Consider the following 72089-nt stretch of genomic DNA (forward strand, 5'->3'; position numbering starts at 1 on the left):
GATTATGAGGCTCTCACGGCAAGAGGGAAGCATCTGATAGTGTCCAGTCACGGTACACAGTCTGATCAAAGTAGACAAAGTCAATGCAGAAGCCTTCTTCCACAGAGAGAAGAGGAAAACTGGATATTAGAAAGCTCCAGATGAAAACTGTTAGTTAGAACCACTAGGACCATATTGGAAGGTATGGTGAACTAAAGGTCAATGAAACTTTAAATAGACTGACAAGACCAATGTAACAATTCCATTCTGCTTGGATCCCAGCCTTGGAAATAGGAGGGTTGTAAATTTAATATAGATAGATATATAGATTTTTTTTTCCGTGTCATCATCCGAAAATACATCACACAGTCCTAGATACTTGGGAAGTGTTCGACTTGTGATTTTGTGATACGAAATCCAGCATATCTATCTTGTTTGATGTGTCATACAATACTACTACTACTACTACTACTACTACTAATAATAATAATAATAATAATAATAATAATAATAATAATAATTTTATTTCTTACCCACTTCTCCTCATGGCTCAAGGTGGGTTATGACATACATGATTTTTGCATGTTCAAATTCTGGAAGCATAAAATTCTGCTGGGAACGTATTCTCAGAATGAGAGGTCAGTGACAGGGAATAACATACAATACTTTACTCTCCCCAAGGAAGTAGCCAATGCCTTGTCCCTTGTTATTCGTATGCTCTCAAAGTAATGTATGAACTCATTCATATTATCATGCCTGCATACATTTTCAAACTTGGCTGTAGGGACTCTTAAGCAGATTGGGCATGAAACACGCACATGCACAAAGAGCTGTTCAAAGGGGGATTTTATTTTACACTACAGATACAAAATATATCCAATTCCATTAGGGAATAGCAAGTATTATGAAAGGACTTCATAAATTGAAAACAATAAATTGGTAACACACAAAAACAGCTATTTAATATAACACAGTTACTTTGGCATGGGAAACTATTAAGTTGGAAGCAAATATGAAAAGCTCAGAGGATTCTAATATCCAGTGTGTTATTGTAAGGCCTGGGGGACTGTAAAGGGCTGGATTCTGGATACAAGAGGTTGCAATGGTTAGGGCAAAGCAATTTGACATTTAGCTATTGCTAAATGGGCAAGAGGGAAGAGAAGTTGAAAAATAGGAGAAGTAAAAGATCATCTTTGAAGACATACACACAAAGAGAGAGCTGTTATTGTTGTTGAATGCCTTCAGGTAGTTTCTCATTTATGGCAACCCTCTCATGGGATTTTCTTCAGGAGGTTTGCCATTGCCTCCCTTGAGATAAGTTGAGATAAGGTTGAAGATGAACACTGATTCTCGATCCCTTATTTCAACAAAAAATGAAACTCAGAAGAGAGAAACACAGTTTCAAGGTCCCTGCATCCCAAAAACATCTCAATACTCCATTTGACTATTGCCATAATCAGGACATTTTCGGGCTAACCCAATTCATACACTTTCCATGCTGGGAGATGCTCCGCTTTCAGACAGACAGAACTGGATTCAGTCCAATCCAAATCCAATTCTATGAATAGAACAAATGCAAATATGCTAACCAACCAGGAAATTGTCCTGTGTATCCAAAATTAAGGAAACAGGCCTGTGTATCCACACTCTAAGATGTCCATCTAGCATTGTATTTTAATCTGATGATGCTTTCCACCTCGAGCCATAGCATCATTATCATCACCACCCACAACTACTATTGATACCATTATTGGAAGGTTGCCTTCTTTTTTAGTTGACCACTTGGACTGTCCATGAAGAAAATTAGCTTCTAGGTCAACGACATTGCTCCTCTCTGCCCTAGGTGCTTCATAATCACCTGATTCTCAATTCCTGTATTGAATCCTGTTCTTATTTAAGCTGTGTATACTAGCCATACTTGCATTTTTTCAGTGGAGCAGGGTGTAGAGCAGAAAACTAGAAATAAAACCTTGGGTAAATGGAACAAGAGGTCACAACACACAGAGACAGTGGTAGGTGAGGGCAGGGAAACCAAGCAGCAGATTTATTTAAGAAATAATGAAAGCAAAGGAGGGCCATTATGACAAGAATGCAAGTGAGAACTGGTGCCTTCAGTGTCAATGGGGCAACATCAGCACTAAAGGCACCAGGTTAGAGTAAATCTTACAGAAGCTACCCAAGAATATAAACCTAGTTTAGGGCCAGCTTCAGCACCAGGCTTTTACAGTTTGGTCTAAAACCCATAATGGATTTGCTATCTCGCTGAGATCAGAGCTATCAGCACCATTGAAAAATTCTGTACACAACCAATTAAAGTTAAGAGTCCTTGTTTGCTAGGTTTTGAGAACCTTTTTTCAGATATTTGATGAACCTGCTGCCATCACATTCTGCATTTACATTCTTCTTTTCTTTCCTTTAATCTATGGGTAATTTCCTACAGCAGACAAATCTGGGAAATTATTACTTTTGCTAGAGTCTCATTACTGCCTCTTCATTCTTTTTCTGGTTAAACTTCATGCCATTATGTAAAATACCATGAGCAAGCGACAGCTGATTTCCTTAATCCCCTTCAGGCAAAGTCTCTCATATGCATCAACTAAAATGTGTGGCGTGGCAGAGAACACAAGAGGCAGTTAAGATCTGCCTCCTTTATCATTTGGTGGACAATAAGGGAATTATGTGTCTTGCTTTTATGAGCCTTGTGGATTTTTTTTTTTTGCACACAGGCAAGAAATGACAAATGTGCCTCCCCTTCCTCACTGCTTTAATTGAGCTTTCCAAGGGACAAACCTTTCTATGTTGGCGACTATCTCAGAAGAAAGGTGAGGGAAGCAGACTATATCTAGTTGATAGGTGATATTATAGCCAGTACATGGAAGGCAGGGCTCAGCATGTGAGCCACACTATGATGGGATACTAGAGTTACAGAATCATAGAGTTGGAAGGGACTCTATGAGCCATCATATTCACCCCTTGCTGAATGTAAGAACTCCAGCTAAACTATAATGGTTCTTAACCTGGGGCCCTCAGATGTTTTGGTCTACATCTCCCAGAAATCTGAGCCAGTTTACCAGCTGTTAGGATTTCTGGGAGTTGAAGGCCAAAAACATCTGGGCACCCCAGATTGAGAACCACTGAGCTAAAGCATCCACAGCAGGTAGCTGACCAGCCTCTTCTTGAAGACATCCAGGGGAGACCTCTTGGTTCCATTGCTAAACAGCTCTCACTGTCAAGAAGTTCCTTTAAATATTCAATCAAAATCTATTCTTCTGTAACTTAAAACAATTAGATCTAATTCTGTAGGTTTGCTCTTCAGTTGAATTTGATTGTGTAAGTCAGAATAGGTGCATTTTAAGTGTAATTCCACTCACGTGTGTGTGTGTGTGTGTGTGTGTGTGTGTGTGTATATATATATGTGTGTGTGTGTGTGTGTGTGTGTGTGTGTATATATATATATATATATATATATATATATATATATATATATATATATATATATATATAAGTTTTGGATAGCATAGGGAAGCATTAACACCCCTGTTTACCAACTTTTGGGATTTCTGGGAGTTGAAGGCCAAAACATCTGGGGACCCACAGGTTGAGAACCACTGATTTAGCTGGAACAGATAACCACTGCTCTAAATTCTTCACTTTCCTTCCCAGGGCTTCATATGTCCAATGTGATCTGCTCAGGAGTGTCCTTTGCATGCCCATATGTACCAGAAGAAAGGAGTTGACTTCATCCTTGACATACAATGTCTCTTGCCACTGGTCTCCTCTTTGCGGCTCCGTTATCCTCAGGAAGATGTAGCAAGTAATTGCATAGAATCAGAGTTGAAAGAGACCCCAAGCACCATGCAGCCCAACCACATTCTGCCATGCAGGAACACACAACCAAAGCACCCATGACAGATAGCCATCCAGCCTCTGCTGAAAAACCTCCAGAGGATCCTCCACCATGCTCTGAGGTAGCATAGTCCATTGTTGAGCAGTTCTTAATCAGAAAGGTCTTTCTAATGTTTAAGTGAAATCTTTTTTTTCTGCCATTTGAATCAATTGCTCCATGTTCCAGTCTCCAAAGCAGCAGAATTGGAACCATTTGAAATTCCTCGCATATGGTCTACTGCTGTCAGTAACTGTGCTTTAGCGTTAAAGTCCTCTTCATTTTCATTGGCAGTTTCTGTTGATTTTGTAGGATTACTTCTCCCTCTGTTCTAATGGAAGCAGGTTCTGAAATCTCAGACCTGCCATATACTCTCAAATAAGCATGCAGTCTGCAGGTGGGTCCTGAATCAGTAGAAAAAGATTTTATCTAAGAATCATCTTGACCAAAGAGTTTCCCCTCACCCTGAGAACAGAACAGAAGAGCTGTTGTGTCAAAGAGGAATGATTTATTGATGGAGCACAGATCATTTATAAGTGTGCATCCTATGACCTAATAGATTTTACATTGCATGTAGAATCACAAAATCATAGAGTTGGAAGATACCACAAGAACCATCCAGTCCAACTGCCTACCATGCAGGAAAACACAATCAAAGCACCCCTAACAGATGGCCATCAAACCTCTGCTTAAAAACCACCAGAGTAGGAGACTTCATCACACTTCCAGCAGCATATTCCACTGCTGAAAAGCTTTTGCCATCGGGAAGTTCTTCCTAATATTTAAATTAAATGTGCAAATCCTATTTTTTCAGTTTTCTGTCCACTGAAATGTTATAGTTGAAGGTCTCCTTCCTAGCCATAAACAATGGTGTGATCATGTTGGTCACAGCAATAGCACATTAGAAAATTCATTATGGTCTTAAACAGTTACAAGAAGAGAGGAACAAGACCGCTGAGAGCCATTCTAGTTAAACTTAACACTAACATCAGCACATTTTCTTTCTAAAGTAGGACAAGGGAATGAGCATTCAAGTTCCAGTGCAAAATCTTACTGGATTTACAGAAAACATGGCAAGACTTGGGTTCAGTAGAAGGAGAGTACTAAAGGGGTTTAATTCCCACTGAAGTCAATCTTGCTTTGTAACAGGGTTTAATTACGTGAAACGGAGTATGACTTCGATGTAAGCTCACAGGAAACGGAGAAGCCGTATTTTGCTACAAATGTTTTCTGTTACACGACAGTGTCATGTTGTGAATATTTGTTGTCCTCCCCACTTATTGTTTGAAGTCTCCATGAAAAGGAGATGCCTTTATAGTCCTTCCTATCAAAGGGACACAACAGTTAGCCTTAGAAAATAGGACACTCCAGATGCAGAAATCCCTTCATCTGAAACTCTCTTATCTGTGCAGCAATTAAAGATACAAGTCCCAGTTCTGTTTTGTTATCTGTCTAGAAAACTCACTGTTATAACAATTGGTTATTTGAGACAACAGGGAGAGGTGGGTAATAAAAGTATTATTATTGTCTATGATTGTTATTATCTTTTAAGGCACTGTGTATAGATGCCACAGCAGGTACTAAACAAATTTCATAGAATCATAAAGTTGGAAGAGACTACATGGGCCATCTAGTCCAACCCCTTGCCATGCAGGAAAAGCACAATGACCATCCAGCCTCTGTTTAAAAGCCTCCAAGGAAGGAGCTTCCACCATACTCTGAAGCAGAGAGTTCTACTGTTGAACAGCTCATACCGTCAGGAAGTTCTTCCTAATGTTCAGGTGGAATCTCCTTTCCTGTAATTTGAACCCACTGTTCCTAGTCCTAGTTTCAAGAGCAGCAGAAGACAAGTCTGCTCCCTCTTCCTTATGACACCCTTTCACATATTTATATATGGCTATCATGTCTCCTCTCAACCTTCTCTTGTGCAGGCTAAATATACGCCGCTCTTTAAGACTCTTCTTGGAGGAATTCGTGGTCTCTGAACCTTTCACCATTTTAGTAGCCCTCCTCTGGACACCTTCCAGCTTGTCAATATCTCTTTTGAACGGTGGTGCCCAGAACTGGACACAGTATTCCAGGTGAGGTCTGACCAAGGAATACATGGGCACTATGACGTCTTTCGATCTAGACACTATCCTCCTTTTGATGCAGTCCAAAATCCCTCTGGCCTTTTTAGCTGCTTTAAACAATAAAAGCTCTAAAACAGATTTAAATATTTCTCACACTGATTCTTATCTGGAATGTGGTTATACACTCTTACTTTAGTGAAGGATCTTTAACTGTGGCCAGATTGCTATTATCTATCTATCTATCGATATATATATATATATATATATATATATATATATATATATACACACACACACACACACACACACACACACAGAGTGTTCCCTCACTACTTCGCGGTTCACTTTTTGCGGATTCGCTGTTTCACGGTTTTTCAATAAACTCTAAAAGACTATTATAAATCATAAAAAATTACAATTTACAGCCTAAGAAAGGAAGGAAGGTGAAGCCAAAGGGAGAGAAAAGGAGCCCAAGAGGCAACAAGAGGAGAAGGAGGTGATTTATCAACACACAATTGGTTGTTAAAGACTTAAAATAGTGGATAACTACTGAAATAATGTATAAATATTAAAATAAATGTAGTGTCCATACTTCACGGATTTTCACTTATTGCGGGTGGTCCTGGAACCTAACCCCAGCGATAAGTGAGGGAACACTGTATATATATAATTGTCATATGGATCTCCAAAATAAAATGGTTGAACCAAAATTAAATCTGGGGCTTCCAGTATAGATAGATCTATCTATCCTGAAAGCCCCAGGATTAATATTGGTTCACCTATTTTATTTTGGAGATCCATATGACAATCACAAGTACAGTAGAGTCTCACTTATCCAACACTCGCTTATCCAACATTCTGGATTATCCAACACATTTTTGTAGTCAATGTTTTCAATACATCATGATATTTTGGTGCTAAATTCATAAATACTGTAATTACTACGTAGCATTACTGCCTATTGAACTACTTTTTCTGTCAAATTTGTTGTATAACATGATGTTTTGGTGCTTAATTTGTAAAATCAAAACCTAATTTGATGTTTAATAGGCTTCTCCTTAATCTCTCCTTATTATCCAACATATTTGCTTATCCAACGTTCTGCCGGCCCGTTTATGTTGGATAAGTGAGACTCTACTGTATTTCCTAAGAGTTCCTATCATGATTAAGAATTTTTGCTTTCTCAATCTCCAGGATATTTTAAATTAACCCAGAATTATCCAAATTGATACATATCTGCACTTTACTTGCATGTTTCTTCTGGAAAATGGCATCTTCTGTAAAAAAAAACCTCTTGGGAAAACACCTTTTGGAGATCATAACTTTTTATAAAAGCATGACCTTTCAAAGAAGAGCCAAAAACCCTTGAGAGTAGAATCTTCTCTTTTGGCATACAACAAGATATAATTATGGAAGGCAATGGAAGTTGTTAGACTGAATAACCTGTTATAGTAGAGTTCTGATTATCCGACATAAATGGACGGGCTGAATGTCGGGAGGGGCAAAACGCCAGTGCATTGGATAATACGGTGTGTGGGATACGCAGAAGTCGGATAACCAGAACTCTACTGAATCTGCGATCCATTAAGAAAACAGAGATTTTGCAAGTACTGTACATAAAAACAGCAGAGCTTTAGAAGTGCCTAACATATATACTTTCCCATAAAACAACTTGTTTTTTATCATGCACTCAAGAGACAAAAATGAAGTAGACATATTTAGTTTACTCACAACCTTCATGTGTTCAGCATACACAGGTACAAAACTTATAATATTTTGTGCCATCCAGCCAGGACATCTGTCTTACAGCAAAACCACTGTGTGTGATCTGAGGTCTGAAGTAGTCTATCTGTAGTCTTCTGTGGTGATCATGTGATCTGCAGCCCCTTTTATAACTTCTCAGGAACCAGAGAGTAAAGCAAGCTGCATACCAGAACAAGAAACAGGAAGCAACAGGATCATAGATAAACATTACTAGAGAAGGCTTGAGGAAGGTTGTCATTTCCAACAGTTTCTACACTGTTTGAATTTGCTAAAATGCCTGTTGTTGATAAAGACAGCTATTTTTTCCAGGACACAAATTCAACAGCGATCAAGCAAGAGTACGAGGAATGCTGGCATAAAACAAAATTATCTTTGGACAAGTGTAATATTGATAAGCACTTCTGTACTTTGGCTATGGGTGCATATACAATGTAGAATTAATGTGGTTTGATAACATTTTAACTACCAAAGCTCAGTGCTATAGAGTCATGGGAGTTGTAGTTTGCTAAGGCACTAGCACAATGACATCTGTTGCCTCGAACTATACGATCTGACTATTGACATGCATTTCCTTTATTAGGACGAATCTACACTGTAAGGAATGCAGTTTTACACCACTTTAACTGCCATGGCTCAATGCTATGAAATCCTGGAAGTTGTAGTTTCCTATGTTTAGCCCTGCCTGCCAAAGAACGCTGTTGCCTGGATTCCATAGCACTGAGCATTCATTCTACAATACAGATTACCTGGGCAAACTTAGGCCTTCCAGGTGTTTTGGACTTCAACTCCCACCATTCCTAACAGCCTCAGGCCCTTTCCTTTTCCCCCTCAGCCGCTTAAGCGGCTGAGGGGGAAAAGGAAGGGGCCTGAGGCTGTTAGGAATGGTGGGAGTTGAAGTCCAAAACACCTGGAGGGCCTAAGTTTGCCCAGGCCTGTTCTATATAGAGCTGCCACTCAAAGCCCCTCACATAGCAAATCTTAACTGCCTTCCAATGAAGCCACGGAAGTGTCGCTGAAAACTTGTAGATGCCGTAACTCTTTGAGCGCCTTCAACTTTCACTGTTGCCAAGATCCGAACCGGGGTCCTCGCGAGAAGGCTCCTACAGGAAAGCTGTCTACTTTACCGCCTGTCAAAAAGACAGGCTGCTGTGGCGAGTTGCGACTTTTCATCCGGCGCCCTGGCCCTCTTGAACGGCCATAAAGCGGAACTGAAGAGGGCCGAGCGGTGGAAATTCGGAGCAGCCAAAACGCGAATTTTATTTCGACTAAGTACAGTGGCCGCGAGGGACCATTTCCAACATGGCGGCCGCCGTAGCCGCTCTGGTGCAGAAAGTCTGCAGTTCGGGCGTCTTGAGGGCGGCGCGGAGTGGTGAGACCTTTCATAGTTTTCTTGCGGGGCCGAGCTGTTAACGTGGTTTCGAACTGCGTTAATTCTAAAGTGTACATGCACCCTCAGTGGCCCCAAATTCTAAGTCAGTGTAGGTGCGGCCTAAGTCAGTGTAGGCAGTTTGCTTTTGCTTGAGTTTATCCTCTTAAGTTGTTGTGCCCAGAACTGGACACAGTACTCAAGGGGAGGTCTGACCAATGCAGAAGAGACTATGACTTCCATCGATCTCAACCCTATCCTATTGATGCAGCCCAGAATCGCCTTGGCTTTTTTAGCTGCTGCATCACACTGATGGCTCATGTATTGTTCCCATCTTATCGCGGAATATAATACTGCAGCCCTACATGCTTTCAAATCAATAACAACCAATGACATTTTGAAATATGTGGCTACCACTGTAGTACTGGCTAGCAACCATTTAACGTTTAGATTGGCATTTGAACATAACATAAATTGTCCTTTTGAAAGGGCAAGTTCAAAAGTCATTTTTGTGTTCAGAAAGAGAAATCAGATATTGTAGCAGATACCAGGGACTATCGTAAACACAAGTAAGTGGGCCCTAAAGAAAATCCGAACTCTCCTTAGAAGGCAAAATGACTAAACTGAGTGTTTTAAGAAATGAAATAAATGGAATTCGGACATGGTTTTTAACCTGTTTTTAACCTTGCTTTTATTAATATTTTGTAATTTGTCATTATTGTTTTAATGTGATTTTTTTGTCGAATGTTCTGTACTGTCTGTTTGAATTGTTTAGTCTATTGTTGTATTTTATGGCATTGAACATTTGTCTTTTATGTTGTGATGCGCCCTGAGTCACCACAGGGAGAAAGGGCGGGATAGAAATAAAGTTTTACTTACTTCCAGGTAAGAGAGGGCCCTTCCACAAAGCTGTATAAAATCCCACATTATCTGGTTTGAACTGTGTTATATAGCAGTGTAAACTCAGGTAACCCAGGGCCCTTCCACACAGCCAGAATATCAAGGCAGATAATCCCACAATATCTGCTTTGAACTGGGTTATCTAAGTCCGCACTGCCAGATAACCCAGCTCAAAGCAGATTATGTGGGATTTTATTCAGCTACAGCATTCTCTTCATCTATCAAACTTGTAACAATAAAAAAAAGAGACAAAGCTCACCTGGAAGTTGTTTTTGAGAAACTCATGTTGACTTTTTGTGAGTATGGCATTCCTTTCGTGTCTCTAATGATCTGCTCCAGAATCTTTCCTCGTATTGATGTTAGGTTAACTGGACGGTAATTCTTTGGGCCCACTTTTCCCTCCTTCTTGAAGATAAGGACATTTGCCTTCTTCCAGTCTGCTGGAACTTCTATTCTCCAGGAATAATGACATTACTTTTTCCAGGTTTTTTAAATATTCTTAAATGTAATTCATCTGGTCTTGGAGATTTGAATTAATTTAGGTTAGTCAAATATTTCTGTACTGCTTCTTTACCTATTCTATGTTGCAACCTCTGTTCCACCTTCTCCAAGTTAACACTATTAAACTTTTGGGAAAAGACTGGGGGCCCTTCCAGACAGGCCCTATAGCCTAGGATCTGATACCAGGTTTTCTGTTTATCCCAGATTATCTGGCAGTGTGGACTCATATAATTCAGTTTAAAGCAGAAAACCTGGGATCAGATCCTGGGATACAGAGTCTGTCTGAAAGGGCCCCCAGTTTAAAGCAGATATTGTCGGATTTTCTACCTTGTTATTCTGAGTTATATGGCTGTGTGGAAGGGCCCTGAATCAAAGAAGGCATTGAACAGTTCTGCCTTTTCTCTGGCCTTTTCTACACTGCCCAATATGCCAAGATCTGATCTCATATTATCTACTTTGAACTGGATTATATGAGTCTACACTGCCAGATAATCTGGGATAAATAGATAATCTGGGATCAGATCCTGGGATATAGAGGCCATGTGGAAGGGGCCTCTGTCTCCTCTTAGCATTTTGCCATTGCCTCTACAATTTCTATGTTTTGTTATAAAAAAAAACCCCAAAAACATACTTTTTAAAAACCTCTTTAGCAAGCCTGAGCTCAATGTGCACCAAATTCCTCCTTGGTGATTTCTCCCTTTTCCATTTCTTGTGTCTCCTCTCAGCATTGGAGATTATTCCCCTTGCCCTCCTACATGTTGCCTTTCCACCAAATCTGGAATTCAAGGTGACTTTGAAAACACTGAAGAGATAAAAATTTTGCCAATCAAGAAATTGACATCAGTGAAACTAGTTTTTGTAGTTTCAACAGAGGTGGTGTTGCATTGGGTCAAGTTATAGCCTTAAAAATGTTTGGATTATTGGGAACAAGTTGAGAAAAATACCTTCCCACTTTTACAAGAAGCCTGGTATTCCTTCAGTTGTCCTTAAACTTTGATATACATACCCACAGCATTATCAGACTAAAAACCATTTCCAAAGTTATGAGTACAGAGGCAGAGTGCTGACTGGAGATGTTTTTTTAAACAATCACAGAAGTACCACTGTTTGTATGCCAACACAAATAATTCAGGAAGATTGAAATACAGTCCAAATCCTTCTTTCTGCAATAGCTATGGCTCACTGAAAGCCTGGGCAATGCATGTTTAAAGTGGCATCTTTGACAGTCACAAATGCACATCAAATTGGAAAAGGGGTTTAGGAGTACTTTAACTGTTCTCTGAAATCTCTGCTAAAAAGTGCATTGGTACACAGTAAAAGCAGAGGTGGCTCTTTGGACTTAAAGTTGTACAGTCGGGGAGATTTGCTCAAAGAGCATTAGTTGCCTCTTGTTTTTATTACAGAAGAGCCTGACTTTTGCTCACATTTCTTGCCTAAAATATTAAAACAGGAGTCCAGATTCCTTATATTTCATTTGTTTGCCTTAAATTAAAAAGAGTAAAAAGAGGTTGCATTTGAAGAGGCATACATTCTTTTCTCTCCATGGGGAGACCAGATATAAGAGTCTGATGTTGTTAACCTCTGTCAAGTCAACTTATGTCAAGTCAATTTATAAATAAGAGATCTCCAAGTCACCCTACCATTAAAAGGTCTGCAGACTCAAAGCTATGGCATCCCTGATGGAGTCAATCCACCTGTAAAGTGGTCTTCCTCTATTCCTACTACTTGTGACTTTACCAAGCATTATTTTGTTTTGTAATGAGTCATGTCTTCTCATGATAGATCCAAAATACCACAGTCTCAGTTAGTCGACTTCTAAGGAAAGTTTGAGGATCAGTTTGCTGTAGGACCCATTTATTTGTTTTTTTAGCAGCTAGAACTCTTCTCTAGCTACGCATTTCAAATAAAACATCCCAAAACTAGGATTTTCCACAACACAATAATAATAATTATTAAAGGATGCTCATTCTGTCCTGAGATGCTGTCATATTTTGCACTAGAGAACATTTGAGCTATTGTGTTTCTGAAGTGAGACGAAACATTATACATTATTCTGAAACAAATGCAGACCACATATTCCCTTGGGGTTCTTCTCAAATGTATTTATTTGAAATACAGTTTACTTTTTGCTTGTTTCTATTCTTTTCGGCTAAAAGATTCAGAGAGCCTAAAATGAAGAAGTCTAATGCTTGCTAGAAGATAAAATAAATAGGACTGGATGTTTTTAGAGCTGTAATCTTGCAGCTTAATCAAGTTTCTGTTTCCATTAACTTTTGAGAACATTGTCGTTAGTTTAGCCTGGGGTTTTCCATTCAAATTCATGCTATTTGGGGCCAGACCAAAAAACATTCCCCAACATTACTATTCATAAGCCATAACTATTTCTATGGCAATCTCATTTGTTCTAGTTTTTGAGGAGCTACTGATATAAACAAATGATTTGCAGTTGGAGAAACCTTAATGATCCTTCAGAATTTGTCTATGGCTCCTCCAGAAACAAGATCAGTAATAATGAGCTAGGCTTCTTCAATGACAGCTTGCCATCTTGTCAATCTTCCCCTGTAGAGAAATTTGGTGTGAATATTTGTTTGCAAATCTTGCTTTTTTAATTCACCTCTTCTGAAATCCTAAACATTGCTCCATCCTGGCATGCAGAGCATGTTGTTACCATCATATATACTCAAGTCAACCTCAACTGTAATTGAGGGCAGGTTTTGGGGTCAAAAGTATGGATTTTGATATGTCATTTTGCAGAGAAGGTAACGCACCACTGTCACCTCAGGGGCCAGCTACCCCTGGCCACTTCTGTTTCCCCTTATAAGCCTTCAAAAAGACCAGCAGCACCATAATGGAGGAAAGAGGATCCCAGTGCTTCCTTTGGGTTCTCCCAAGATGAAGTTCTTGTCTTTCACCACTCTGCTCAGAAAACCAGGTGGTTCCTTTTTTTATATATGAGTTATGGTACAGTACTCACATTAATCCTTGGATAAGTCAATACAGGTTTTAGTTAATTTTTGACTAAAATTTATAGACTCTCACATGAATATATTGATTAATATTTTGGATCACAACTGCCAGAGTCAGCTAATATGGTCAGTGACCGTGTGTGATAAGATAATTTCTGTCAATTGTCAGCCAAAATATAACTTTTCTACCTTTTATAACTAAATGATAATAATGGAAAGGATTTTAAAAGAAGGAGCAGGAATATTAATCTCTTTAAATGTTTTGATAACTAGTAGACTCTGGTACTTAAGCTGATACTATAAACTGTTTTAATCACAGAATTAATAGTACAACATTTCACAAAACCACTCACGAACATTATCAGTGATTATGAGATTGTGTAGTATAATTCTGCAAGAGAAAATCTTCAAAGATTAGGTGACTCTTGATTGTGTCGCAGTCCAATCCATTCTTATTTAGGCATGACTGAGCCTGCTAAAATCAATACACTTAAGCATGAGTAGTTATTCACAGAACCAGCAGCATGAATCCATACAAAATAATATATGTGCAAACATACATATAAATTAAACTACTTATTTAAAAGGCAAGATCTGGATTAACATTTTTTAAAAAATGTATTGACATTGCTAGTTAATAGTAATGATAATGTTGGTGCTTGTGGTTATTGCTGTGTAAACAGTGCTGAAATGGGTTAACTACTAATGCTATAACTCTTCCGGTAGCCACTTCTCTTTATAATTGCCTTTCTGTGCAGTTGCCTGTGCTGATCCAGCTGAAATCAATTTCTGTATTGAACAACTGTTGTACACCATTGTCTTTCACTCCTCTTTGTTATAATGCTGTCAAACTCTTCCTTAGAATTGGCTGCTTTTTCTGTCATGTGATAATTTTCTTGGAATAGTTTTCAGCAAATACTGGTTTCCCTTTGGCAGGTGTCAGTGTAGATCAAGATAGTCAGGTTTGAAATCTGAGCATGACCTTGCTGTCAGCTCATGTGGGGTCTATACTGCCTCACCAACAAGGATAAGAGAAAGGTGTCCAGTGAATATTAGACAGTGTTCAAGCTCATAAAAAGTGGCGATGGAAGCACTGAAGAAATGGGTTCATAAGATTTGGTGGGAAGGGATAAGTTAGCAATGTTCAGGCCGGCTGGTACTCTTGAACCAAAGGATGCAGTCTGCCAAGATTACGTTGGAACTGAAGTCTTGCAGCAGAGAAGATAAAGTGTCAGAGTTTGGATAGTTCTTCGTGTGTATTCACACAATTCCTTTAATTACTCTGGTCCTGTTATTTCTTAATCCCTCAAGACACTTGTTTGGAAAGTTTACTAGCTGTTGGGATTTCTGGGAGTTGAAGGCCAAAAACATCGGGGGACCTCAAGTTGAGAACCACTGGCCTAGACCCAGTGTGGTGTAGTGGTTTGAATATTGGGGTAGGACATTGAGAAGCCAGGTTTTAAATTCTCACTTGGCCATAGAAACCTATTGGGTGACCTTGGGAAAGTCACATTCAACCTCAGACAGTGTGATGACTCATGGGCCATGTAGTCCCGTTCCTAGTGCTGTTGTGAATGATGAAGAGGAAAACTTGGGTTTTCCACCATTTCAGCCAGAAAAGGAACTATCCCAGCCAGAAATTGAGCCTTTGCACCTGCAGGAGGCTTGTCTTCCAGAAATCTGCCAAACAAGCCCTGAGTCGAGTTCTCCCCCTTTTTCGCGCCGTAATTATTATCTCCAGCAAAAAGGAGTGCAACAAGCTAATCGCAGGAGTTTGAGAATTGCAGCAAAGCATTCAGATGATTAAGCCTGCTGCCATGAGAAATTTTAGGGAGTCATACATCTGGACACAGAGATTGACTTTCGTTTCTGATTCCCCAGAGAAGTGTTCTCTGGTGGGAAAACGAGGCCTATTTAGGTTCCTTGCTCCCGAAGGAATCTTGCGGAGTCAATTCGTCAGCTACCGGAGCAGTGTGTGTGGACAGCTACTCCTGTTTTCAAGCCTTTGTTCCTGTTCCAAGCCTTCGTTCTCAGCCTTGTTTTCTCCCCGGATCTTGCCTTGTTTTCCGGACCTCGCCAAGTAATTACCACGGATCTTGTTCTTGCTCCTCGTTTCCTTGTTGCCTTGAATCAAGCTTTGTGTGCCAAGAATCAAGTTATTTCCTAGCCTTGCTCAAGTTCATGGACTAAAGGACCTTGTCATCTCCCCTCACTTGCTTGGCAAGTGAGTGTTTCGGTTATTGGATTACAACTTTGGACCTTAATATTTCATATTGGACATTGCTTTTTTGGACTAATTTTGACCTTTCCTGAAAGGTCTACTTCTGGACTATTTCCTATACTTGTTTTTATTAACTTTATATATTTCCTTAATAAAGATATTAGATAGATTCTGGCCTCTGTGTATGGTTATTGGTGCTCTGCAGCCTGGGTCGTGACAGACAGGAAGCCTAATGCAACAAGTCCTGCCAAGAAAAAACCCTTAGGGTTGCCATAAGCTAGAAATAATTTGAAGCATAATTAAGCATATGACACATGCTTAATTTTTTTTACATACAGCAGTAGAAATTTTAAAAAGGCTTAAGGCTCAGAGTGATCTCATGTCATAGAAGCATACAGACATGCTTTCTGGAAATAAAGACCTCACCCCTCTAGTCCTATTCGACATTGCTTGCTTACACATCAGATAATCACTAATGGAGTACATTAAACAGCATTCTGCAAGTAACTATCTGTTGTCTAACCTGTTTTTAGAGGTTATTGTAAGAATATGCAAATCTATATCTATATATCTGTATCTGTATCCATAATAAAAGTGAAACCCATATCTGTGTATGTGGCACGGGTGTCTGCTCACACAGACATCCTCCAGCCTCCACAAACAGGCTATAGCTCCCAGTGCTGAGGAGCCAGCAAGTCACTCTTTTCCACTGACATTGCGGTTACAGCGAGCTCCATTAACATGTAGCCCAAACCCTGCCAATGTCCTTCTCAAACACTATGGCCCACCACCCAAGGAATGCTTTCATTTGGGGACCATTTCATCCTAGATTTTGCATTTTCCTCCACCACAGGCAGGCACCCCAGGGTTCTCCATTGGTGTGAAATTTGCATGACCCCGCCTACTGCCCTTCCCTTTCAAATCTGTCTGCAGAACCAACACAGCACAACTACACTTCCTGGAGGAGTTTATTTATTTATTACAACATTTATATCCCGCCCTTCTCACCCAACAGGGGACTCAGGGCGGTTTACAATAAAACACACATATAAAAACTATACAGTACATTATAAATCAGATTACAAATTATTATCTTACATCAACATTCATAAAGTTTGAGGTATTGAATCCACATGGTGGAAGTTGTAGCTCACCCTGCATCAAGTCAGAGCACTGTGACCCCTACTGGGGAATTTAGAGTAGTTCTCCTACACCCAGAACGCTATGAACCCAAACAATGATGGCTCTGGGTCAAACTTGCCATGCATACCTGATATGCCCAGGTTTGAATACTAGTGGGTTTTGAGGGGAATTGCCCTGGATATTTGGGAGTAGTAGGTACTGGGATTTATAGTTCACCTGCAATGAATGAGCACTCCGAACCCCTCTGATGATGGACCAGGACCAAACTTGGCACACAGAGCCCCTATAACCAATAGAACATATTGGACAAGTTTGGGGGAAAGGGAGTTATAGTTCACCTATAGAAACAGTGACCCCCCACCGACAATGGACCGGGACCAAACTTTTCACAGAGAAGCCTCATGACCAACTGAACATACTGCAGGGGTTTGTGGGAATGTGCCTTGATTTTGGGAGTTGTAGTTCACCTGCATCCAAAGAGCACTGAACCCAGCCAATGATGGATCTGCATCAAACTTGGCACACAGAATGAACATTGCCTGCTGTGGATACTGACAGATGTTTCTTGACAATTGCCCCGGGAATCTGGGAGTTGTAGCAGTTCACCCCCATCCAGAGAGCACTGCGGCCAGGTGATGGCCAGCCAATGACAGATCTGGACCACACTTGGTACACAGACCCAAAATGGCCAAATTTGAATACTGGCAGGGTTTGGGGAGGATTGACCCACGATTTTGGGAATTGTAGTTCACCCACTCCAAACTGAGAATACCTAACAATCAAAGACAAATAATGCCTTTATCAAATAACCCTGGCATCGCCAGGTCCCCAAGCTAGTAATACAATAAAAGTAGGGTACTCAAGTAGACTCTTACTGGCAAAACTCAAAAGGTGCTGACTAATGGCATCTCATCCTAGAGAGAAATGACCAGTGTGATGCCACAGAAATCCGTCCTGGGCCCAGTGCAATTCAACAGCTTTATCAATGACTTGGATGGTGGAATAGATGCCATGCTATCAAATTTGCAGATGACAGGAGTAGATAATATTCCAAATTATCAGAATTCAAAATGACTTTCAACAGATTTGAGAGCTGGAGCAAAACTAGCAAAATGAATTTCAGCAGGGAGAAATATAAGATGTTTCACTTAGGTAGAACAAAACAAAATGCACAGATAAAGTATAAGTAACAACGGTGTGTATGTAAGTGATCTAGGAGTCCTAGTAAACTACAAGCTGAACAAGAGTCCATAGTGTGATGCAGTAGATAAAGCCCCATGTCCAATTTTAGACACAATAATTCAAGAAGAATATTGACAAGCTTAAATGTATACAGAAAAGGGCAAATAAATGGTTAAAGGTCCGGACACCAAGCTCTATGAGAAGTTGCTTAGAGAGCTGGGTTGTTTAGCCTGTGAGGTGATATGACAGCCATGTTTAAATATTTGAAAGGATGATAGATTGATAAGGGAGCAAGCTTGCTTTATCCTGCTCTAGAGACTTAGAATAATAGAATCATAGAGTCGGAAGAGACCTCATGGGCTATCCAGTCCAACCCCTGCCAAGAAGCAGGCCATCCAGCCTCTGCTTAAAAGTCTCCAAAGAAGACCGGGGGAGAGAGTTCTACTGTCAAACAAAACAGATTCAAACTACAGGGAAAAGGTCTCAGTTTAAACATTAGTAAGAACTTCTTGACTGTAAAAGTTGTTTGACATAGCATGGTTGAGTCTCCTTCTCTGAAGGTTTTTAAACAGGCTGGAGGGTCATCTGTTCAGAGGGCTTTGATTGTGTTTTGCCCCATGGCAGCAATTGAACTGGGTTGCCCTTGGGAGTTTTTCCAGCTCTCATTAAGTGATTCTACATATCTATATATCTACAGCAAAGTTTGGTCATGGTTGTTGGGGGATTCTGCCTGGAAGAACTGTAGCCATGGGAACTGGGTCCTCCACTAAACTTAGTTCTTCAGTGGAGGACCCTGATAATATGGCACCAGAAATGTGAGTAATTTTATGGCAGATGTGAGACACCATTGGTTTATCTTAAAAAAATCACACATTGCACATAACTGAGACTTTTGTTGATGGGCGTGTGCTTTTCTGTGCTACATGTCTACAATATGTGGATAATTTCTTAATGATATTGAAATTTTAGCCATGAGCTGTATAATCTATTAAATGGCAAATACAAGATAAGGTGGCTTTTTAGGGATGACGCTTTATTTCTAAAATCAGCTTCTGGGTGAGAAAGGCCACTAGCCCCCTTCCCTGCAGGTTTTCAGGGAAGATCTAATGCTCAGAAAGAAGATATTTTGTTGGCTTTTTCTGTAGCTCATGGGTTTCCAATTTTATTGTTTAGTTTGCTTTTAGTTGAATATTATTTAACAAGATTTGTTGTTTTTGTACTTATATCCTATGTGCTTATTTGAGAGGGTTTTCCCTCTAAAGGTAGCCTAAACATGATTAGGAATGAAGTGTTTAATCTTTGAATGAATTGATGAACAGATCTGAAGTATTTTAACATTGTGAATATATGTCTGATTAGTTGGACTGCAAAGGTTTAAATGGATTGATTATTTTAAATCAAAGAATCTACAGAAAGTGCAGAGAGCAGGCTTCTTTTTAAAGACTACTCCTCCTTGTTCCTCCCATTTCAGGAAATGCCTTTTCTAAGAATGTATTGTATACACATTGCCCCCAAAACAAAGCAATATTTATTTTTTCTTGAAAAGTACTGCCATATTCATATTCATTAATGGATTAATTAGTTCATATTCCTGTAATTGGTTTTTAAACCTTAAAAGATATTTAGGATAATGCTGTTTTGTTTTGTCCCCAGGCTATACCCTGATTTCATGGAATGGAACCAAGTGTCAATATACTACCTTGGCATGTGCTTCACAGACACTTTGCTATATTTCTACACCTTGTAACATCGCAATACAGCCCTGCAGGCAAAGCAGCTTTTTCAACAAATGTAAGTTTTTGTAAATGATGCTGGAACCCTGCAGCTTCAAACTAGGAGCAACCTTTGTGGAACTTTGTGTCTGTCCAACATCTGAATCACTCTGAGTCCCCTTCGGGGTGAGAAGGGCAGGATATAAATATGGCAAATAAATAAGTAACATCCTGTGTGCAGCTAATATGCTTTGGATAAATGTGTTGTTCTTGGTTAAAATCTGTATACACTTCTACTTATTTTATTCACTGCAAGTAGTCAAATGCCTTGTGCATGCTTCAGTTTCCATGATAAACTGTTTTAGAACCTTCTGCTGTGCTTGTGGCTAGTTAGGAGTTCTGTGCTCAATTTTTGGGGAAATTACATGAAATGATCGATTCCCTTTCATGCTGGCTATGCAGTGTCACGGCATGAAGTGCTGCAAGACACTTGAAGTAGCACTTATCAGTATCCTCACCACAAACTGTGAATTGATTCTCTTCTCTTCACCTTGACTCTGGAAGAGGGACAGTGGGGAGTTACTGCTTTTTCAGAAGAGTTGATTCATGTGGTTGATAGGAGAGCAGGGAAAGAAGCTAAATATGAAATTCAGAGTGCCAGAGGAGAGGAAAACTAGAGGGCCTAGGAAAGCTGTAGATCAAAAAGAAAACTAAGAATTGAGTATTGGAGTAAAGTGAAGAATTTTCTCCCAATAAGAAGTAATTTTGCCATGGATTGATCTCAATGCAATAATATTCATACCTCGTTTGTGTCCCATCATATGGAGGAAGTCCTAAATGGATCAAATCTGGAATTTATCACAAAAAAGGCAGATAAGCATTGAAGCAGTGCACATTCCTTATCTGCCTCCTCCCCAGTAGGAGGCAAATGTTATTGATGGGAATGTTATTGACGGGAAAACCCAGCAACAGCTACAGAGAACACCTTGTTCCCATCACTTACCTGGAGGGATGGGGCTTTTCCTCTTCTGTGCCAGCATACCAGTAGTAAAGTAACATCAAGAGTGTGGAATATTCCTCCTCTCCCACTGCCCCCCCCCCCCACTATTCTTGAGGCAGTATTTTTCCATTATAAGTTTTATTTGAATTTTTAAAAAATTAAACAGCTGGGAGTTGTGAAATTGCTTTTTAAAAACTTATTTAAAAATTTCAGAACATAAGAAGGTGAGTTTATTAGGTTATGGAGAAGTAAGAGTGTGAACTATAGGTTAGCAAAGTGGTACAGTTGCAGAAATGCTGATATATGCAGTAGCAAGAGTGCTCATTGTTACTATTGGTGATCATACAACTGCTATGGAATTGCGACTTCATATGATAAAGTCCTAAGCCCTTCATGCCTACCTTTGATCATTGTGATTTACTTTGTGTTGTGCATTCCTGGAAAACTGGAGATAGTTAGTAGATGAAAATTAAAATTGTCTTTGTAGCTGTGGTGCTGGTTACCAAGATACTCCTGGATTTAATGCAAGATGCTACCCTTGCCCTTTATTAAGACCTAATAGTCTTCAATCAGATTCTCTCAGGAATCATCTCCATACATATGACGACCTGAAAATACCATTCTACTTCCGAAGCTCTGTGCCCGTTTTTATTTTCCCATTCACCCTAGAAACAAGCAGGCAAATACCCAATAGTCTCCATGAAAGAATCAGCATTGTTTTTAAAGAGAACAGTTTTATTTTTGGTTTTATATGAAATGTCTGTTTTTGTAATTCTTGCATCAGACTTGTGTTATTTTGCATCATTTTGTTTCACATCCTGAAAAAACACCTTGTTGAAAATAAATATGTACATGTCTGACTTTGGGATCAGTTTTGCAGCCCTTTATACTTCTGAGTTGATACAAGAATTGAGCTATGTTTTGCTGGTATGATTTTGCTTCCACACAGTTCTATACATTGAGATTGCTAGTGTCCAAAAAGACAGCTGAAAATAATAATTCTCAGCACTATAAATGGGGGTAGGGGTAGACACTGGTAAATACAAAAACTGGAAAAGATAAGGCTAAAAAGGAACGTGAGCACAACTGAGACCCTAACCAATAGGGAATGGGCAGGAAGAAGGACCTAAAGGGGCAAAGCTAGCCATGAAGAAGCACATATTCAACTGAAACCAGGGTTAATTTACCTTTAGAGATAATCTCAAGTACAGTAGTTGATGCTAGAAGTAAACGCAAAATGTTGGATTGGAAGCCTTGTGTCTACAAGTGAAGTAAAGGACACTGTCCCGTTGCCACTATTTTAAAAAATTCAACTGCTAATCTGATAGGTTTGGGGTTATAAAAAAGTAAAGGGTTGCCAGCTTGTTCTTTGCCATAGGCACTAAGATATGCTGGCCTATCTCTGCTTGCTATGTTCTCCATACATTAGAGTTTATGTGGTAATTGTGTCTATTCAAGATTATTGTGGAAATGAGCTCCTATGACAGACATCCAGGGCCTAAATAGGAGGTCAGCTACAGATCCATATAAGATCACAAACTTGATTTTGATCCTGCTTAAATGTCATCAGTACTAAACAAAGAAAATGCAAACTTGTCCCAACCAGCATGTTAACACTTTTTTTGAGACACAGTTGGGTTGACAAGGCTCAGATTAAATGACACCTGAACACATTTTTCCCCATTCCCTCTGAGCTGCTGTTAATAGGAATTTCCATCCAGATGAATTATGCATGGTTTCTGTTTTATCACAGTGACAGCTGATGAACTCTGGAAAGGAGTTTTGGCAGAGAGTGGCGCAGGGGGAAGGAAAGGAAGAGGGAAGAGGACCAAGAAAAAGCTAAAGAAGGATCTCAACAGAGGCCAGGTCATTGGGGAAGGTAAATTCTTGAAATAAGAGTACAGGAGGTTTATATCATGCCCTGTAATTGTGAACTCAAGTGTTGCAAGTACAGTGTTCCCTCACTTATCACTGGGGTTAGGTTCCAGGACCACCTGCAATAAGTGAAAATCCGCAAAGTACAGACACTATATTTATTTTAATATTTATACATTATTTTAGTAGTTATATACTATTTTAAGTCTTTATCAACCAATCCTGTGTTGATAAATCACCTCCTTCTCCTCCCTTTGCCGTTTGGACTCCTTTTCTCTCCCTTTGGCTTCTCCTTCCTCCCTTCCTTAGGCTGTAAACTGTAATTTTTTATGATTTATAATAGTCTTTTAGAGTTTATTGAAAAACTACAAAACAGCAAATCCGCAAAAAGTGAACCACGAAGTAGTTAGGGAATACTGTATTGCAAACAAAGTGGATCCACTGAGGAAAAAAGGAAGAGATAATTGGCATGCTAGAGAAAACCCCACATTTAGTAGAAGTTTGAAAATCCTGTTTGCAAATCCTTTCAAGAATCAAGAACATAAAAACTACCCAAAGATTGTATTGTGTTGTAAACACAGACTGATGAGTTTAATTTGAAAATAAAATGGCAGGATATGTGAGTGTGGAACGCTTGTGAGTGTGCAAATGTCTGTAATGTCTAGACAAAATGGCTAGCTGCCGTGGCTGCCTTTAATAAATTCCCAATCTTTGTCAAAAGGGGGGTAAGCTCATCACCATGACATTTGGATGTGATTCAGGACAGTCATGTGGACCTTCTCCCTTTTCCGTCCAATAATAATAATAATAATAATAATAATAATAATAATAATAATAATAATAATAAAAACTTTATTTATATACTGCCCTATCTCCCAGATGGGACTCAAGGCGGTTTCCAATCATTAAAACAACACAAACATTACATAGCAAACATAATAACACATTATTAAGCAAAGTAAAAATACAATTATAGAAATAAATAACACTTACATGACCTGATCAAGGGGACGGGAACCATAAACCCAATATATTAAAATGTATCATTTTAAGTTAGAGAAATCTTGTGCAATATATTCAGGCCCAGAAATCGGCGGTATTCCAATGTAATTACTGAAAAACCTGCTGACACCACCAGGTCTTCAGTTCCTTACGGAAATTGGATAATGTAGGGGACTGCCTGATCTCTTTTGGCAATGCATTCCAGAGCCGGGGGGCCACTTATCCCCTAGATTCTATCAAAACTCCACATACTGGGGCGCCAATTTCTATTGGGGCTTTAAAAGTTATTTAATAACTATTTGGAACCAGCAAAATTGTCCCTTGATGGCACAAGTGATGTGTGTGGATGGAAAGCCTATTCAGAATCAAAGTGGAGGGTTGGAGTTTTTTGAGATATGATACACCCATCCCCTGGGGATCTTTATCAGTTCACCAAGCATTTTGTCCTCACTGCAAGGGTAACATCTCTCTCCCTCTCTCTCTCTCTCTCTTTGGGAATGAATTCCAGCCATTCAGTTATATAAGAGCCATTGTGGGATAGTGCTTGGAATGTCAAACAAGGACTGGGAAGTTTCAGATTCAATTTGGGGGGAAATCCTCCCTCAATTCCCAGGGGAGACCTTCAAGGCAGCTAAATGAATTTGACTGTAAAGAAACATGGTGCATGCAATTATCCTTAGTTCTCCTTTAATATTTCCTTGCCTTATTTATGGAAATTACAGGTTGAGTTGCTTATCTGAAATGCTTAGAACGAGAGGTCTTTTGGATTTTGACATGAAAATTTTAAAGTGGGAACTGATGGCTGAATGAATGTAAAATGACAGATAATTTTGTATACTGATATCCTCAGGACGTTCAGGTTTCCTTTGGCCTGGCCTCAATGCTCCAGTGATGAAACAAGGAACAATGCAGGCAGTTAGCCAGCGCAATAAAGAAGAGCAGGAGAAGCTGCAGGCTGAGAGACTCCAGAAGCGAGACGAGTGGGAGAAGAGGAGAAAAACGAAGGTGAAGCGGGAGAGAGGCTGGACAGGAAGCTCATGGGGAGGAATCAGTTTGGGACCTCCTGATCCAGGTCCCAATGGAGGTAAGGGAACTATAGAATGTTAGTCGGAGAATAGTGAAATGAAGGGAAAGAAGTTCCTGTGCATGTGTTTTATTTGATTTAATTTTTATTAAAATATTTATATATTATATATTTATATAATGCTAGCACCAAGAGACAAATGCACATATATGGAAGACTGATCTGAGAAGTTCAGGTATCATGAAAAAACCTGGGATGCATTTGAAAAATACAAGATAACGTCACCTCCACATAAAATAAAAACACATGTTTAGGATTGTTTATCATTGGAACTGTAGTCTGGAAGCATCAGTTTATTTGCATGAGAAGTATGCACCTTGTTTTAAAGCAAAAACTTCCCCCCCCCCACCGCCTAACTGCTGTCATTGCGATATACACAGCAGCAGAAAATCATATGCCAAACCAGGTAGGAGCACATGTAACTCACATCACTTTTTGATATCTTAATTCTTTTCCATGTGAAGTGTATTTATAATAGTGCAGATCAGGTTGAGCGTTATATAACCGTCCCGATACAGTTGGACTGCCATTTGTGTTCTCTGTCTTGCATGAATTGTCAACTGCTGATAGCAGATTTGATGTTTTATGTTTTGCTTTTGTCCAATAATAACAAACGTTTGGAAAAAACCAACCGAAAAAGGCTAGCTAGAACTATAATGGAATATATGTGGCATAGTATGCTTTGGTAGCTGAAAACATTTGAGAAACATCTAGGAGAACGAAGTGGGAGACAACGAACTAGGTCTGAACCTTGTCAAAAGCTTGTTGTTAAATGTCATCAAGTCAATATCAACTTATTGTGAACTCATGAATGAGAGTCCTGCTAGACACCCTGTTTTGCAGATTCAGGGCCATGATTCCCTTGACTGAGTTTTTCAGTCCACCTGGAATACATTCTCCACTTTCCTACATACATACTTATACTTCAGGATCTTGTCATGTTCCTTTATAGCTGTCCTTCCACTGTATCTCCCTGCAATGAATCATCCCCCAATTTTTGGCTCTCTTTGTTCAGTTTTATTCCCAATATAAACTTCTTTTACAATGGGAAATGACACTGATGTACAAAGGTTTTTGTACCCTGAGATTGACAAAAATGGCCCTGGCCGCTCACAGGCTATACTTTCTCCATCTTCACAATAGATCATTGTAATTATGACTAACATATGCATTTGGTCCATAATATTAATTGAATTGTTTGGATAGTAGCTGGAATTTACATTTCTGCTACTTACAAATCCTTCATGTGCTTAAATTCAGACCAGCAGAAATGTGCTTAAATGTGCTTAAATTCAGACCAGCAGAAACTGGGGAAATACTTCTAAAAAGAACATTCTTAAACATTTTAAATTAAGTGATGGGTGATGGTTTATTAAACACAGACTATTGAATTTTTAGATAATGTGGAACCTTATTATATTTGTCTGCTGAAAACTGTCAGTTGGTGGTGCACGAGCATATTAAAGATTAATGATATACCACTGTTCTAGTTGCCCAAAGCCATTTATAGTTTATAGGAGAATATTGTTAAAAGGAAAAAATAAAGAAAATGTAATAATCAAACAAAACAGTCATAAAATATTCTTCATTGACTTACACCATTGAATACTTTGTCCAGTACTTCTATTTTGTTTGCCAGGAGCACTCTAGGGCAGCCTTTCCCAAGCTGATATCTTTCAGATGTATTTGACTACAACACACTTCATTATCAGTATCGAGGCTGTGGATGATGTGATTTGTAACATCTGGAGGTCACTAGGTTGGAGAAGACTATTCTAGGGTACTAGGGTAATGGAGATGAGCACCAAACCCCAGAGTCAGACACAACTAGACTTGATGTCAGGGGAAAACCTTTACCTTTACTAAGTTCAGCACATAAGCAATAAATGAATATGAATATTTGGCATTTAATGAGTTGCATAGATTTTTTTTTTGCTCAATTTTTTTTTCTCTGGTTGCCTCCAAAACGGAAACTCAGCTTTAGAAGGGATATTGTACTGAAACATTATGATTGATTCTCTCTTTATTTGGGCATGTGCACCAAATAAATCCTGCACCCATTTCTTTCCTTTGCTTTACAGCCAACTGATAGTTTGTCATTCAAAATAATAATGTTTTACTATAGTCTCAGCATGGCAGAAGTGACCCATTTATAGCCTGGCTGCTCCTGTTAGTATCAAAATACTCTGTGATCTATGCATTATTGCTCAGTCAGCTTACAGCGTTCCTTTGGCCAACAATGCGTGCAAGGAAGGAGCTTAAAGTTTTGCCAAAAATGTCATTACCCATAACCAATCTGCTTTATAACATGACATGCCCATTAAAATACATTGCAAACTTTACAAAAATGAAAAGGAGCAGCATTTGGACTTTGTTCATCTCACCACGTTTCCATTTGATCTTTTAAAAATGCCTGCCACCCTCCTTATATTAGTTGATTGATTGATTTCATTTGTGTGCAGCCTTTTTCCCAGAGTGGAACCCACGGTGGCTTCCAAACCAAATAGAACTTTAGAAGAGATTGATGAATGATCAAGAGCCAGCATTATAAAGTGGCTTGAGTGTTGGTCTAAGGATCCAGGAGATCCAGGTTTCAAATTCCCACTCAACCATGGATTCTTCTGGTGACACCCTCTCAACCTCAAAGAAGGCAATGGCAGACGTCCTCTGAATAAATCTGACCAAGAAAACCCTATGATATGTCTGCCAAAGTTAGAGTTTACTTGAAGGCAAATAACAAACAATGAGGTCATCAAATGTGTCCCTTTAGGTATTTTTGACTGCAACTCCCTAATCTCTCCTCGTGGATAGTTGTGATGGCTAGATGTGATGGAAGAAATATTCCAGAAACATCCAGATAACAATTGTTGTCTACTTCTAGCATAGGCTTTCCATCTGACTCAGGCTGGATCTATACTGTGGAATTAATGCAGTTTGACATTACTTTTAACTGCCATGGCTCAATGCTGTGTAACCAAGAAAGTTGTAGTTTGGTGAGTTGCCAGCATTCTTTGCTAGAGAAGACTAAAATTCCAAGGATTCCTTAGCACTGAGTCATAGCAGTTAAACTGTATTAATTCTGCAGTGTAAATGCATTCTGAGTCTTTTTTATTGCTTATGTGCTGAAGAATGCAAATGACCTTTGAAATAAGTCAGTAGCCAGTTAGGACATCTGCATGAGCAAATCTTCCCCATGTGGCATGATCATGTTTCATTCAGACCTAATCATAGCAAAATAAAGTTCAGTGCAGCAGAAATGGCTGCCTATTACCTACAAAGCCATATTCAAAGTTTTGTTACTGATGTGCTCATCCTACGCAGCGCAGCACCTTGCAATTTGCTTTCCTATATGCATTATTTCAGAGTGGAGACTTTGGGGGTGGGCTGTTTAATAACTAAAAGAATCCAGCTAAGTAACATCATGGATATAAACTTCAGAAATATTATTATATTGTGGGCACCACAATTGAAGGGAGATGTTGACAAGCTGGAAAGCGTCCAGAGGAGGGCGACTAAAATGATTAAGGGTCTGGAGAACAAGCCCTATGAGGAGTGGCTTAAAGAGCTGGGCATGTTTAGCCTGCAAAAGAGAAGGCTGGGAGAAGACATGATAGCCATGTACAAATATGTGAGGGGAAGTCATAGGTAGGAGGGAGCAAGCTTGTTTTCTGCTGCCCTACAGACTAGGACGCGGAACAATGGCTTCAAACTACAGGAAAGGAGATTCCACCTGAACATCAGGAAGAACTTCCTCACTGTGAGAGGTGTTCGACAGTGGAACTCTCTCCCCCAGGCTGTAGTGGAGGCTCCTTCTTTGGAGGCTTTTAAGCAGAGGCTGTATGGCCATCTGTCGGGGGTGCTTTGAATGCGATTTCCTGCTTCTTAGCGGGGGGTTGGACTGGATGGCCCATGGGGTCTCTTCCAACTCTACTATTCTATGATTTTATGATTCTATGATTCTAGGTAGTATATAAGTATTGTTGTATGCCATCAAATTGTGTCTAATTTATGGCAACTCTAAGGCAAATCTATTTATTCAAAGGGGGTTTGCCACTGCCTTCTTAAAGACTGAAAGAGTGTCACCAGAGGGGTCCATGGTTGAGTCGGGACACCTCTGAGGCTGAGAGAGAATGACTTACTCATGGCCAAGCAGCGATTCAAGCCTTAGTTATCAGCAGGATCATAGTCCAATGTCTATTTTGCTACATTACACTGGCTATAAGTATTACCATATTATTTTTGAAAAACCATATATTTTCATATGGACATTGCTGATGCACATATTTTATCCAACAGAAACATATGAAGATTTCGACTCCAGAGTGATTGAGGTAAGTGTTATTTAGAAGATAATAATTTTAAGGATGTGTTTTTAAACATAAGGGGCACTGTTCAATTTTGCTGTCTCGCTCTCATAATAATTCTGTAAGTAATGGGAATTCAGTAGACCAGAGGAATCTTGAATTTTAGTTATATTACAATTGCACAATAAAGTGTGTTATTATTTTCACTCTTCCCTGCTGTGCTGCAAACAGTGGACTCAAAGAAAAGCTGCAGTTGGTTTTCTAAAGCAAAATCCTTGGAAATAATTGGAAAATGTGAACATTTCCTTTTTATGGTAGAGTACTTCTATTCCATTATCCGAAGGAATGATGTCAGTCCCTATAACCACTTCAAAGAGGGATTTTTTTCTAAATGTTTTGTCTGTCTTTCAGTCCACTCACTAAGCTATGCTTTTGAATAAAACAACTTTTTGTGCCTATTCTCAAAGAAATCAATAAATGAGTTCTTTTCCCCATATAATATTCCAGTCCATTCTCCCTTTGCCTTTGTTTTGTGACAGACAGACAGACGGCAACACCACTCCTTCAGCCAAAACATTAAGTAATTTTTTCATCTTCCATATGACCTTATTTGTTAGCAATTTTGTTGTCTCTCTGATCCTCCTTTTCTCTTTCTTAATCTCCTTATGTGTGACTGACACTCATTCTGCATCATTCTCTGTCATCCTTCCCATTATGTCAAATTTTATTTGTAGCCTAATGCCTTGAAAAATTGTGAAACTGACCTTGTCCTGTCAGCTTCCAAACATAGCTGGGGATGATGGAGCTGGGAACAACTAGTTTCTCACTCATTCAAAATGGTTCAGACATTCCTTGCTAATGTCTTGCATGTCCCTAGAGGAGCCTAATGATACTTTTTGAGAGATGCTGATCTAATATTTATTCTTATAATATTCAGAAGGTTAAATACAAACTCAAGGTGAGGCCTTGAGTTTGTCCCTTTGTTGAATTCCAAAGTATAATTTAATGGGTCATTTCATTTCTTTGCTCAAACACAAATTCAACATCATTTCTAAGTTTACATCCAGTAATGTTCTTCTGCCAATCCTAGCTCTGTTATGATATACACATTTGCAACAACGCTAACTATAGCACTAAAAATGTAATGTTTGATGTGTTTCTGTTTCCAAATTATCTGTCATTTTAATATCACTTTTATACACACTTAACTTTCAGTTTTCAAAAAAAAATCTTTCCATCCCTGTTTTCTTTTTAGTGGTTGCTTTGAAATGCATGTTTTTCTTTCTTCTCTCTCCGACTAGGGCAATTTAAGATTACATGCAGTACACAATTAACTATGAATTGCAGCCAGCAAATTACTGACTCCAATGTTAGAGCAGTTCCACTCGAATGTCGGGTCGGTTTTATTGTTAGTGGGAGAAAGTAGATATGCTCGCTGACAGTGCTTAGCAACAACTGAATCACCATTGCATATGGGCTAAAATTTGAATTTTAAAACAGCATTCACTGTTTTCCAGCTGTATTTTAACTATTTCTGGGAGAAACAATATCCTGGAATATCAGTAAATTTCAGTATTGGATATAAAAGAGGGTTTAACGTTTTAATGGTGTTTCTGTTCTCCAATCCAAATTACAGTAGACCCACTGAATCAGTGGGAACTTTTTAATCTGCCCATCATATAATTGGTTCACTCTGTCCACTGCAGTGAGACTAGCAATTGGATTTAAATGTAAATGTTTTAGCATAAGCCATGTTACAACAAGCAGGTGACAGCTGATGAACTGAATCTGAATGACCTGCGATGCCACAACATTCTCTTCTGCCTCCTTCGTTGTCCAGAACATTTGTCTCACAGTCAGATGTGATGCTAAATAGAAAAGGGTTTGTGATTCTATTGGATTCCCTCTGCCATCATCATCATCTGCCTCTTGACTACTGGCAAGAACTGATAGATGCTGTAATCCATGAATACCCTCCATCCCTGAGATCAGAATGGAATGCAAGCAAGGGAAACCATCTTGTTCCTACATAACTATTTCCCTCTTCTCCCTTCATCCCAATCTGTTTTCCTGAGAGAGAAAGGCCCAGCATGTATAAGGGAGAAAAAAAGGAGAAATCTTCATTCTTTCCCTTACCTACAGACGAAAGAGAAAACCATGGCTGTAATTGGTCTTAAGAAAGCACATGGTATACAGGTTGAATATCTCTTGCAAACTCTGAAATAACTCCCCCTCCCCTCCACTTAATGGCAGGGATTGTGACATCTCTGCTTTCCTAATGGTTTAGTGTACACAAACTTTATTTCATGCACAACATTATTAAAAAAATGTGTGTAAAATTATCTTTAGGCTATGTAAAAAGCCTATGTGAAGCATTGAGGAATTTTCTGTTTAGACTTGGATTTTATCCTTCCAGATAGCTGTATGTATATGCATATACAAGCATTCCGAAATCTTTAAAAAAATCCAGAACCCTTCTTATCTCAAGCATTTTGGATAAGGAATGCTCAACCTACAATAGTTTGCTAGTTTAAAACTGAGAAAAACCTGGATTCCAACCCCCACTTGGTGGTGAAGCACACTATTGGCCCTTCCAGACAAGGCCCTATATCTCAGGATCTGATCCCAGGTTTTTTGCTTTAACCTGGATTATATGAGTCCTCACTGCCAGATAATCTGGATTAAACTGAAAACCTGGGATAAGATTCTGGGATATAGGGCTGTCTGGAAGGGCCCTAAGGCCCCATCTACACTGCCATATGAAATCCGGATTATCTGCTTTTAACAGGTTTATATGGCAATGTAGACTCGTACAATCCAGTTCAAAGCAGATTTTATAAGTCAGAATAGAAAGGTCCCAAGAGTCTGTCAACCTAATCTAACTTTTACAGGGCAGTTGTGAGGATATTGAGGAAGAGAGCCTTCTGCTTCTTGGAGGAAAAACAGAATATAACTATAATAATAATAATAATAATAATAATAATAATAATTTATTTTTCTATCCCACCACCATCTCCCCGAAGGGACTCAGGGCAGCTAACATGGGGGCGCAGCCCAAAACAGAAACAAAGTATAAACAATTTTAAAACACATGTCAAAAACTAAGAACAAAGATACAACAATCAAATAAAATGATCGGTTAAAACATTGCATACAATAAGACATAAATAACCAAGCCAGTGAAATAATAATACAAACATCAACCACTTTGGGTAAAATGGGGGTCAGGCCTAAGAAGATAAATGATTTCAAGGCCTTTTAAGAAAGTGCACGGACAATGTCAGCTGGAATAATGTGGGATAGGGTAAATAGGGAAACAAAGTGCTAGGAGGCAAAGTGTTAGAGAAAAGGGTTTATCATGTTGGGTGCTGTTCAAACGCACACTGAAAAAGCCATGTCTTCAGCTGCTTCATTAATGCAGACAGGGTTGGAGCCAATCTAATCTCCCTAAGGAGAGAGTTCCAAAACCGGGGGGCCACCACAGAGAAGGCCCTCTCCCTCTCCAACTAAATAAACATATACAGAGGTGAGCACTGAGCATATTTGAAATCATCTGAGTGATCTTTGAAAAAGTCACATTTCCGACACCATCTGAGTGATCTTTGAGAAAGTCTGAGAATTGCCGAGAGCTGAGGCCCTTCAGAGAATGGGTAGAGAATTGGTCTCACCTGGCATTAAATGTCCTGGTTTGGAATCAAATGAATGAACATGTTCCCTCCAGCCAGTAAGTGAGAGCAGAAGTGTAACAAATCTGTTTTTGCAGTGAAGAGGAGAAAGCCAGGTGGAAGGCATGGGTAAGAACTGTTTCTTCATGTTTTAGGCAAGGAAGAAAGTGGCTACGTTTCCTCCCGATTTTTCCTTCAAAGGGTTTAGAATTTTAGAGGTTCACAGCAAGGCTCTGTAATGACCAGGCTCTTAAGGACAAATCACTGAGCTTATTTTATTGCAAATCAGCTTTCATAGCATCACTGTGCTTTGGACAATGAAGCCTCTTTTTTGTTTGTAAGAGCTTATATGTAGAGAATCAGATTGCATGTTCATGATTGGATTTTCTTTTCATCTTGAAAAAAATATACACAGGAGAAGTTTTGAAAGAGAAGTGGTTCATCTTTTACGTGCCTGAATATTTCACTTCAAGTAATAAGGGAAAGTGACCAATCTAGGTAAAGGTTTTCCCCTGACATTAAGTCTAATCATGTCCAACTCCAGGGGTTGGTGCTCATCTCTAAGTTAAAGCTGGGGCTAATAGCAGGAGCTCACCCCACTCCTCAGATTCGAACCGCTGACTTTTCGGTCAGCAAGGTCAGCAGCTCAGCGGTTTAGCCCACTGCATCACCGGGGGCTTTGTGACAGATCTACCTCTATATAATGTGAGTGAGTACTTGCCTCCACTACCAGTTTCATTAGCAGACATTTGAAGCAACTGGCATCTCTGATTAATAACCCAGAATTGGTTACTAATCACTTCTGAATAAGCGGTATTTCATTTCAACTAGCCATTCCATAGGGACTGGAATATAATGCCCATCATCCCTAGATGACATGACTACCTTGCCTTCCTTACTGAATCCTGTACAGACAATCAGGTTTTTCCTCTTCAAGCTAGTATAAGCCTATGATTGCTCTAAGCAACTAGCAATTTCCTAGACCTCAAAGATCACTCAGACCATGTTGAAAATGTATAATTACTTGCTGCTAATCTGTACTCTATTCTGTGACGTTTTCTGTATATTTATTTACAGTACTTGCTATATTTATATTTTGCCTTTCCTCCAAGGAGCAGATGGCTGTTTTCCTTATTATCTTTACAGTAACTTTGTAAGGTAGGCAAGCTTTCCATATAACTGCAGCCCCAGCAAGCAGGGAAGGGTATTTTGCATGGATGTGGTGAAAGTGACAGCATACATGTGAGCTTACGTCTGTTGGGTTAAAACATCCCCACCCCTGGAGAGCCTTTTGGAAAACATTTTGGGTTCAGGCTGTTTAACTGTGCAAAGAGAAAGGAAGCTTGTTTGGTAGCGCTTGTTAGAACATACAACAATGAATTCAAATCTCAGATAGATAGATTCTACCTAAACATTAAGAAAAATCTTCCTGATAGTAAGAGCTGTTCAGCAATGAAATATATTCTGCTTCTCTTGAGGTTTTTAAGCGTAGGGTAGATGGCCATCAGTTGGGAGTGCTTTCATTAAGTCTTCCTGCATGGCAGAATGGGGTCGAACTGGGTGGCCGTTGAGGGCTTGTCCAGGTCTATGGTTCTAATTATGATTAATGGCAGTCATAACAAGGTCCAGTTGTTTTTTTCTAAACAAGCAGCAGTCTTCTTTAGTGGCAGTTTTAGCAAGCAACAAATCAGATAAGGCAAGTTGACATGTAGTCAATGACAGAACTGAACTTAAATTTAGAGTAAAAACATTGAAATGAATGAAACTCTAGTGCTTGGAGGTTAATTTTTTAACAACTGTTCAGATCCTATTAGTGATTATGTTGCCTGAGAGATTCTGGGTGCTCATTTGTGATATATCCCATAAGTATTACAGTAGATCTTCTCCAAGTGTCATTAAGTCTGGTTCTATCCCATAGTTACTGGATAGGTTAATTAATAAAATTGTCTTTGTACTCATCTAGCTTTATAAATGAACTTTGTGGCCATTTATATAGACTGGGTTCAGTATTCACTTCTATGTATTTTTCATTGCATTTGGAAAAGAAGTTTGGATGTGCACATATTTGTATTATCAAAGAACAGGGTGAAAATGTTTTTCAGGCTAAGCATTTTGCCCAGCAGTGTATCTTGAAAGCATAACCTTTCAATTTAATTTGCATTTATAGAAGAGAATTCCTTCTTTCAGGTAATTTTATCATCTATGCAATGAACCAAGTTGTTGAGTGCAGAGAAGTCTGATGTGCCAATCCCTTCAGAAAACTACAGTCACAGGGCAGAGCAGGACAGATTTCAGATTTGTGGGATCTGCTTCCCCCCCCCCCCCCCCCCAAAAAAAAAAAAAAAAAAACAAAACCAAAGATCCACATACTGAAAGCTCATTTCAAAACCATATATTGAAAATGTGGGTTCCCTGTCCCAGCTATTTATTTCCAGTACCAAAGGCAGTGGACTGAGTTCACAGCTCTTCTATACATAGAAATTGACTCTTAGTTAGTCAATATTATATCTATTAATTTTTTTATTTATACCCTGTTTTTTCACATAGATGTGAATCAAGATTTAAAAAATAAGTACTGCCAAAAGCACAGTAAATTATAGTGCAGCCAAAAGCTCAATTAAACAAATTATAAAAAGTGTAAGCAACGTTGAGTTGAATAACAGCTCAAAATTGATTTAAGAAAGCAAAGGATCTAAATAAAGCCTCATTCTTATCACTGATAATTGCCAAATGCCTGTGAGTTCCCAAATTCTAAAATACAATTTGGCTGGGGTGGTTTTTAAGGAATTGCAAAACAAAATCTTTTGCCCATTTACTGAAGATCATCAGGAAATTAGTAGGTTTTCCTGATCTGCTTTCTGCCCATTTATCTTGGCATTTATAAAGACTTGAATTTATAGTATAAACACATGCCCTAAATCTGAAGTGAGTAAATATTCACCCACATGCCTCTGCAGCAGGTTGTACATCCAGATTTTCAGATGACAGTTGGCTAAAAATCGGTCTGGAAGTCTGCTTCTGTTTGTAATTTCCTTGAATTTGAACCAATTTTCAGCCAGGAAATGGGTTTGAAGGTATTTCACGGTTGTTCTCAGAGTATCACATCTCCAGGTTATGCTTTCAGACACCTTTTTGGTGCCACTCTTCTTATTGCTTCCTTTAAAAAAAAAAAAGATGTTGGGCAAATTTGGGGTGGCTATAATTTTCCTCAACTTCAAGTCCCCCATTCCTGCCCCAAATAAAACCTGCAAGGAAAAATGCATCAAAACATCTGCTAAGCCTCAGTTAGTGGGGTTAATCTGCCTTTCAGAGGAAAACCTTTATGTAATTAATTGTGTTTTTTGGGGGAAGGGTTTGGTTCTCACCTAGTTGTGAAGTGTATCTGTGAGAATGCTCACTGTTGTCTTCACACATGACATAAAACTGAGCTTTTAAGTTTACGGTTCTGTACCAAAAAGGATTACTGTATATGAAACAGTAATTATGGTTACTACTCCATGCCCTCCCCCAATTTGGGAATGGGTGGCAACTTCATTAGATATAAATGAGCACAATTCTTTTCAGCAAAGCAGGAGGCATGCAGTTTTCTATAAATGTATATGGTATTGAAGATTAAAACATTTTTCAAGATCATATTAGTATCAACAAGATATTTACAAGCTACAACAAGTATTTTGTAATTCATTTGTGTGAGAGCTAGCAAAGTTTCTGAAAAAATTACATATGTATTTGTAATTTTTCCCTACCTGGCGCTCTCCAAATTGGACTACAATAGCCATCTTCTCCAGTCCTCATTGGCAATATTGGAAGATTGTGATAGCAAGTGTAGCGGAACATACCTGGATTACTAAAGCTGAACTCGTAAACAGAGAGATGAGTTGCATGTGATTAGTCCTCTGTGTTTTCCTTTCATCAACTTGTTTTCCTTTCTGTTAGCGAGGAAGAATAGTATAAGAAGAATACATTAATATTGGCCCACGTTAATCAGTAGTTCCCTGAAAATTAATTATACTATAGGAGAAACCCCTTTGTGAACAAAAATGCCAATGCAACATTACTAGTGTTTTATGAACAATGTCTCCTAATACTATCATTCTGTAAACACTGATTAGCATGTCTTGCTGATGCAACTAGATGCTCATTTCTTCTTGTTAGGGTTGCCGTATATATTTATTTTTAATAGTTCTACTAACTTGCATCCAATTTTATACAGGTAGACTTTTCTATGTATGTAGGAGGTTTATGGCGAAGAGTACTTGGCCTGCCCTTGAGTTCCTAAAATATGTTTTTTGACCCTCACTGCCTTGATCGTAAAACTGTGCTGAGTAGCTGTGTACAAAATTGCGGAGTGAGCAGTTTAAACACCAGCCAAATGAGAGAGCCAGACTTAATGAATAGTGAGTAAACCAATGTAGAATGAAAGCTTTTAACAAGCCGCAGGGGATTTTGTTCAAGGGCAGATGAAAGAAGTTTCCTAAAAATGTGGGCGATCTGCTTTTGCTGTGGAAGGACTATCCCCTTGCCAGTGCAAACTTGAAGTTAACATTCCTTGGCACCCAGGTTTCCTCTGCTGTTCCATCAGAACATGGAGTAAGCATGCCATTTCTATTGTTCTTGGCATAGTTTTGACATTGTAAATTATTCTCTTTAATGAAAGTTCATTTCTAATATTTATTTATTTATCTGCCCCATTTGTACCCTGCCTTTCTCACCCCGGAGGGGACTCAAGGCAGACTCATCTTATGTGTTTGAATATATTTTCTTGGCTTTCACCATACTATGATGGTTTACTGTTAATTACAATCTAAGGGCATAGTTATATGTTGTTCTTGTTGTTGTTGTTGTGGTTGTTGTTGTTGTGTGTCTTTAGGTTGTTATTATGTACGACTTATGGAAATCTTAAAGTAATCTTATAACAGGGTTTTCATGACAAGATTTGTTCAGAGGGGGTTGCTTTTGCCTTCCTTAAAAAACTTTCTTTCATAATTATTTAATGACTTTTTAAAAAAATCTAATTTAATTTTCAAGGGGTAGAAGAAATGATGCAATATAAAACTATATCATACAATTATAAAACAAATTACCTAGATAAAATACAAAAATACAATGTAATATAAAACAAACTAGCAAATACATGGAATCAAAATATATAAGGTGATGATTATTATTTTACATTTTTACCAATTTTAACACATTATCCACAAAATAAACTCCTCATAATAAATAAAGATGGGTGCTACCTACCCTTGAGCCCAACCACTTAATATATTATTTCCAATGCTATTGCCTTCCTTTGAGGCTGAGAGAGTGTGACTTGGTCACCCAATGTGTTTTCATGACTAAGCGGGGATTTGAATCCTGGACTCCAAAGCTGAGGTCCAGCTCTCAGACCTCTATGCCTCACTGACTCTCAGTTACATAGTACAGAATGGGCTCAAAAATTGTGTACCCCTATCCTTTTAACATGTAGTATTATTTAAATTTCCTTACTTTAGCCATACCCTGAAATAACACTGAACTCCAGTCCGGATATGGCACGTGTTGAAAATGATTTTCTGTATATCCCTGGTTTTGAGCGTTTCAGGGATTTGAGCCGGACAAAACTTATAACACAGAATAGCATGTAGCCTGCAGTTTCTTCCCAATATACAACTTGCCCTGTCAAATAGCAATGGAATCATTTCTGTCTCTTTCTTTTGGGTTGACAGGCTAGCAGTTGCAGCATGATTTAAGTGTCAGTATTAATATGTTTTATTTTTTCCTCTTTTTGTTGTTGTAGCTCTTGCCAAAGGATAGAAATCCAAGAGTAAAATAGTTTGTTCTTCTTGTTTTCCTTCTGTTAACAAACTGTTGGGCACTGCAATGGACATAACTCTCTCCATATAACCATCTTTAACCCTTTCAAACCTTGTTACATAAACATCTGAAGTTGTCATCATGTACAGAAGCCCAACTGCTTTGCAAGACATGAAAGTTCCTGGTCTATGATAGTTTTAAGTTCACATATCCTTACCATTACTAATACTAACTGAAACTAGTATAACAAGTTGCAACTAACCGAAGTTCCAGTGCTTTCTGTAGAATTAGATCACATCCAAGGGGTTCCTTCCTCCAGGGGAAACTTATTCCATTGCAGGGGAAATTTTGGGTGCAGTTGCTTATCTAGTAACCAAGGAGTTCATCTCATTGGACCCCTACTTTTGTAGACATTAAAACCTGGAGAAGTCAACAGAGCTGTATGTGCAGAACTACCTCAAGTGGTACGCACATCACAGAGAAAGAATGCACAATACATGCTTCCAAATTCTTTTAAAGGACAAAGTAAATATGATCTTAGGAACTCTTTGATCATTAATGTTGGAATAAGCATGCTACTGGAGTAAGAGGAAGAGGTTTTCAGCCATCTTTTTTATAATTGTTTACTAGATTTCTATAGATGAGTGAGTGGACTGTCAGCAAGAGGATGAAGTACTCATTCTATCCTCTAGCTGCCCACTACATGTGAATGAGCATATTTTACTTCTTGTCTGCCCAGGATGAAAAATGCAGGCAATTCAGGATGGACAAGGTGCTTCGCCCTTTCTTCAGTAATTGCAGAAATACAGCATTTTACAGAGAAGGCAAGAGAGAAAGCTTAATGGCACTGGTGCATTTCCATACTAGTATGCAAACAATGAAAGCTCCATTTCACTCGTCCATCCTATAAAGTGTTTGTTTTAAGCTGGTGATAGAATAAAAAATAATTCCTAGCCAAAATGTCTTCCAGTTGGTTTTCCCCTTAAATAAAAGCTGCATTTCTCAGGATTGCACCTTCAATATGTGGACCTCTGTTTTGCTCTAATATTTCAAGCCGTTTCCTTTCTGCTCTCCTCTCAAGGTGCAGTCTTTGGCTAATTTACCAAGTAGTAAGTCTTGTTTGAATTGGTAGCATTGAATTTTAAAATAGAGGCCAAATAAACATGGCTCCATATATACAGAATTTGCAAATTCCGTATTACTTCACAAGGCAGTTATGCATTTTAGCTGCTTTCTTCTTTTCCCAAATGGGAGAGGGAGAGAAAATGACTGCCAGGGCTCACTAGGTGAAAAGGAAATGCATTGTTTGATGTCAGGACTCTTGAAGTAGCAACAGTCCACGGCTGCCTGTGCACATTATCAGGCCTGAAAGGCCTTTACAAAGTTTTAAAGGGAGATGTGATAGCTCTGATTGTGATGGGTGACTGGGCATATTTCCCTTCAAAGCCTTACAGAAACAGCTGACAAGGGTACTTCTGGCTTTTGTTTTTTCTTGCATCTCCTCTTCGTGGCTGACCTGTTTCCATGTGCTGCTGTTGCCACCTTCTGGAAGGAAATCTTTATTCCTTATAAATCGTGTCATCTTGGCATTCAGATCTTGGTTTGGTTGTTGTTGTTGCCTGCCACATATTTACTGGTTAAACCATGATTAAGAGATCAAGAGCAGGCCATGGAATTGTGTGCTCCTAGTCCTTCTGTAACATGAATTCTCTTATCTGCCTTAACTGAGCTTACCATTGGCCAGATTTTTTCTTTACTAGGGTTTACTTCAACACTAGATTTAGGTGCAAAACCTGGTTGAAATTAAGCCCAATTAACATTCTTGTCGATGGAAATTTTAACTATAGTTGAGAGGAACTGATATGTGCTGTGGAGCTCATGGTTCTGTGGTCTGTTCCTGACTTTATGAAAATGTGTTTCTCTCCTAACATATGACAACATTATATGTGTCTTTAGAGGCAGAGATTTTTTTTTTCTTTAAACAAACCCCTTATTGGTCTTGAAAGGTTGTTCCCCTCCCATAAATATTTGAACTTCCAAAACCTAGCAAATAAAAGAGGAATGTCTTCTTAGTAATAAAACCCTGACTTCCCATGGGTCTGGGTTGTTCAAATACCTTATTGGAGAACATGGAATGAAGTATCTCATGTAGTTTGTGTGTTTATTGACTCAGCTGTGCTGCTGTTGAAATAGCAATGATTGTATAATGAACTTCACCTGTAACCATTAACTGATAGTATCTGCTGAAAACCTCCCTCATGTTGATCTTTCTTCTTTCTTTTTAAAGGTTCTTTCCCTCTTTTAAAAAATCATAGATAACCAACCTATTTTGTGTCTTTGTGTTTGTTTAGGCATTGTGATTACCTAGATGCAATATTGTGATTGCATCTAGGTAAGCTTAGAAGTATGGGCTCGTAGCATCACATAGTATTCCGTGTGTAGGTGTGTGGCCAGGGTGGGTGATTAACTTGCAGGTATGGTTGCTGCAGCACACAGCTGGGGTTTTGACCAGTATAATTCAAACTGAGAGTGTGCCCTTGTCATCTGAGCGATTGAGTAATTGCTCACAGCTTTCTATTGCTGTGAGCAGACACTGATCTTGACATTGTGCATTGCTGATAATCAGCTATCATTACTGTCTCTGAAGAGCACAGCATTCATGTCTGGAAGAGGTGGGGAACGATGCTTGCCCTGCACTTGAAAATAGATGACTCTGACATTTTCCAAGAGACTCAAAATATTATCACTTCAGCTGGTGGCAGAGATCACTGTGGGAGGTGCAGGAAATCCAAAAGATGATTAAGAAATCTCTTGTCAGAACACCCTAGGAACTGGAAAGGTACCGCTGGGCCATCTGGTCAAACTCTATGGACTGTAATAGCCCATCCCATCCTTGTGTTCCCCAGTTCTGTGGGACTATTATCACTCTTCAAAGAAGATATTTTCTTTTATCTAAACCAAAATGGATGGCCAGTCTCTGGCCCTGTGCTTGTTTGCATGGCAATTTTATCAAGCACTGTAGGCAGCCCTCTGAGGTTTTATCCAAAGTATGCTATAAAGAAATTTATTGACAGTTTGTTTAAAAATACAGTGTTAGTGGGGTTTAGGTTTTGATTTGGAGCTTGAAAAGATTGCATCAGGGGACCACAACACCTAGAATCCTCCAAGAGTATAGGTCTTTCACACTTACTGATTTATTTAATTTATTTATCGTGTCAGAAGTGAACCAAGGGTACAGTTGTAATGTATTTAAAAACACAAAGTAAAAAAAACTTGGTATTATTCTAAATGTCCTTTGACCAGTACTGGCCACTTGGAGCACCTCTGGTGTTGCTGTAAGACCATTGTGAATGTGGCAGAGCTCAGACTGTATTGTAATAGGTTGTCTGTGGTTTGCTCTTCTCCACACTTGCATGTCGTGGACTCCACTTTGTGGCCTCATTTCTTAAGGTTGGCTCTGCATCTCGTGGTGCTAAAGCATTCTTTTTCTTTTTTTTGTCCTTGTAAGCAGCCCTGAGTCTCTCCAGGGAGAGAAGGCGGGTTAGACATAAAGCTGTTGTTATTATTATAATTATTAAATACAGCATCAACATTCAGTTCTCATAAGTATGGATGAAGCTATTTTTAAATGGGGCAAAGCAAAACAATGTACTAGTATAATAAGCACCCAACTAATGCAAATGTATTATTTATTTGTTTGTTTATTGGATTTACCCCCCACCTTTCTCCCAGAAAAACTATCCAAGGCAATTTATCTTTCTGGCTATGTAATCTCATAGAGGCAATATGGGATGTGTGTGTATATAGAATTTGTATGAGTGGTAAAGATTCAATTATTTTCATTTGTTTTGTTTATTCCTGTGCCAGCATTCTGCCATATTTGTAATTCATCCGATGAACAGCATCCTTTGTTGTATCAGAAATTCTCCACTCTAAAATATGCAGACAATTATGCAAGAATCCTTGTTGTTCAATAATCTACAATCTGGGGGAATCTATGTATGCTATGTAGTTATTGTTATCATTAAGATTCAACCTCCTAATGACAGAGTTTGGGGAAAGTGGTTGGAGGATAATAAGGGACTAGATAGTTTATTTCTATACAATGTTGAGGGAGGAATTCTTCAATAAATATGTAGTTGTTATTAACGACAATAAATTTGACCATTCAAAATATAATGGAGACAATTACAAATACCAGTAAGTTAATATATAGTGTTAGTCTCATTAATACATATATAAGGGTAAAGGTAAAGGTTTCCCCTGACGTTAAGTCTTGGGGGTTGGTGCTCATCTCCATTTCTAAGCCGAAGAGCCAGCATTGTCTGTAGACACCTCCAAGGTCATGTGGCCGGCATCACTGCATGGCGCTCCCTTACCTTCCCGCCTATTGATCTACTCACATTTGCATGCTTTAGAACTGCTAGGTTGGCAGAAGCTGGAGCTAACAGCGGGCACTCATTCTGCTCCTTGGATTCGAACCTGTGACCTTTCAGTCTGCAAGTTCAGCAGCTCAGCGCTTTAACACACTGCGCCACCGGGGGTTCCAGTACATATATAGCCACCTCTAAAGCCCCCATACAATTCCAAGGATGTTCAACAACTTATCAGGAATAAAGAATACATAAAAGGCCAAATAGATCTTTATTCCACTCTCACAAGTTCTGAAACATTTGTTCCTACAGAAGTTATAGCCTCCCCTGCCAGCAGCTCTTACCAGCAGGCGCAACCAGTTGTTGAAGCAAACTGTCCAGGTCAACAGCATTAAAATATATAGTACATTTGCAAACCGGTAGCATCAGTACAAATACAGTATGATCCAAGAAATGTTTCTTTTTATTCTCTGTCTGCCTCACTTTTTCTTTCTCTTCTTTTAATAAGCAGCTAATCTGAGTTTCCATTGTTTTCTCTTTCAGTTGAAAAGTGTATTTAACATGACAGCCAAGGAAGGAAGAAAAAGATCTGTTAGTGCTCTGGTGGTTGTTGGGAATGGAAAAGGGGCTGCTGGTAAGCAAGTTTGCTTGAGTTCAAATGAAAAAAGTTCTAGGAAAATAGATTTTGTTTAGATGTTGTGAAAAATGTCCTAATGTTTGATAATGGAACACAATTTCCTTAGGAAACCATATGTTCTCCTTCACTGGAAATATTTTAGGAGAGACTAGATGAGCATAGGCCAGGAATGCTGTAGCTAGTTTATTTCTTTGATTTAAGTTCCTCTTATCTCCCAGAAATGGGACTTAGGCAACTAACAATAATAAATTCCAAGGTTTCTGAACCACACAAGGGTTTATTATATTAGCAGATTCTAAAATGATATTATTCTATGCATGCTTCCTTGCAAGAGCTGGCATAAATTACATGGGAGACTGACACAATATTCACTGAGTGTTTTCAACATTAGAAGAACAAATGTTTTATAAATATTGTATCTAATTTTCATTATATATTAATTATGTAAATACTAAGCCTTAGGTCAAACTTAAGGTCTGCAGGCTGAATGCGGCCACCATGTCATTTTACGTGACCCTCCAGATGCTGTACCACAATTCTTTTTTTTCATCATTTAACATCATGACTACAGCCAATGGGAGTTGTGATACAGTAACATCTGGAAGTTTCTTTGTTTTAGTCAGGACAGTAGAGTTTGAATTTAGATATAAGGTTTGTGGATATGATGTCTGGCTTTTACCTTTTGCCAACTTCAGAGCCACGAGAGCTATTGGGTTGCAATTTCCATTATCCCACATGGCAGATAATAAAAAATGATTGGTGTTGTCATTCAGTAACATCTGGGGACCAAAAATGGATAAAAGCTAAACAGCACCAGCTGCTATGTAAAAAAATTATAGTTTGCACTCTGTATCCATAGATTCTCCATCCATGGATTCAACGGCCCTTTGAAGGCAACCATAAGGCTGATGTGACCCTCAATGAAAATTAACTTGACACTCCTAGTCTAAATAGACTAGTCTATATGTTTTCAATTAATCAAAGTGCTACAAAAATATAGTGATGACTTTGGGTGAAAAGCAAACTGCAACAGGGCACCACTGCTGTTGGGAAAGATAAGATGGAGAACTCTACAGGGATTATACTGATGCTACCATCCTCTACAGTTGAACTATGCCTTGGGCCTATTAAATGGGCTCAACCTCATAATTGACTTCAGCTCCTAGCAAGAGTGTGAACTGGATAAGGAAATGCTGCAGCATTTTGAAGCATCCTGTGAAATATCAATCCATAACAATCCTCACTTCAGACATGAGTGTCCAGAAAGAGGAAAAATTGGTCCTTATGGCCATTCTAACGGTGAATGTATCCGACAAGTGTCGCAATTAAAGATGAATTGTGTATCTGTAGGTGTATACGATCTGTAGCTATCCTTGTTTGTCTTCTACTCAAGATTTTATGAGCCTCAATCCCAACTGCACCTCTATTTCCTTTATTTGTTTCTCCATTCGGCTTTTGCACTCTGTGCTGTCATTCAGTTTCTGTTTGTAGTGAGCTTGAATGAGTGATCTTGCTTTCATTTTTTGTATATCATACCCAAGTTATTTTCAATGTTCATCACTCAGGGGATAGAAAGAGAAATGTTCTCTGCAAGGATGGAAGTAGAAAGGGAAAATAGCGTTGCCTCAAGCCAAGAAAGGCCGAGGAGTCGATTAGAGAAAAGCATTTGCCCTAGAGTAGTAGACTGGGTCTTGACCTCTTGGCTTGAAAAGACACTCTTGGTCTTTGAAGCAGACAGAGTTGACTAGACCCGTTCAAAAAGGCTGCTGATAAGATGGCTTTTTGTTAAGTGTCAGCAATTTCCTTTGAAATATTGTTAAATAAAGATAGAGGAAGGAAATGTCCATCTCTTGCATCAGAAATGTGACTTGGCTTCTAAAATTCCACATCAGACACTAATTTATTTTGCTTCCAAAGAAAAATCAAATACAGTTGCTGACATTCCAATGCCAACATCATGACCCATAATCTCAGAATATAATCTAATATAGATTCTTTTGCTGTTAATTATTCTGCGGTTGCCTGAGGCATTCTATTCCATGGAAGTAAAACATTGAGTTGTTTTAGACTTTTATTGAACAAAAATGTAGAGCTTAATAAAGCAAGAAGTCAAGGGCATATTTAGAAAGCTTTTCTTCCTCTTGTTGAAAACTGTTGAGTGGTGGAAGGAAAGAAGAGGAGGAGGAGGAGGAGGAGGAGGAAGAGAAATTAGAAGGCATGTGCCTTCTAATTCCTTTGGTAAACCTGCATCTCTTGATAGATCTAGAATCACTGAGAGAAGATTTGACTGTGAAGATCTCCTCAATAACACATTTGCAAGGGGAGGTCTCCACTTATTGCAAATATTTAAAGGTTTTCATCTATAATGTTCCTTCACTAACTTGAATTATTTTTATCTATCAGGTTTTGCACTTGGAAAAGCCTCTGACAGGATGGTGGCACTAAGAAAAGTATGTAGCCCCAAAAATAAATGTTAAGTTGTGGCATCCCTCACAGGTTTTTCATGCATAAAATTTAGACTTTTCTCTCATTTGTGTTCCTACCAGAATTTGGGAAAAAATCTTTTGTGGACTATAGCTCCCAGAATTCTGGAGACATCATAAGACACATGCCACTCTAAACCAGAGAGTCTGGAGATGATCATTCAAAAATTAACTTTTCCATTCTCTAGTGATCATAGAATCATAGAGTTGGAAGAGACCTCCCGGGCCATCCAATCCAACCCCCTGCCAAGAAGCAGGAAAGTCACATTCAAAGCACCCCCAGCAGATGGCCATTTCCAATATAAGAAATTGTTTTCTCAAACCAGGGCCACCTATTGTCTGTTGAGCTCAGTGTTATTTGCTCTGGCTGGCAGTTGCTACTCAGTTATTTTACTTGGAGAAGTCAGAAGCTGAATACACATGAGAAGTATGTGCTTTGCCACTGAGCTGTCTAAGACCCCTCTACAGTCTAAGACCCCTCCTCTTACCAGATATTACTACCAAATATTACTTCTACAAACCACCAGGATCACTCAGAGTCCATGGTATGCATAAATCCCTGAGGAAAATAGCAAAGTCTGACAGGGGAATATCTGTTATCCAGAACTGTTCCAAGTTCTGGATAACAGATAAAGGTATAACTGCAAAAGCCCCACCCCCTTTCTCCATGCATTTTTTCTACCATCCTTTAACCTCTCCTTGATTCATGGACCAGTATCCAAAGAGCTTTACCTAATCCTATTGCTGACATCCCATCCATAGGCCCTACCTGTGTTAATCATATGGTGTTTAGCCAATATGTTGGTAATTTTTTAAGCATAGTTAAGTGGTACTTTATAACACCAATTTGTTCTTTTTTAATTTATTGAACTTAATTTTATTTATTTCAGCACAATACATGTTAATACACCTTCTTTGATTTTTAATTTGACTTGGCTGTCAAAGCTCAAATAGTACATTATCTTAATTGCTTCTTAATTTTAAAAATCTTCTTGTCGCCCCTGCCCCTCCAGGCAAAGAACAGAGCAGTTCATTATTTGCACTATATTGAAAGATACGAAGATCATACAAGTAAGTATTAGACATCTAGACTTCTTTTTCAAATAAAAAAGTCATCAAGTTACTTCCTTTCTTCAAGCTTTTTGTCCAGAACAAAATGAAAAAACAGCCTAATTTAGAGAAATTATGAGAAATTATGATTTTCCACTACTTTAGCACTTTATTTCCTTCCCTATTTACCCTATCCAACGTTTTCCTAGTTGTCTCTCTGACACTTGTCCATGCACTTTATTAATAAGCCTTGAAATCGTGTATTTTATATGCCCGATCCCTTCTTATCTATAGTGGTTGATGTTTGTTTAATTACCTCATTTGTCTAGGTTATTATGTGTTTTTATTGTATGCTATGTTTTAATTGCTGATTTTATTTGACTGTTGTAGCATTGTTTTTAGCTTTAGATATTCGTTGTAACTGTTATATTTTGTTTTTGTTCGGGGCTTGGCCCCATGTTAGCCACCCCGAGTCCCTTCGGGAAGATGGTGGCGGGATAGAAAAATAAAGTATTATTATTATTATTATTATTATTATTATTATTATTATTAACTTCTAACATTTGTGGCATGCTCCACTCTCATGCATTTTCAATTTCTTTGATGTGATTACAAAGAAAGGATTATACATTTGTCAGTATAAATATTATTATTATTATTATTATTATTATTATTATTATTATTATTATTGATTTCTTCTTCATGGTCTCTGTGAATCACAGAATTGGGTAATTTGTGCAAGCACAAAGCACTGTTCAGAAACTTCTAGAATCGCTAGGCAGAAAAGTTTTGGCAATTACCCTGTCCACCATCCCAAGACTATAATGCTCAGTTGCCACCATTATCTCCCAGTTCCTTTCATCTTTGCTGCAGCTGGTTCAGGAACCTTTGCTAGTTCTTTGAACTATGCTTGTATCTTCAATTATTTGGACTGCTTTGCTCTCTGATGAGAATTTCATCCATTCCAAGGAAAGAGGCTGAAACGCAATTCAGGTGACAATGCCACAGAATGCCAGCATTGTTGTTCCCAATTCTTTGTGCAGCAAAATCTGCCATTTTGGGTACTGCAACTCCCATCACCATTCCCTATTATGCACTGAGTAGGGTTATTGTAAGCTACACTGCAACAAAATATGGCGGGCTTCTCATCTCAGAAGTTTGAAAAAGGAAGAGGAGAGCATGGTAAATTTGATGATAAATGCAGTTACATTCCAGGAAACCAGAGTTTCCTAACACATCATTGGAATTTCTTGCCAGTTATTTTATGAAAGCCATTGCTGAGGATTGCTTCAGTTACCCATGTCTCTGCAGTTATTAGATTTTTATCCTGTTTGGGTTATTTTTTTCATCCTAGAAGTCAGTCACTTGTATTTCACCTGGAACATTAAGGAAATGATCAGAGAGTTCCAAATAAACCTCCGCTAACACCTCACATAGATGGTTAATCTGTCAGTCCATTCAGATTATTGTCTACACAGCTGATTAATTCCTTGTCCATAATTTGTGAATGACTTAAGTGCACCCTTGCTAATAAGTTAGTACCATTTCACACACGTTCAGCAAAGTCTATTAGTTTGTAATTAACTGTCCATTTCAATAAGGTACACAGCCAAATATCTGCTGGAGCTATGCAGCTGGGCATCACAGAAATCAAAGCAGGATATTTGGAAGTTCCTAGAGAAATCGTCTTTTCATCTGTTGACATAATCTAAATCCAGTTCAGCCATGTTGTTGCATCTTGTTCCTTTATTCCTACGTCCCGCCTCGCATTTGCTAAGTGTCTGGAGCATGTGGTGAGCTAGCCATATCAAATAAAGCAACCTGGATGAACTTTCCATATCACTCCAGACATAAATGACAACTGGAACTGGAAAGAGGACATCCTTGGTCATGTAGCACATTGTTAGAAATCTTCCTCCCTGGATGGTTGTTACCTATAGTATAGCCTTGCAGACAGAAGAATACCTATTTTCCCAGAATGTTTTAATGCTGATGATTGTTATTCTTTTTATATTGTTATTCTTTGCCTTCTATTTCTTAATTAGAAGGAAGCAGATGCAAAATAGAGGGTGTGTACTTCATTTTCTTTTATCCCATTTTGTATTTTTAAAAGGTTTGTACCATTTTGTATAATCTGCTACTCAGAGTAGTTTCAAAGCAGTGAGCAGTAGCATTGGGAAACGCTTCTGCTTCCTTATCTAAAAGACTTACCACTTTAAAAATGTGTACTGGCAAAGAGGCTATGAGTGGGATTAAATTGTACTGGAATCAATTGGATTCTAGCTTTACATTTTGTAAGGTAAACTCAGTGATAACTTCAGCCTAAGATAAACACATATTGTATTTGGCAACCATTTTCTGTTAATGCTTTCTGTTTCTTTTAGTTTATCATGACATTGCAACCTCATTTAAGAAAACAACTATTCGGATGAAGAAGCAAAACAAAGGTAAGTGAAACAAATGGTGAACACGGAACTTATAAACATTTTCTTCTAAATCAGTTTGGCCGATGTTCTCTTAACATAATTTTCCATGTAATGGGGAATAGGATGCATTCAATTTAGAGTGCACTCCAGGATGCACAATTAATCAGAATTTAAGTTTGGCAGGTAAATGTCCATGCTGAAGGTACAAAGTTTAGATCAGTTTATGGCTTGTTGAAGCCACATATTGACAAATGAAAGAATGTATCTTTGTGGAAGGGGTTCCAGTGGAGGCATTCTCATACAGCATATCACTTGCTAACACACATTTTGGTGCCTCTAATGTTATTCCTGTTTCTGAGTATATTGGATTTGCTGATTCCAAAAATGGTACCAGTTTTACCCTATCAGATCTAGTTGTGGACATACAAAATATATGGCATCTACAATTCACCATCTGCTCCCCCATAGAAAACCATGATAACTATATCTAGAAATTAGAGCTGATGAGAACTATCCAACACAATTTTCTGGATCAGGGAGGAGGGATTGGCTGTGTTATTGATACCATAGGCATCGTTCTGTAGCTCCAGCACTCTTTTCTCCTGAGTGGCAATTGCATCACTTATCAATGTCCTTTGACCTGTAAAAATGTGACAACAAACCTTCAAACAATATGCCGATAATGGTCTGCTGGGCCAGTGCATTTCAAATGTAATGGCTCTTTATCACAGCAACTAATATATCTCTTTTGTATGATAACTAAGAATATTTCTATACTTTTCAAAAGGAAAAGGGCCATGCAGGTGGAGGGTAGCAAGGATCATACTGTCATAACACTAATTGTGATGTTTAACATTCCCTTTCTTCAAAAGTAACACTTCTTGCCAAATAAAACCTGATGTAAACTTGGCTCCTAGAAAGAAGACAACTCTTTGTTATTTATTTATTGAATTTATATCCCGCCTTTCTCTCACAGTCATCCAAGGTGGCTTATAATAATTTAAAATGAATGAAGTTAAAACATTAAATTACTAAAGTTAAAATAAAATTGAATAATTAATATTGGTAAAAGATTGTAATTACAGTTAAAAACCATTATAAAACAAAAAAATAATAATGAAACAATGAAACAACAGTTACACATATACACACGGTACAATTCTATAATTAATATCTTAATTTGCCAGGGATAAGAAAGCAAGGAGAGGGCAAACCAGACCTCATGTGGAAGGGAGTCCCACAGTCTGGGACACAGCCACAGAAAAGGCTTTCTCCCAAGTCCCATTAACCATGCTTGCAAAGGTGATAAGACAAAGAAAACACCCCCCTGCACATCTTCAAGCCCATGTTGATTTATATACAGGAATAATGCTTGGATCATGCTGCAGAAAAACTAACAGCAACCTAGAACGTGTCCAGAGAAGGATGACCAAAATGATCAAAAGTTTGGAAACCAAGCCATAAGAAGCTGGGATGTTTTGCTCTGATAAAAGAAAGCTGAGATCTCTGAACAGATCTTGCAGTTGTTGTAGTATGGATTCTGGTGTCCATGCCCTTCCTTGTGGCTAACGAAAGGATATGATATTTTGCAAAATGAAAGAAATTATGCAAATTATTTGGAGAATTACGTTTTTCTTGGAACAAGGTCTGGATTCCCTATTTGAAGAATTTCCCCTTCTGAAGCACACAAAATACCCACTTCTGTCTAACTTAGTTAAGCGGGAAAGGGTCTGATAAAACTGAACTTCGTTGGATAGAAATGCAATTGTGGGTCTCTTCCTAGAGTATTACACTGAATCTTTTCCCCCACTAACAGAATTACAATCTGTTACTCATTTAAATAAAACTATTTTACTAGGTCTTTTACTGAGAATGAAACAGTCTTAACTGCTACCCAGCAAAGGTTGCTATGTATAACACAGGCCTATAAATCTTCCAAAACCCAAATGTAGTCTAATGCATTTTATTTTAAAAAAAACCCATTAAAACAGCTTTTCAGGATTATTCCAATCTGCAGGGCAGACTTGGTATAGGGTAGATGGATGGAAAGAAATCTATTAGCAGGCCATAGGCATTGCTGTACTCTCTTACTTCTCCCTCAACACACCAAAAAAAAGCCGTGAAGGCCATCTAAAACCATTTCTTCTGCCATTTTGAAAAAGTATTGATTTCATGCTGTGAGACAGGATCAGGTTTTGACATAAGTGATCTCTGAAAGGCTATTTATCAAAGGTTTCATTTGGTAGCAGCTCAATATGCCCCATTTTGGAAGTGCCATTTTTTTCCAGCTCTGCTCTGAATGTACTGAATTTCTGTAGGCTATTTGCTACAGATGGAAATGGATCAGTTTTCATGCCACACAATCAGTGGCTACCCTGGATTTTTATTTTATTCTTTGGAATGTGAATAGAGGTAATTGGGATGTTGTACCCACCGAAAGATAGAAGTATAGTTACTGGTTGGAGGAAGACCTTTCTTCACCTCTGAAGAAAGCTGCATTATATTAAATTGTGGCTTCTGTAGAAATAAAAATCAGAACCTAGAGAAGCATCCATTGAAAATGTTGGAGAGAAAAAGGCATCATATGGAGCAAAGGAGTCATGATGGTCTTTTATTTGGTAAAATAGGTCTTTTCACATAATGAGCAACCATCTCCTCAGTTTTTTTAGATGTTCCTCCTTTTTCTCTTGTTGATTTTGATAAGATTCTTCATGCAAATGTAGGCTTTTCTGTTTGTTAGCTTAAAAACACTAATATGGGCCAACATGGCTTCCTGTTTTGTATTCTGAATGTGCTATGATAGAGAACACTGAGAATGTAGTGTGTAGTTATTTATTGCTCAGCACAAACAGAAACAGAGTGTCTACACTGTCAAGAGAGAATGCTTCTGGAACATGGCCATACAATCCGAAAAACTCACAACAACCCAGAATTATTATAGTTTGAAACCACTTTAACTGCTCTTTCTCAGTACTATGGAACCATGGAAAGTGTAGTTTTACAAGGTCTTTAACTTTCTCTACCAAAAGTATTGGTACCTCTCCAAGCATCAAATTCAAGGGTTCCATATCATTGAACTATGACAGTTAAAAGTATGATCAAACTGCATTAGTTCTACAGCATAGAGCCAGGCTGAGTGATCATCCTTGCAAATAAACCCTATGGTTGTTTCAACACAGTCATGTAATCCAGAGCAGAATGTGAAGTGTAGAGATCCGTTTTGCTTCCAAGTACATACACAGACATCTCAGGAACTGGCTGGAAACTGCAACAGAATCCACACAGATCCTCTGATTGTGGATTAATCCAAACCCAGGATTATTATTTTTTCCCTACTTCCTCAGAGAGGCACTCTGTTAAAGTGGTGTCAGTCTGTATAAATTCTACAATAGAAATGCACCCAGAATGGCCCCTACGACCCCAGTCAGATAAAGCCCATGATGCATTTGTATACTTTGGTTTTTGTGGAATGCATTTTAAAAGACAGTTTCCCAAGTGAGACAGGTGCTGGGCAAAACAACCTACTCATGTGACGTCTTCAAGGCCAACAGATTTTCCATGGCATGGGTTTTTCTGAATAATCTCCTTTCTCAGATGCATGGAGGTAGATGTACACTTGAATCTCTAGCAAAATGAATTTTTAAAAAACCTTGATGGAGAGTGGCATATTTCAATAGCAAAGGAAGCAATGCTGGCGTTTGCTTAGCAACAGACACTGCTTTCAAGATTATGTTGCCTTCTCTTTGTAAGAAACCTTCTCCATGCCAACCTCTGGAAACAAGGGTCAGTCAGGTGCCTGGCACCTCTTTAGCTTCCTGAAAGCTCTGATCTCTCTTCACAACCTGAAGAGTCTGCGGCATTCTTCTATTCAGGCTCTTGCAGAGATCTCCTTAATGGGAATGTTTCTTCCACCAAAACTCAATTATTTCAAAAGGGCAAACCTCCTTTTGAATTCCAAATGGCTGACGACTTTAAGTAGCGCCCTTAATCAGAAGCTTATAAAACTGCATTGTAAATCTCTCAGACTGCAGTTGGTACAAACTACAAAGAGAAGATTATTCTGTGCAGTTAAATTCTATTCTTTGCAGTATCTGAGTGAAGTTTCACATTGTGCATCTAAACTTTTGAGATTCTTTGGCATCAACTCTTATATTCTATCAGCAGCAGAAGCATATGCCACAAGGTGCATCGTACTAGTAACTTCCAACAGACAAAAAGTCAGATCAAACACATGAATTAAAAATAAGTCAGATCTTAGGGAAGTGTTAGGCATTCTGCTTAACATTACAATCCTATAACAACTTTGATTATTGCGTGGGACTCTGGTTTTTAGGAAAGGATAATCTAAGAAGGTTTGAAATTGATTTGCTATGACCCCAAGCATAGGTTAGATATGCTTTACCAGCTAATTTTTTGGACCCAACATTTGAATACTTATACAACGGGGTATAGTTAACAGAAGTTTTTGACACATGTCTGTGTATCTGTGTAGGAGAGTGTTTGATATCTATCTTTTCAAACTTCTATATATAAAGTATTCTTACAGATGGAAAAGGCAGGAGGTGACAGCTAAGACTGAATAGGAAGGGCTTCAGTGGACATGAATGTGACTGGATGGAGTTCAGCATGTGATTTGAAACACCAATAGGTTGGGGTTAGGGATGCTGCCTAGAGGTGTGCAGATTTGAATCTATTTGCCAGTAGCTAAAATCCTAGAATTCAATCTAGGACAAAGCATCTATATTTCAAAGGTCTAGACAGGGGTTCTAAACTTTTCCATTTGCAATCTCTTTCAGTCCAATAAATTTTTACGTGGCCCAGAGTATATAAGTATATAAAATAAGCATCAAACTCAGATTTTACTGATAACAGATCAGCATTTGCACGGCTTGCTAAACAGGCAGATTTTCCTTTTTATGAAGTACAGTTAAAGCATCTTCTGCAGAGTTCACTATAAACACTGCACAACAGTTTTGTGTAAATGTCACAGTTTAAGAAGCAGAGGTCTAGAGCAGAGTTTCTCAAACTCTGCTCCTCCAGATGTTTTGGACTTCAGCCCCCACAATTCCGAACAGCTGGTAAGCTGGCTGGGATTTCTGGGAGCTGAAGTCCAAAACACCTGGAGGAGCATAGTTTGAGAAATACTGCTGTAGAGCATCAATTAGAGAAAACAGAAAGCTGCTCTATATTGGTTTATTTTATCCCATCTTCTCCAACATTGAACTCAAAGCACTGTATGTAGCTGTCTTCCTTACTACTTTATTTTCACAAAAATCCTATAAAAAGATATTGAGAGAGAGAGGGAGTAGCCAAGGTTACTTGGTGACTCTCATGGCACATTGAAGACTTGATTTGCGATTTCCCAAATCCTAGTGCACCCTTATGACTGTTGTAACTCTGACTGGCAGGGGCTTTCCCTTGATGGCAGCGAAGGAGTCTTTCCTGTCTCCGCATTTCCTGTTCAGGATTGATGTTCCCTATAATAAGATGCCAGTGAGCCTAGTTATCACAGAGCTCACTGGGTTGAGAGTGTAGACTTCCATGCTACTGAAGATTCTGTTGTAATTCTATGTTCATAGCAATTACTTACAGCAATTATTATTCTGAATTGTTTTAACATTTACCAATAATGTTTCCCAGGATATGGCCTTCACTGTCACCGAGCTATTATTACCATCTGCAAGCTGATCGGAATTAAAGACATGTACGCTAAGGTTTATGGATCCGGGAATTTACTGAATCTCACCCGAGGACTCTTCAGGGGATTAGCAACTCAGGTAAAATATGCAGCAAGTGAATGAAGAGTATCCCTGACAGTTTTTGAAAGGGAATTCAGAGTAAACTGTGAGCATTTGGGGTTAGTATGGGGCACTTTGGAAGTGGTATTTTCGTGTGTTTTCACACATTTCTACATGTTTTGGGGTCGTAAATTGGCTGAACATAATGAAAAACCTTTTAATAGGTGTTGGGGGCTTTGTAGGACTGGTGATGGGGCTTCAGGGATGCAAAAATGGTCCAAGGGCTGCATGGGGACCACAGGCGGCACTTTTCCTTCCCTTGAAAATGCTTCACATTTCTTAAGCTTGGTAAGGAATAATGAACAGGCAGTATGTGTTTCCTTCATTAAAGACAAGCTCACCAAATGTTTCAAACATTCTCTATAAGCGGCATGAATGAAACAGAACATCAGCACTTGTCTTAATTATGGTTCAAACCATCCAAAGTCTGTTGTTAAGCTCCCTCTATCAGCTCCATGCGGGGACATGAGAGAAGCCTCCCACAAGGATGGTAAAACATCAAAACATCCAGGCATCCCCTGGGCAACGTCCTTGCAGATGGCCAATTCTCTCACTCCAGAAGTGACTTGCAGTTTCTCAAGTCGCTCCTGACACACACAAAATAAATAAATAATTACATTTAGTGCCAGCATACACCATATTCAAAAGGGAGTGTGCCCTAGGGAGGGAATGTAGGAGAGCAATAGATTTAACAGTCCACAGATTGCTTTGTTGGCCATGTTTAAAGAACTAAGCCAAGGAAACTGATGAAGGTAGGACAAAATCTTAGAAAATTATGAGGATTTCAGTATGTAAAACATTAAGTATACAAAATAGATTGAAACAACTAGAATTATGCAGCGGTAAGTATAATGCAAACTATATTCATGCAGGAAGGCCTCCTTGGAGATGCCGTTTTCTCCAAGATTGTAGTTAAAAGTCTTGGTTCCAAAATTGTATTTCTTCATAAAAGAATATTGTTGAGATGAGATAGGCACCAGATGTGCATGGCAGCAATCTATGATTTGCGGACTTGCTAGCCTAAAATGAGATGGCTGGCAGAAGGTTATGGGAGCAGAAAAGAGCAGCAGGTTGGCCATTTCACTGGCAGTTCCAGTGCGGCTGAATTACCACTTCTTGTTGCCAGTTGAATGTGGTTGTTTGATTGGCAGCCAACTGCAGAAAGCAGGCCATGCCAAAGTGAGGCAGGAGTATAATGCCTTTCTCTCTATATATTACAGTCTTGCCACCCGAATAGGAACAGCCAGTTAAGGCTGCATGTCACATTGGTCCAAGGGTGAGCAAATGCTAGGGGCAGTGAAACTGCACTGTCACCATTCCAAACCACTAAGTTGTTGTTGTTGAAATACCAGAGCAAAACTCCACATGCTCAGCATAAGCACTTCCATTTTAAAACATGGGATATGTGAAGCACACAATTTTAAAGCAAAAATGCTTTTTTAAAAACCATAAATGGTGGGGGGGGGGGGGGGGGTTGAAAGGTTATCTTTCCACACCACTGAATATCAGCAGTGCAGGAGCAAACGTAAAGCAAAAACCACATTTTCAACCACTGCTGCCTGAGCATTAAATTCAGGAATGGGAAAGGAGGGAGTCTCTACTGCAATGTCTTATACTCAGAATCATAAAGCTGGGAGAGACCTCAAGGGCCATGCAGTCCAAGCCCCATCTGTGATGCAGGAACACATAATCAAAGCATCCTCAGCAGATGGCCATGCAAACTGTGTTTAAAATCCTCCAGAGAAGGAGACTCCAGCAGACTCCCAGGCATCATATTCCACTGCTCTTATTGCCAGGTAGTTCTTCCTAATGTTTAGGTGGAATTGAACAAAAGTAGCAATAATGTGATAGTTTGAGGAATAAGGCAGAAAGAGCTCTCTGTAATATTGTCACAGTGATCCTTCTCCCTTAAAGAGTATGTTTAAGAACAGACTTGTTAGATATGAGACTAACACCTTCAACCAGAGCTGTAGAAATTTGGGGCAGGGGAGAAGAGAAAACTCGGAACTGACTTCTTTCATATCAGACTTTTCCCAATTCTGCCTACTATTTTTTCCTCTGACATACAGCCTCTCTCCAACTTGGCAGTCAGAGTCTTTCCATTCACCTGCTACATGGTTATTTTAACCAAAGCTGTCAAGATATGAGCCTGGGATTTCTGCATGCAAAGCCTGTGCTTTACCATTGAATTCCTCCCTCTCTCATCTCTTTTTATAATACAAGGATATTTTAAAATGCCATAAATTTGATTATGTTGCTTCATTTTCCTTAGCCTCATTTATGCTCTGTATAGTTGCTGTACTGAATAGATTGTTTGCTTTCATTATTAGCATTCTAATATGCCTGAGATATAGGCCAATCTTCATGTGACCTTCTCTTCGGTGTTCATTCAGAGAAGGCTTGCGATGATGGAAAGAACGCGAGGAGTTTTTCATGCAAATTGTGACAGTGTTGTGAAGATACATTTTTGTTGTTTGGAATCATTAGGCTATAGACTCGAGTCCTGATAATCAGACCTTTCAGTGGTTCTTTGAAAATCTGCTCTTTATTTTATTTGCACTGTTGTTGTATGGTTATGGCGAGTTAGCAAAACAGATGGATGAGAAAGGAATGCATTCAGTCATTATTTTAAAAACACAGCCATTAGAAGCAGTGAAGCATGAAAAAGACTGGTGGGTTCTGAGGTTTGCACATACGCACAAAACTACTAACCAATCTGGTTGAGACCTCCCTGGAATCACTTTGGAAAATGCCCTTACGATTGTCCTACCGATTAAACACACAGATTTAATTAAAAGCAGGCTAGAATATTTTTCGCTGAACACATTAAACAGACTATTCTAAAATCTGAAATACAATAGATTTATGTGTAAACAAGGACATTGGTAATGCTTTGCACTTTTTAGGGAGGAGCCATATCTCTTTTACTACTTTTTTAAAAACTTTGCTGATATTCTTCATCAACTACTTAGCATATGTCTCCTGGGCCAGTCCCCATCTGAAGAGCCAGAGGTTGAATCCTAGCAAAGAGGTTTATTTACTTTCTTACTTGCTTACTTTACTTAAGTTACTAATTTTATTTACTTTTATTTTATCCCACCTTTCTCCCAATATAGGGACTCAAGGAAGTTAGTTCAATTTCCTATCCAAGAGAGGTCTGTTTAGTTTCCACACGCCAGCAAGCCAGGCTGCAACAAGGACTTTGAACAGGGGTCCTGCTTCTCTTTGTCGCAACATTGCTTGATGATAAGAAGGGATTGGAAACTACATCCTCCTTCCACCACAATCGAAACTAGAAGAGACCCCTTTGCTTGATCTGGCTGCTGGCTCTTAAGATGTGCTGGGGTGGCATTTACTCAGTCTGACAGCAAAGCCACATACTCTCGCTAAATATGGAATATTTACAGATTGGTAACTATAGGTTACGAATCTGTAACTGCAATAATGAATGTTTGCGATCTTTGGAAGTGATAGGTTTAAAATTACATTAATTCTAACTTTGCTTCTCTTCTCCTGAACAGGAAACTCACCAAAATCTAGCAAATAAGAAGGGCCTCTATGTCGTAGAATATCGTGATGAGTGTGGCCCACTGCCCATCATTGTGGCAAAGCCTGATGGGGAGGTGAGACAAGATCCCGAACCTCTGGATGAAGTTCCTGATGTCAAATTAGAATGGGATGAAGTGAAAGCAGCCCAAGGAATGAAGAAAAGTATCTGGGCCAATGTCAGAAGAACAGTTTGGTAGGCTCAGTAATTATGTGGACAAAATTAAAGAATAGTATAACATAATCCCATGATACAGAAATAATTGGAGTTCAAAATGACTTGGCCATCCATCTTCATTTGACATTTCTGTCCAGAATACAAGTTGCAGATATCCCCACAGGCTGCGATTGGGAGAGCGTTGCCTTGCTGCTGGGGAAAAGAAATCAGTGAACAGCAGGTCTTTTTTCATGCATAACATGGAGAGACTGTCAAACAACATTACAGAAATAAAGTTGCAATAAAATACCTTTTGCCTCAGCTTCTTTCTATAGATTCTGATTTGAAACTGCCTTTTATAAATGCCAAGGAAAAATGTAGTTTTGTGCATTGACGTTAGACCCCACCTAGGCAAACTTGTGCCAAAAGGCACCTTGCGATCAGATGGACTGACACCAACCATGAAGATGAGGAAATTTCAGTGGATATGTCTGTTGCTGGAAGAGGGCAGTGGGGTGCTCAAGGCCACGATGCTGCTCTGTCCACATGGTAGCAGGACATAGCTGGTCCAGGAGCTGTGTTGCTCTTTCCCTGCTTTCTCTACCACCACCAGCTCAGCTGCAGTCCTCAGTTGGCATCAAGAGCAAGGTGGCATTGAAATAGGGACAAAAATACATCTGTATGTGCATCCTCACAATCCCATAATACAAGAGGAGCTAAAGGTATGGCTACGTGGTCCGTAAAAGTGATTGATCAGAGTGGCCATACTGGTGATATAAACTATTGAGTCCAGTGAGACCAAAACATTTGACCTTTCCTCCCTTTGCTCTGTATCAGAGCACATTTCTATCCATAGGATTTTGTAGATCATGTGGAACAGGGTTCAAAAATTCCTCTGCCAGAGCCCATGGATATTTTTTTTGCTTGTTAAGGTAACCATTTCTGAGCTAGGTAGATAGATAGTCTAAACTAAGATCACTTTTATATCTTTTGGCACTCCAGGGAGCCTTAGCATGCCATCTGAAACTTGCCTGACAATGACTTATTTCAATCTTGCAGAAGATCATTGGATACTGATCTTGCACAAATATGAACCGACATATTGAAACCAGACGAAACAGTAATACAATGGGAGGAGCTAAAAGATAAGTGCGATCATGGAAATTGTGTATTATGGAGAGGGTTATCTAAAAAGTTAGCAGAATGGAAAAGTAAAGAAATCCCAGAAACAGATCTTGATAAAATAATGAAATGGAAAGTAGATAAGGAGAAAGGAATCATGGGATACGTTTACAAAATAATCATGGGAAAACTACAATATAAAAAAATACCTTGACAGAAATCTGGAAGGCAGAACTAAATTGCAGTGAGAGAGAAATAGACAATTGGAAATTAAACGGAAAATCCAGACAAAATAGTATAGAACTCCTGTGCAATTAGCTCACGTAACCAGAACCTCCCTAAAACAATGTTGGCATAACCAGAACATACACCCACATGTGGTGGGATTTTGAAAAAATACAAAAGTTCCATAAAATAAGAAGGAAAAGGAGGAACTATTCAGGATAAAAATAGATTGGAACAAGACACAATTTTTCCTCCAGAAAATTGAAGGCGAAGGGGGATCTAAAGAATGGGAGGGATTAATAAAATACATGTTAGATGCAATTAAAACCTCAGTCGCTTTAGGCTAGAAGGACCAAAAGAAATGGAACACAAAAACATGGTATAAATATTTAGCAGACTACCTCATCCAAGACTGCATTAGCGAAAGGAAAAGTTACTACAGGATGTGCCAAATCAGAAAGTTATGAGAGGCAAAATGGATAGGCTTAATTTGCAGAATGAAAGAGAAAGATAAATATAAGGAATTAAACTAGATTATCCTCATGATCGAACAATCGTAATAAATACAGCAAAATTTGTAAACTGTTCCCGGGGAGGGAGAAAGGGGGAATAATGTGAACATGTGTTACCAATAGACAATGTTTTGAATGTTTGCATAATTTTGTTTAGGACTATTTACAATAATTTTGAAAATAATAATAAAAAAAAAACATTTCTTCAAAAAATATAAACCATGTGGTATTCACTAGTATTTCCTGTATTGGTATGTATTGGACATAAGCAACTCCAGACATCTGTGGGCCATTTTTCCACCACTTGTAGATCTCGGAGGGCCATGTTTGCTCCCCTAACCCTGGGAGGGAGGAGTGGAGGAAAAGGAAGGGAGAGAGGGAGAGAGATAAGTAGGAAGCCTATCTAATTTCGGTCCCTTTCTACTCCCAAGTTGTTCAGGCCTGCTTTAGTTAGAATTTATGCATGGAGCAGAGGCTTGGATCTGATGTCTCATACGGCTTCTTTCAACCCTTATGATTTTGTGAGAGATTATAACTCTTCTGATAGTCTTAGTAACAACATTGAGAAGGATACGACTTCCACCCAGAGAAATTCTCATGAGGACCACAAAGTCAGTATGACTACTAAAGCCGCCAGGGGGCGTTCTTCTTCTTTGCTGTCTGGACATAATTGACAGATACGGGTTCTATTTCTCAAATGACAATGATGGAAATTAATTGAGCTAGCTGTGTATAATTGACCTGCAACCTCCACTCTCCTTAAGGATTGGAATCCTGGAATTTACAGTCTTCGGCAGTAGTGATGCTCTGTGATGCAATCTTGCCATTGGGAGAAAAACCATGCAATGCAACTTTGCTCTTAGAATGGAAAAGGGTTTTCTTTTCCTGGCACAGAAATTAATTTCATGGAATCATAGAGTTTGAAGAAGCATTCACAAAATATTTCAAATGTGGGGCAGTTTCGTTGTTCAATTGTTGAGCATGGTCCCCAGGACGAGGTAACAATGGGAGACAGCTCTTCTTGCATGCTGATTTATTCCTTTACCAATCTAGCAGATCTCAGAACCTGGCTGTGCTTTTTCATTCCTACCTCAGGACAAAGAGAGGAATCTTAGCATGAGAGCCCTGCCTTTAAAAAGTTTTTTTAAAATTTCTGCTGGTTGAATCGAAGCTTCTGCAGCTTCTCCAAAAGCCTCCTACCGTGTTTCCCCGAAAATAAGACAGTGTCTTATATTAATTTTTGCTCCCAAAGATGCACTAGGTCTTATTTTCAGGGGATGTCTTATTTTTCCATGAAGAAGAATTCACATTTATTGTTGAACAAAAAAATGAACATTTATTATATACTGTACAGTAGTTGTCATCATAAACCAGCATAACCAGACAAACTGTGAATCTTATCAAGAATTTCTTCTTGCTACCATTATTTCCATGTACAACAATCTATGGTACGTACATTTACCAATCCTGCAAGCTCTGGTGTTCTGTTCAGCGGACGTGTATCCAAACAAAAACTTTGCTAGGTCTTACTTTTGGGGGAGGCCTTATATTTAGTAAGTCAGAAAAACCTCTACTAGGTCTTATTTTCTGGGGATGTCTTATTTTAGGGGAAACGGTATCCTCCTCTTGCTCCTTTGTCTCATTTGTTATACTTGTATTTTTTGTTTGACTAGTGTTAAATAGTCAATGTAATCATACTTAATATATCATAGTGACTGAGATCATTAGGCCTTGTCTGTATGATACTACCATGGGAGGTTTCAAGTATGGGCTGTAAAATATCAAGACCTGGGATGCTCCTGACTTCTGAAATTGTTTCAGCCACTGAATTTGAAATGCACATGTCCTTAACTCCAACTCACATATGCACAAATGTCTTTTTGCTGTCACAATTATGGACAGGACTGTACAATGTGTGCTTTGCCCTTTATGCAGTCCTCTCAACACTCGGGTTTCTAAAGGAACATTTCTAAAGGAGCCAAGATAAATGTTTATGCTAGAAATGGGCTGCAGACAGAGGTGCCTGCTTTGCATACCAATCCCCTCAATGCTTTTGCCTGCTTCCAAAGTAATTTAAGTCAACCTGATGTATGATAAAGTGAATTAGAAGACAGTCGTTAATGGAGGAAGGGAGGGGGTTGAATTTGCATGAATCACTTTGCCCAAGATGATTGCTCCCACTCAGCTAACACTCTGCCTATGCATAAACACAAGGAATCTGTGCATTAATGCCAGATCCCAGGCAAGATGTGGGTTTTTAAAATTTCGTTTTTAAAATTTCAATTGTTAATGATATTTATGACCATCTTGATATGCACAAAAGTGATCGGGCTGGATGTCTATACATCCACATATGAAAAGCGGATATGGCAAAAAAGAAAATGAGAACATTCCTTTCCAAAGAAAAATTCTGCACCACCACTACCCATAGATTCTCATGGTCTTTCACAGTGAGGACATCGATTTCCTGATGGAAGATGGTCACGACAAGGGTTTACTTGATGTACACCTTCCTCTTGGCACGTTTCTTCCTTTCGCCCCGTATTTGTGCCTCTTCAAAATCCATAGCATGGTTGATAACAGCTGACAGAACACTTCCCACTTCTCAGAGTTTATTCCAATTTTTTAAGGTTAGATGTAGGCCTGCCTTTAAATCTCTTTTGTTGTCCACCGACATTCTCTTTTCTGTTCTTGAGCTGGGAGTAAAGTAACTGCTCTGGAAGAATAGTGATCAGGTATTCAGACAACGTGGCCAGTCCATCAAAATTGATGGCAGAGAATCATAGCTTCAATGCTGGTGGTCTTTGCTTCTTCCACAATGCCGATGTTTGTCCATCTGTCTTCCCAAGAGATTTGCAGGACTTTTCAAAGGCAATGATGATGGAATCATTCCAGAAGTCGGGAGTGACGTTTGTAGACGGTCAATGTTTCACATGTTTACAATAGTGTTGAAGGACAATAGCTTTATGAACAAGCATCTTAGTATCCCTATGAATGTCCTGAACCCCAAACACTCTCTGCGACACTACACTGGCAGAGCCCAGGCGGTGTTGTATTTTGGTGTCAATGTCAACTATTGTAAAGAGGTGGTGACCTAGGTAGTGGAAATGGTTAACATTTTCTAGCATTACACCATTAAGTTTTATTGCTGGCATTTAAGAGGGACTGGTTGGTGCCTGCTGGTAGAGCACTTTGATTTTCTCAATGTTCAGTGAGAGGCCAAGTTTTTTATATGCTTCTGCAAAGATATTTAAAGTGGCTTGCAGGTCTTCCTCTGAATGAGCTCAGACTACATTATCAGCAGCATATTGGAGTTCTATAAAATAAGTTGTTGTTACCTTACTTTTGACTTTCAGGCTTCTGAGGTTAAAGAGATACCATTTAGGCTTCTGATGGAAAGGATATGGTAGAACTCTGCAAAAATCCAATGCTAGCATTTCACCAATTTACTAAAATATTGTATATGACAAGGAAGCTTTTCTGTCTATGTATATTTGTATGCTTCAAGACTCCAATTTGCCACATCTACAACCATGTGTGAAAATTCATTCTCAACTTTGACAGACGTGCCGGCAGCATATAGATGTTCGGTAATCACTGAAAGGCAAATTTAGTACTCTTGCTTGTGAAAGTGACATTTCTGAAGGAATTTTGAGTGGGAAGATTCTTCACAAATGTGCTGAGAATTTGCATATCTCATTAAATTTTACTAACTGTTCAGATTGTTATAGCAGAACGATTTGTAGAGTGTATTTATTTCCTGTGTGTGCACCTTCAAGTCGCATGTCTAGCCTTTGTTATTGACTTTACGCAGTTACTTTGCATGTGGAAAACAATGTAATTTAAATTGATCATCTTTGAAAGCTTCATAGCATACTTTTTAATTATTTTGTTTTATTTTGTGATTAGCTATAAAAATATTTTCCACAGAAAATTCTTTTATTGTAACTGATGCCTAAACCCACCTCAGTGCCTCCCTTCCCTCAAATCGTTTGGAGAGCTGATCTAAAAAGTTCTTGATTGTACCTGGAGCTGGCAGAAAATGTTCTGGGATAAACCAAACATGTACAGATATGAATAATATAATCAGAAAGAAAAGAAACAAAATCTGGGACTTTCTGGTCTTCAGTTTGGATGTGCCCTTAATTGGACTTTGCATTTCCACTCAAGCAAACCAGAAAGTGAATTAATTCTAATTGTTTTTAATGGGTGTTTTACCGGCACATTCTCACCTAGAATGACTCCAAGATTTGTTGTTTGCATCTGTTATTAGGAACCTATCTAGCTTGTTCCATTAGGGTGATTGGAAGTATTAAACAAGATTTTCATGGAACATGGGTCTCAACAAAATGAAAGACAGCATTAAGGAATTTTTTTTATAAAGTTCAGGTAAAGCCACTGTCCCTGGGATTTTAAAAAAGGAAACAGTTATGTTATGTTCAGCTAATTAGTTTCAACAAATTAGTGATAAAGCGGAATTTTGACTTAATTTTAATTTTCATTGCAAAGCATTTTAAATGTTATCCTCCCACAGTAAGGGTAAGGGAATAACTAATTGGATCTCAAGAAATAATTAAGAATAATTGGTGCAAGAGGTGCTCCCTTTGCAATCAGTTTCTTCACTGCTGATTAGCCAGTTTGTGATTCAGACACTCCGATATTTGTAAGGTCGAGGATTTCTATCAGAAGAAGCAAAAGTTGGTCCCTTGTTCATGACTCTGAAGTTTCCCCCCAATTCCCAGTTTCCAAATTATGCCAATATACAACACGAGGTTTTTAAAAACTGGATTTGGGAATCAGGGAATTTGAACCTCACATACCTTACAATTGTCCCAATTTGGTAGGAATCGTCCTGATTTATCCTCCTTCAACCCGTTTTTTCAGTTGTTTTTAATATATTCTTATTTTATTCACCTCTTCCAATTGTCCCCCTTTGCCCTCTTCTTACTTCAGTTACTGCAAACTGATTTCAAAATGGAAAAATAATTGCCATCTTGACCACACTATGATGTTTCTCGTCTACACATATCCAACTTTTCATCCCTGAAATGTTGGATAATATAATAACCCCATGGCTTTGTTTGCCTGCATGGTGTGGCTTCATTTCCGAGTTTCACACAAAGAACTGAGAATTAAGTAACTAGCTCATTTCTGTTTGAAGATTCTTATATCCAGCAACATACACAATCACTAATTTGTTTTTTTTCCAGCCCAGTTCATAATGGTCCCAAATAGGTCATCCTCACGGGGAGATTTCTAATGATAGATACTAGCAAACATGGCCAGAATCCTTTTAGGGATTTACATATGCCAAAATAGTGTAGTTGTAATGCTAAACAGTAAATATCACTGTGCAGTTATAATTATGTCCCTGTCATGTCCTCAGCTTAGCATGAAATTGCTGGTTGTTGTCACTCGTTGCACGTATTGACACTAGCAGGAGTGCCAGAGTGACATGAAATAGTGGAGGGAAGGGAGGAGGAATCACCTCTACTTTCCCCCTTCTCTTCAATCACCCTGGTATTCCAACCAGCACCTGCACATGTAATGATTGATGGCCACCAGCAATATCATGTTTAGTGGGGTTGTTGTATGTTGTCCAGGCTGTATGGCCATGTTCTAGAAGTATTCTCTCCTGACGTTTCGCCCACATCTATGGCAGGCATCCTCAGAGGTGTTTAGTGGTTGCTCCAAAGCTGAGGCCATTGTCCTGTGGGGTCCCGCAGGGGTCGATATTGTCCCCCATGTTGTTTAACATCTTCATGAAGCCGCTGGGAGAGATCATCCGGAGTTTCGGGGTAAGATGTCATCTGTACGCAGATGATGTCCAGCTCTGTCACTCCTTCCCACCTGTCACTAAGGAGGCTGTCCAGGTCCTGAACTGGTGTCTGGCCGCTGTGTCGGACTGGATGAGGGCCAATAAATTGAAATTGAATCCAGACAAGACAGAGGTCCTCCTGGTTAGTCGCAAGGCTGAACAGGGAATAGGGTTACAGCCTGTGTTGGACGGGGTCGCACTCCCCCTAAAGACGCAGGTTCGCAGTCTGGGGGTGATCCTGGACTCATAGCTGAGCCTGGAGCCTCAGGTTTCAGCGGTGGCTGGGAGAGCCTTCACACAACTCCGCCTCGTGCGCCAGCTGCGCCCGTTCCTTGGGAGGTCTGACTTGGCCACGGTGGTCCACGCTCTGGTTACAGCTCGTTTGGATTACTGCAACGCTCTCTACGTGGGGCTGCCTTTGAAGACGGCCCGGAAGCTCCAGCTGGTGCAGCGGGCGGCAGCCAGGTTAATAACGGGAGCGGCTTACAGGGAGCGTACAACCCCCCTGCTAAGCCAGCTCCACTGGCTGCCGATATGCTACCAAGCCCAATTCAAAGTGCTGGTTTTGACTTACAAAGCCCTAAACGGTTCTGGTCCTGCCTATCTATCCGAACGTATCTCCTCCTATGAGCCCGTTAGAACCTTAAGATCTTCCGGGGAGGCCCTGCTCTCGATCCCACCTGCCTCGCAGGCATGGCTGGTGGGGACGAGGGACAGGGCCTTCTCGGTGGTGGCTCCTCGGCTGTGGAACTCCCTCCCCAGCGATATCCGGCAAACCCCATCCCTCCTGGGATTTAGAAGAAAACTAAAAACTTGGCTCTGCGCCCAGGCATTCAGCGAATAAGCTCATTGGCTGATGTAATCGGGTTGCAAATCTGTAATTGTAGCAGTATTGAATGACTGAGGATGGTGCAATATCGCTGCCTTGCAGCGTTTTAATTTTTGTATACTTTTTATCATGTTTTTATCATGTTTTTATCATGTTTTAATTGTTTTGTTTTTATAGTATATTTGTTGCTGGCCCTGGTGGCAGAATGTAAGCCGCTCTGAGTCCCCTCGGGGAGAAGGGCAGGGTATAAATGCATGTAATAAATAAATAAATAAATAAATAAGAAGGGAACAATAAATGCCATCCCCTGACCCCATGCCACCCGATCCTAGGGAAAGTAGGATGGCTGTGAAATGCCCACAGATCAGAACCGACTGTTTACACGTGTCCAAAGTAGGAAGCTCCAGAGCAACATGGAGAAAAGCCGCATAAAGTGAAGTTGGGTTGTTGTATGTTTTCCGGGCTGTATGGCCATGTTCCAGAAGTATTCTCTCCTGATGTTTTGCCCACATCTATGGCAGGCATCTTCAGAGGTTGAAGTACCCTGTGATCCCGGCCATGAAAGCCTTCAACAACACATTAAAGTGAAGTTGTTTGAAGTTTGGATGAATTGGCCTTGTGCACCATATAAATGTCACAAAATCAGTTCTCTCCTGCCCTACTTTTTGTAGGTGAGCCCTAAGTCACAGCTGGAGAACACTCAATTTACTTATGTCAGAGTTTTCCAAAGTGTGTGTTAAAATACATTAATGTGTTGGCTGCAAGTGTGTACATATGGCACATGGATGTAATGAGAAATGGAAAAAAATGGCAGAAATGTATGTTATTATTTTACAAATCATTCATATATATGATATGTGTGTCCCCATACATTTCATGATTACAATTTATGTATGTGTCTTATAAGGGATTGGTTTAATCTCCAGTTTGCTAGTAAAACTTAATAATTGTGTTGCAAAATTATGTATCTTCAAAAAGTCTGTTACCAGCATGATGATACATTTGGAAAACTCTGACCTAAATGATTCTATGGGTCTATTCTAGCTGAGAACAGTAATTTAGATGTAATTTGTTGGCCCAACAAATGGAGGAAAGTGTCAAATGCTTTCCATTTTGATAATGCAATTTCCATGTTCCAAGAACATATACAGTTAACTACCAGCTGGCAATATTATATGACAAGGGGACCCAGGTTCATCACCATTTCTGCAGCATATGATTACACCTTGTCAGAATATAGATGCCTGGGGTATTTTTGGACTCTTGCAATATGGTAAGTCTACATTGGATTATCATACTCTTTTGAACTATGCAGCATATTTCCAAGATTTATACCTAAAGATTTACTGTTATGATCCAGGTTGATGATGGTACTGGTGCAGAACTAGTTTTACCATAAAGAAGACTGAAGCAACCACCTCAAGTTGCAGGAGTAATTTCTGTCCATTCCTTCTGATCTGTCTATATATACAGTAGAGTCTCACTTATCCAACACTCACTTATCCAACGTTCTGGATTATCCAACTCATTTTTGTCATCAATGTTTTCAATACATCATGATATTTTGGTGCTAAATTCGTAAATACAATAATTACTACATAGCATTACTGCGTATTGAACTACTTTTTCTGTCAAATTTGTTGTATAACATGATGTTTTGGTGCTTAATTTGTAAAATCATAACCTAATTTGATGTTTAATAGGCTTTTCCTTAATCCCTCCTTATTATCCAAGATATTTGCTTATCCAACGTTCCACCGGCCCATTTGTGTTGGATAAGTGAGACTCTACTGTATATGCCATTCCCTTTTGAGTGTTACTCAACCTGTTCTGCATCAACAAAACAGGTATCTGGTCTTATCTTGTCACCTCTATTGAAATAGAAATCTATGCAAGTAAAGGTTTCTTCTTCAATAAATTTGGGGAGTTGTGGTTAGGCTACAAAAATAATTGGACCAGCCCTGATTTCAAGTCCAAGACTCTAAGGATGAAACAAGACATTAACATATTTCCTACCACTAATCCATTTTTTACTTTTACAATAGGATTTCCTCTGACAAATATCCTCTCAGCTATTAGACTTGCAAGTAAACTCAGGTTCGTCATCCAACAAACAGTTACAAAACAAAGCATATGATATTCAAGATATACAAATAATTAAAATCTTGCACTATAACAAACAGACATCTTTCACCATTTGGAGGAGCATGTCTGCAAAAGATATAGACCAGACTTAGCTACATAGCAGAAGTGCTAAGAAGCTGGAAAGATGCATCAGGAAAGCAAAACAGAAAAACAGTGTTACATTAAGTTTTGTCTTTGTCTTTATTTGCTTTTAATTACTGTGTTTCAATATTGATATCAAGCCAATACAGAGTTTATGGTATGGTATAATATGGGGTATAGCATTAGGCCTATTTTAACAGAAACTCTCAAGCAACCAGAAACTACATTTATCTGACATCTACCAATCCCTAACTGGGAGAATCTATTGTATATAGTATTTATTTATTTATTCACAGTATTTATATTCCACTCCTTTCACCCCGAAGGGGACTCAGGGCAGATCACAGAACATATATATGTGGCAAATATTCAATGATGTTTATACACTGACTAGATAGACAACTGTACATAGAGAGAGATATAGACTTTTTCCATCTTTGGCATCTTGGAGGCTTGTGCTCGGTTCTGACCATTTGGGGGGGGGGGGGGTGCTGTTGCTTCATCTCCCTGTCAAAGGGATTTGTTCATAAACTTCCTCCTTGATCAAATCTCTGGCATTTTTCTGACATTTCCTTATGGGTGCCTTAAAATACCTCCCTGCTTTTTAAGCAGCACCTATTTATCTACTTATATTTTGCTTTCGAACTGCTAGGTAGACTGAATTTCTTGCACAGGGACCATGCTAATCTTCTCTGTATCATTCCAATTTTAGTATATGTGCTGCCGAAGCGAGCACGGTAGTGTTGAGGAGTGCTCTCTGCAGAGGGAGGAAGGGAATATCATCCTTTGCAGCAAACAAGAAATACAGTGAACATATGTATATAGCATATGCTACTGACAGAATGCCATCCTAAGTGTACTATAGGGCTCTTGTGCTGAATTGCAGCAGCACTCAACTGAGCCAAGATGCCAAAAGTGTAACTGAATTCATAACTTGCATCTGCATACACAATGGCACTTTATGCACAGTTCTAATTCTTCAGCCTTGAACTGCAGCAGAAAAGAAATCAAACTGCTTCCTTGGGGGACCTTATGCCTGGATAAGAAACCAACAACATTCTGTGCATTATTCAGCTTCATGGGTACTTTCACACTTATAAGTCTTAGGAGTTCTTGCCTCAGTTTGTCATAGTGATGTAAACACTGTATTAGTCAAGATGTTCTCAGGTCCCGTCCCCCCCCCCCCCCCCTTCACTCATGAAAAGCACATCTGATTATATGAGAGGTGATTTAACTCTCAGGCGGAAGAAAGTGTCACTGTCCTGGCAGCTTTGCACTTTCCAAATCCCAACCATATTGAAAACTGTCCATCTTCCTAAGACAGTAGGCTTGCTATATTCCTCTGAGCAAGAGTCAGTTGTTCTCTCTGATGCAAAAACATGGGCTGTAATAATAATAAGGAGATGCATTGACCAATATCCACCTTCATTTTTATTAATTCCACAGATGTAATCTAGATAAGGGCAGCTGCCAACCAATACATAACTAATTTGGCTACAGGAACATATTTAAGTGGAAGAAAAGCCTATGGTACCTGGTTGTCTAGCCAAGTACTAACCAGGACTGGACCTGTTTAGCTTTCAACATCAGGTGAGATCTAATCTTGAGTATTTAGCTTTTGCTAATGATCCTTGATTTTAGAATATGGGTATTACAAGTGTGTTCTTAATTTTTATTTCTAAAACGTTGCAGGATATCTGGTTGGGGTGAGACATGATATATTGCACAACACAGTGAGCGAATATAATGTAAGTGCTATGTTTTATTAGATCACTGTATATTATATAGTGTCTATATTGCACATATACAGGCAGTCCCCAAGTTACAAACATCCAACTTACAAATGCCTCATAGTCAAGAACAGGGGTGAGACAACAGAAGTGAGAGAAATCTACCCCTAGGAAGAGAAATTCATTCCTGGAAGAGTTATCATGGGGAAAGGGTTCTCAACTGAAGCTTTATCATCGATCTTTATTTCTATAACAAACCATTTTTTAAAAAATCCAGTGATCTATATATCTTGTTTGTGACTTTTGAACTGCCTGAATACATATGTATAGTGCTAACCAGGAAAAAGATATGCATAGTATGGAGGATAATTCAATGAAAACAATCAAGCCATTTTGTGAAAGTTATGAAGAACACACATCCATGTCTCTGAATGTCTAATTAGGATGGGGAATGCCATGTACAACGCTAGAAAAAAGTCACATTGTTGGAAGAGATGCAAATATATTTGACCTTGCACATTTGCTGAAGTTAGGGGTGCAAAACCTCCCTAAAAGTGGGGAAACTTCAATTTTTAAAAAATCATTTTTTTCCTGAGAGAACACTTTTCTGGGAATCTCTAGGTCCTTTGTTGCAATCCTATGGTCATCCTCCATCAGAAGGGCTCAGTGGAAATTGATGGAAATTCCGTTTCTGAACGATTACATGAGACTGATATGGTAAGTGAAAAAGGAAAGACACAAA

General features: G+C 39.0%; 1 protein-coding gene and 1 non-coding gene across 2 annotated transcripts; one reads left to right on the forward strand and one right to left on the reverse strand.

Annotated features, from left to right (window-relative positions):
- Positions 1-8763: 8763 nt before the first annotated feature.
- mrps5 (mitochondrial ribosomal protein S5) lies at positions 8764-59194 on the forward strand. The gene is made up of 11 exons (XM_003216097.4): positions 8764-9067; positions 19631-19768; positions 22443-22568; positions 24417-24650; positions 28947-28981; positions 43332-43422; positions 45829-45875; positions 46922-46979; positions 49343-49405; positions 55025-55161; positions 58704-59194. Exons 1-11 carry the CDS (start codon positions 8998-9000, stop codon positions 58926-58928), a joined length of 1224 nt encoding a protein of 407 aa, XP_003216145.1. The 5' UTR covers positions 8764-8997; the 3' UTR covers positions 58929-59194.
- Positions 59195-70246: 11052 nt separating this feature from the next.
- On the reverse strand, positions 70247-70353 carry LOC134295774 (U6 spliceosomal RNA). Its single transcript, XR_010002382.1, has one exon. It is a non-coding gene; the product is annotated as a U6 spliceosomal RNA (small nuclear RNA).
- Positions 70354-72089: the final 1736 nt, after the last annotated feature.

Source organism: Anolis carolinensis, chromosome 1 (genome assembly GCF_035594765.1).
Source record: "Anolis carolinensis isolate JA03-04 chromosome 1, rAnoCar3.1.pri, whole genome shotgun sequence".
Taxonomy (NCBI): Eukaryota; Metazoa; Chordata; class Lepidosauria; order Squamata; family Dactyloidae; genus Anolis; species Anolis carolinensis.

What these genes read in the sequence shown, in the direction of transcription:
- mrps5 (XM_003216097.4), top strand. Translation starts at nt 8,998, where the DNA reads ATGGCGGCCGCCGTAGCCGCTCTGGTGCAGAAAGTCTGCAGTTCGGGC. An exon ending in AAGCAGCTTTTTCAACAAAT is followed by an intron (nt 19,769 to 22,442) that starts GTAAGTTTTTGT and finishes GTTTTATCACAG; the next exon opens with TGACAGCTGATGAACTCTGG. An exon ending in GATGAAGAAGCAAAACAAAG is followed by an intron (nt 49,406 to 55,024) that starts GTAAGTGAAACA and finishes AATGTTTCCCAG; the next exon opens with GATATGGCCTTCACTGTCAC.